The following is a 70,993-nucleotide window of genomic DNA, read 5'->3' on the forward strand; positions in this document are numbered from 1 at the left end:
CAGAAACCCAACAACAATCGGAGGAGTTCACTTTGTCCAATGCGGAAAGGAAAGCCAACCAATTGGTATCCTTGATTGGAGAGGATTATTTGGGAGGAGATCTTCGCGAAATCAAACACTTTGCCCGTTTCTAAACCTGGGTTAAATAACAATGTCTACCAGAGTTTGGACAGTTGTGTCACTGGGACACCAGTTCTCAGCAACACAGGGAACCAGAAACAACACCAGAGGCCGGTTCTTTTGATTGAATCGCGTCTAGTTCAATGCACTAATTCATGTACTAAGTTTCCACCGTTAGTTTAGCGGTGACTTACTCACGCAACTTTTACCTGTTCTGAATCATGGGCTAATTAACATGTTCAGTTGGCAGTGAATAGTCACTGACCTATTGGATCAAGAGCTGCATTGAATTTTCCTGCCAAGTTCGTGGGAAAAAAACAGATACTAAATCAAAATAAGAATCTTAACCTTGATGACAGACTTGGGGAAAAATTGGCCGAAATGGAAATGTTTTCCCGAAAACCGTCGAAATTAGGACCTTTGGTTGACTATAGTGATTTCAAGAAATCTTGTTTGTATGTCGAAAACGGAAACTTTTTAAGGTATTCTACAAAAAAGCTTGGGATATTCATCATGTTTTGTTCCATGCTTTGATAGCACCCAGGTTTGCTGGCAGCCATCTAGTTAAACCGTGCATTTTTATTCACTCCCTCATCTTCAAGATTATTATAGGGGCTTTTCATAGGACTAGTCTATTTGCCTTGGCTTCTCAAGCGGGGCATTTGTTTCATTGAAAAACGGTTGAACAAATCTTCCGTTCGCGTCGCTTCACGCGCTCATTCATAAAAGTTTCTCTGACATTTTCCTTATTTCGCAATATTAACCATTTGCAAAGTGCTGGAGTGTGGCTCAGAGGCCCTCAATTAACTCAACTCGCGGAATATGGGATGGCCCATGTGGAATTACTTTTTCTTAATTACATATGGCATAAAGCATAAACAGTCAAATTTTTAATTTATAATTTTTCACTTTAATTAAACAATGTGATAATATGTCTTTAATGTTTAATTCAATTATGTTTGAAATGCATGAAAATCAAGCACAGGAAATTAAGCCATGGTTCTTGGCATTTTCAGTTTAGCGGCGAATTTAGGAGGTCAATTCTTGCCGTCTTCATGTCTTGTTTAGGATAACGTATATTCTTCCACCGATTATGCGGTGCTTCATTTTTAAATTTGTGACAAAAATGTTAGAAAACTGAAGAGAGACCTAAAGCTATTAATATCGCTATTAGGTTAGGTGGTTAGGTTTAGGTAAGGTTAGTTTAGGGCTTAGGTGAACATTTTAAAAAAGTAGCACCGCAACTAAATCGTGGAGAATAACGTTTACCCTTGTTTAGCCAACGAGTTATGCATGATTTGGTCCGCTTACCAAATTTAGACATAATTCAAAGGAACGCAAAAGTGCGGCGTGACTAATTCGTGGACCAATTCATGTGTCAATTGAGTTAGACGCCATCAAAGAACTGGCCTCAGGAATCAGTTACCGCAAATAGTGACAGTCTCATGGCGGGAAAACCAAAATTGCCGGAAGAAGATGGAGCGGTTGCTGGTCCTTGGGAGCCCATAGGAAATCAAAGATAGAGAACGGGAAAATGACCTGACTGCAGGACAACAAAAGGCGGTACATCATTTTGAAAACCACACGACAATAAAAACAAGCAATTACCAAGTCTCATTCGTTCAAAGAAAAGAAACCAACCGGCACGAGATAACTATATCAGGCTGAAAAATTTTTCGAAACACTTGTAAAGAGACAACCACTCTCCGCGGCCGAAATAAAAAACGAGAACGTGCTTACAAAAAAGTGCTATGAAAGAGTATTTTGATTTTCCGCGGTTAGACGTCTACGACATGACGCACGAAACTTGTTAGTTCATTGTCTTTTGAACGAATAGGATATGCACTTTTAAGTTATATATTGTTATGAAATACTCTTGATTTTCGACATCCCAAACCCCACTTGATTTAATAAAGTATTCTAGTTTCTGAATAATTTTCCCACATACCTATCAAACACATGCCTCAGAAGCATTCTATGTGTTCTTTTTCCCAAATTCTTGCGATAAAGTAACAGAAAAAACACCAAAAGTGGGCAATGCACATGGTTAACTCTTAACATTACAGGTTTGATCGGAGGTGATAAATTTGTGCTGCAAAGTCTGACTTGAAGATGCTAGATCTAACTGACAACGCCTTCGTACCCTTACCGAAATATTGAAGGCACAACAGTAAAACACATGAAGGAGCGAGAAAGAAAAGACGTGGACTTCATTGTTGTTCACTAGCCTGGACTTCTCGACGAGGCTGAAGTGCTTCTCAAACGCACATTAAGCCTCTACGGTCACTAGAATTGACCCTAAAACCTGGGTTGGGACAAGCTCATGGATACTTTTGAAGACGTACAGTATCAGATACCTTTCGTACCTTCTCTGAACCTGTACAGTTCCAACCTTTTTAACCTTCCCATATGAGAGCTCTCTTCATCATCAATGTTCCTAGTGAAACATTTTTGGACCTGCTCGACCTTTTTGCAAACCTGCTGAACTCATTGGAGCCCAAATGGGTGAGGCATATTCAAGATGTGGCTGGACAATTCGACTTGTACAGAGTTAGCATCGTGATGCTATCTCTTAGACCATCGGGGTTTTCAAACATGCGTGTAGCTCCGCAGTCCTGGCTTGTCGGCCTTCTGTCATCCCATGCTACTTCTGTTCTGAAGGGATAAGTGTTTGTGGCACTCCTCACTTGAAGACATGATTAAGCGTGAAGAAGCAGTGCCGGCCAGGCTGGCATAAATCTTGTGTGCCCAATCCTGTGGCCTCTACTGTGGGCCGATCCGTGGGCCCCTTTGTTGTGGTCAAGTTCTGGAAGAGGGCGGATTCCTCAGACGGAGGGGCGGATCCCCCCTCTTGCCGCAGGACGGATCCTCGAAGAGACGACACCCATGACCCAATTGTGGTGTCGACCCGTGACCCCCACTGTGGTGTCGGACCCGTGGACCTTGGGAGATGTTAAGATTCGTTCTACTTTCCTTCCTTCTATTGAGGTTCCGTGCTTCTGTTCTAGATTCGCGTTGTTGTTTTTTCCTGTTCTATAAAATGTGTAAACATTAATTAACGAATATATTACCCATGGTGACTACGCGAAAATCTCTTCTTGATTTACAATCGGGAACAAAATCAACAGTTTTATGGACTCTAAGAACCCCTTCCACTGCGTGCAGTACCAGTTTGATAGAAACCCTAAGATGGCATGCTGCGGACTCAAGGAATGTGCATCACGCTCCTGAAAGATGCAAATTATGCGACTGGAAATCCCACTGCCGAATGGCGTTGATGAAAGAGGGCGTGTGGTCCATCGTCTGTGGAAACGAGTCGGAACCAACGGAAGAGACCGCCGCCATCGCCAAGTTTGGGTATAGAAGAATCGGGCGCTAGGCCATCATCTGTGCTGGCCATGACACAGGCTTACTTGTACCTCCTAGGGAAATCCTGTAGATTCCAAGAGAGTGTGGCTATTGCTTGAAGAAACAATTCCAGAAGAAGACCGTGGGGGAATAAGTTGGACTTACGAAGAAGACTGCTTCTCTTGTCAATTGAAGGAGAATGGTGATGTTCAGGGCATGTTAAATCAATGGACTGAAATCTTGAAGAATTGGCAGCCATGGAAAGTCCTGTGGAAGCAGAGGATTAAAGTCTATAGTTCATCTTTCTGGCTAGGTTTGCCCTCCAGAATTCAACATGTTTGGTTGACTGCGCTTGAAGCTCACTCAAAAGTTCCCCGGAATGGAATGTCGTTGATTTGAACGAATGTTTGTTAGGAGCCGAAAGCGGAAAGATGACCGAGCAGACCATGCAGAAGGGTTATCTGTAGGACCAAGTCGTTCGAAACGTGCCCAAGAGAGGAAGCGTGAAAGTGCTATTCATGTGGCATGAGCGGCCATTACAAAGGCAATGCCGCAAACTCGTTCAAGAATTGAGCGGGTTGATTACCATGATCAAGAGTCAACCAGGTTGGAACTCAATAACAGAATCGAACCATTTTGGGCTGATACAAGTTTGCTTCACTCGGCAATGGATCAAGAGGGAGGTTGATTGTTGACTCCGGGGCCACAAGCCATAGTGTATAGACGACCAAGCTTTTGAGGATCTGACTTGAGATGCAGGAACCCGATCCGTGTCACCTGATGACGGAGACCCTGGAGCCAAGAAAAGGGGAATGTCTGTCATTAAGACCTTCAGGTTGGTCGTGGACATCGAAATTGCACGTTGAATTATTGATTGTAGTTCCGCGTCTCGCGTAATAATTGTTCAGTGTGTCTAAGTAACATGTGCCAGTTGATAAAGTGGTGGAGGACAATTGTGGCAAGTGGCCAAGAAACTTGAACAACTTGTCCATTTGGAATTCAATTGATGAGATTCACTCTGTTCCAAGAAGATTACTCGTTTTGCAGCTATGGCATCGAAGATCTGGAAACACCTTGGACCGGCGGAATTGAACGACCTGATTAAGGGGCACTTGTCCAAGGGTTTGGCCTGAAAGAAGTTCGGACGGTTTCTTCTTGCGAACCCTGTATCAAAGGCAAGATGGCGAGGCAAGATTTACGAAGGAAGCCTCAAGAGGTGGCGGTGCAGGCCAATTTGCTGATCTGGTAACAATGACGTCTGTGGAAGATGGGGTGTTCCCTCTCTTGGAGGAGGAGAATACTTTTGACGTTCGTGATGATCATTGCAACAGGATGTATGGTTTTCGCCTAGAAACGGAAGCGGTGGAGCGTGCTCAAGTGTTCGCAGATTGGAAAGCTCGAGCTAGAAAAGAGTCTGGAGAAAAATCAAGACACTCAGGACAAAATTGTGTGTTTGGGAACTCGTGGAGGTCCAAGGACAGAACGTGAGTGAAAACGCAGATGGGTTGTTCAAGGTGAACGAAATGCAAGGGTGCACCAGAACGGTACAAGGGCACAGGCTGGCGGCAAAGGGCGATTACACAAAAATAGGTTGGATGACGATTGATAACGTTCTGCCCCGTAATTTAATTCGAGACTAATTGGCGGCTTGCTGTTTAGCGCTGGAGGTACCAAAAGCTTGACATGATTGTCGAACAAATGGGGATATTAAGGTCTGGCTTCCTCATTGGTGAGCTGAGCAGAAGAAATATTCTATCGACACAACGTCAGAAACCTGTGTAAGCAGAGATTCTTCAGCGATGACTGTGTGCGAAGCTCGAGGAAAAAGCGCTGAATGGCTCGAAGTAGATGCGCCGCAGATGTTGTAGAACGTCCTGTTGGAGGATTCGTTGAAGAAGCTTGGATTTCTAGTCCAGAATGAGACGAGATCCGAGTTTAGTGTACGATTGTGCGGAGTCATGGCTCAAAATGGAGATTCTTTAAGATTCCTTCTACATTTGTTCTGCTTTATTTGAGGTTTGCCGTGCTTTCTGTTCTGAGATTCCGGTTGTTGTTTTTACTTGTCTTATAAAAATGTGTAACATCGGTTAACGAATATATCCATGGAATAAGCGAAAATATTTCTTGATTAGAATTTGGACAATTGGACAGTGACCCTTGGTAGGATCCATGACCGTTTAGGAGGAACCGTGACCCTTGGAGGGTACTAGCTGTTAGAGCTTGACAGTGGGTGAGACACCTGCTGTCTCTTCCCCCAAGTGCCTTGCGTGGCCTTTATGCATTTTGAAATTGAGGCATTTACCTCTGTGCCTCAATGACCTCATGCTCAAATAAACGGGTGGACAAATGGCTGCAACCCGTTTGGAACATCCCTTTATGGAACTTGAGAAGGCCAATACTCTTTAAGTTTGGAACACCATTCTGGCTGAGGCGTGTTGCCAATTTACCCTGTTTGCGTGGCCTTTTTGCCATCTCTGTCGTTATGTTTCGAGGAGTTATTCTCTACTATGCTTCTTTGTCTCTATTGCCTCTTTGACTACAAGGTGCGTTTCAATCAAATCAACTGGTTCATCCCACAGTCAAATAGTGGCGGTGGGTGGTGAACACCCAAAGCTATGAAGGCTTCCATGAATGAGAGGCTTATGAATGGAGAACAAGCAGTTTTCCCATCCAAAACAGCTCAGACAGTTCCTGGCCCTTCAACAAAGCTTCCATGTTTATTGAAAGCAAGGCTATTTGACGGGATCCTAATCAAAAATACTGGAACCTGAGCAAGGGATACGTCGAGAAAAAATTCGAGGAATCTTCCTTTCCAGTTTCAAGAAAACCCGTTAGAAATGATGCAGAAAAGATGAAAAAGTGATGAAGAAGATAAGACAGAGCAAGAGGGCAAAAAGGAGAGGAGAAACAGCGCGTGCAAATGATAAACCAAGCTGTTAGAGCAGGTAAAACAGCACTCACATGCTAGGGCCGGAAACCAAGGAGGAAAGTACTCGCTAAGGAGGACAAAGAGAAGAAAAGTAGGTTGGGCTAGCAACAAGAGGGAAGAGAATGACAATGACCTACTCTGGCTAAAACTGATAGAATACTACAAAAAAATCACCTAATTACATTCACAAGTATTAGGATATAAAAAGATCAAACAATAAAATAATGAAAAATACTCCTTAAATCAAAAATACATGAAAAACCTAAAACTGGGATAAAAATAATGACATGACGAAAAAAGAGAAATTACGGACATGAACAATAAAAGATATTAGACTAAACTACTAGTGATAGAAGAAGAGAAAGATAAAGAACAAATGTGTATTACTTTAAGCAGCCACGCGACCATTTGCAACACAAACACAACTCAAAACGACCGTTTGAAAAGATCAGGAAGCAACAAAACTTGAATATTAGACTGCTCTCAACAAAAGGACGGGGACTGAACTGAAGGACTTGACTGAAACTCAACTTCAAAATAATTTTGTCCGTCACAGATAAGTGTGCTATAATTTTTGCGTTCGTTTTACAGTAAAAAAAACGGTTTCATTGAACGCAAAGGTGAAGAAACACTTCAGTTGAAAGGCAATTGAGGCTACGATATGAATTATCGGCGTGGATGAAAAAAATTACACTGCTGACAGAGAACCAAACACTTTATTCTTGAGAACTGATTCAAATAGAACAGATATATGATTGGGTGGTCTGGACGTTTCGATCTTGACACCAAGAATTCATTGTTTATAGGTAAGGAAAAGCCCCTACTATAGAGATGCCATTGTATGACTGGATTTGCAATGTTTCAGGTGGAAGTGACACCCCAAATATCCTTCCATGAAAGGATGCCTGACGCAGTTGTTCTGTGTCCATCACCGAAGCTCCAAGTTATGTATGGTGGAAAAATTGACTTCACCCAACCCGGCTTGGGTTTAAAAATGTTTGGAACGTCATGCCCTGAAACATTGCTAGACCATATACACAAATGTTCAAATAGCCTTTCAGGCCAGCGATATACATTTCTGTTGCATTCTTCAATTGAATAAAAACTGGACTTTGGGTTATGTTTCAATTTGACTCCCACAAGATTTCCAGTCCAAATATTGATGTGGCCAGATGTAAGCGACTTTTCATCTGGGTGAATTTCCCTCTGAGGAAATCAAAAGAAAAAAAGAATTCCAACTACAATATGCAGTTTTTAACTCACTTTATTCATCATCATAAAGCCGGACTAGAGGTCTGTGACAGTTCTAGTAAAAACTCGACTCAGGAAGAATTGACACATTGGAGAACTCGCCACATACAAAATTGATGCATAGAAACTTCAAAACATTTGAAAACTAGACATGTATCAAACATGCCTCATATTGGCAAACATGACTTGCACTGGACCACTAGTAAACATCCTCAATGGAGGATAAATGGAAATGGATATTGCGGTTATGCCTGCTTAAGAATCCAAATACTCTTAACGTAAAATTGTGATGGTCGTAGTACAAAACTCATTGTGTTTTCCTACACCGTTGTTTAAGGACCTAAATAGACATGAAACCGTTGTTTCGGGACATTTTGTGATTTCGGGACGTCCCGAAATCACCAAAATGACAAAAACCTAAAAATACTTGCAAATGATAGCTTAGGCTTTTAATGTGTTTAGAGTTAGGTCCTAAACAACGGTGTTTTGAACTTAACATTTTATTATATTGGTTTTAATACAGTTATTTCAGGACACCAGAATCAACCAATGAAAAGGCTATGTTTTTGGTGCGAAATAACGGTCTGAGATCTCTTTTGTTTGGAAGTCCCGAAATAACGGTCTGAGATCTCTTTTGTACGGAAGTCCCGAAATAACGGTCTGAGATCTCTTTCGTTTGGAAGTCCCGAAATAACGGTCTGAGATCTCTTTCGTTTGAAGTCCCGAAATAACGGTCTGAGATTTCTTTTGATTGGAAGTCCCGAAATAACGGTCTAAGATCTCTTTCGTTTGGAAGTCCCGAAATAACGGTCTGAGATCTCTTTTGTTTGGAAGTCCGAAATAACGGTCTCAGATCTCTTGTTGGAAGTCCCGAAATAACGGTTTAGATGTCCTTGTAATTAAGTCCAGAAATAACGGTCTCAGATTTCTTTTGCACGAAAGTCCCGAAATAACGGTCTCATATCTCTTTTGAACGGAAGTCCCGAAATAACGGTCTGAGATCTCTTTTGTACGGAAGTCCCGAAATAACGGTCTGAGATCTCTTTCGTTTGGAAGTCCGAAATAACGGTCTGAGATCTTCTTTCGTTTGGAAAGTCCCGAAAAAACGGTCTGAGATCTCTTTTTGTTTGGAAGTCCGAAATAACGGTCTCAGATCTCTTGTTGGAAGTCCCGAAATAACGGTTTAGATCTCCTTTGTAATTAAGTCCAGAAAAACGGTCTCAGATTCTTTTGCCGAAAGTCCGCAAATAACGGTCTCATATCTCTTTTGAACGGAAGTCCCGAAATAACGGTCTGAGATCTCTTTTGTACGGAAGTCCCGAAATAACGGTCTAAGATCTCTTTCGATTGGAAGTCCCGAAAAAACGGTCTGAGATCTCTTTTGTTTGGAAGTCCCGAAATAACGGTCTGAGATCTCTTTTGTTTGAAGTCCCGAAATAACGGTCTGAGATCTCTTTCGTTTGGAAGTTCCGAATAACGGTCTGAGATCTCTTTCGTTTGGAAGTCCGAAATAACGGTCGAGATCTCTTTTGTTTGGAAGTCCCGAAATAACGGTCTCAGATCTCTTGTTTGGAAGTCCCGAAATAACGGTTTAGATGTCCTTTGTAATTAAGTCCAGAAATAACGGTCTCAGATTTCTTTTGCACGAAAAGTCCCGAAATAACGGTCTCATATCTCTTTTGAACGGAAGTCCCGAAATAACGGTCTGAGATCTCTTTTGTACGGAAGTCCCGAAATAACGGTCTGAGATCTCTTTGTTTGGAAGTTCCGAAATAACGGTCTGAGATCCTTTCGTTTGGAAGTCCCGAAAAAACGGTCTGAGATCTCTTTTGTTTGGAAGTCCCGAAATAACGGTCTCAGATCTCTTGTTGAAAGTCCCGAAATAACGGTTTAGATCTCCTTTGTAATTAAGTCCAGAAAAAACGGTCTCAGATTTCTTTTGCACGAAAGTCCCGAAATAACGGTCTCATATCTCTTTTGAACGGAAGTCCCGAAATAACGGTCTGAGATCTCTTTTGTACGGAAGTCCCGAATAACGGTCTAAGATCTCTTTCGATTGGAAGTCCCGAAAAAACGGTCTGAGATCTCTTTTGTTTGGAAGTCCCGAAATAACGGTCTGAGATCTTCTTTTGATTCGAAGTCCCGAAATAACGGTCTCAGATCTCTTTGTTTGGAAGTCCCGAAATAACGGTTTAGATCTCCTTTGTAATTAAGTCCAGAAAAACGGTCTCAGATTTCTTTTGCACGAAAGTCCCGAAATAACGGTCTCATATTTCTTTTGAACGGAAGTCCCGAAATAACGGTCTGAGATCTCTTTTGTACGGAAGTCCCGAAAACGGTCTGAGATCTTCTTCGTTTGAAGTCCCGAAATAACGGTCTGAGATCTCTTTTGTTTGGAAGTCCCGAAATAACGGTCTAAGATTTCTTTTGCAAGGAAGTCCCGAAATAATGGTCTCAGATCTCTTTTTTACTGAAGTCCCGAAATAACGGTTTCAGATCTCTTTTGTAATCAAGTCCCGAAGTAGCGGTCTCAGATCTCTTTTGCACGGAAGTTCTAAAATAATGGTCTCAGATCTCTTTTGCACGGTAGTCCCGAAATAACGGTCTCAGATCTCTTTTGTTTGGAAGTCCCGAAATAACGGTTTAGATCTCCTTTGTATAGAAGTCCCAAAATCAACAGTTTAATACTTCTCTACTATAGAGACTTCCATGGAAAATTACGGAGGTCGAATACAAATTTCCTTGCGCATTAGGCACACGACTATTGCCGTGGTATGGTAGGACCAATCTCATTTGCAAATGAACGCAAAGCTTAGACTCGATTTGACCTGAAATTGAATTAATCAACTTCAGCGTTCCTTTTCTTGTTCATGTGTTTCGTACTCTAGCACAATATAACTCTAAATGTATTATCATCGTTAGATTAAACTTTCGAAGGCCTATCCCTTCATAATATAATTGGTCCTAACCCACACCTTCCATTGAGAAGACACCGTAGTAGGAAACAAACGTCATCATATAAATCTGTAAGTCTACCAATAGTCCAATGAAAGATATGTCGCGAATACAGTTGACTCGCCAAACTCAAAATTAAACCGAGACATTTATGATATTTTTTCTACTCGAATGATTTTTTTAGATTGGCATAATCTAACAACAAGTTTCATGGCATGACAAACACAACTATGGATCGATTTATAACTTATAAGTCCGACAAAGTTTTCCCTTTATGTTTATGGATTTCCCCCTCTTCAGTGGCAATCAAGAGCTTAGAAATCTTGCATAGTTCTATCATATCGGATTGCTTTCGGTAGAATTGACGATGTACTCCAATGTCGTGGCCTAAATGAGTGGCTAGCCATCCCATTTCTTCCTCTGGCAAGCTCATAATTTGGCACGCAGTAGCTAAGTATTTGCGGAGCTTAGTGCTGGTGATTAAATCTGGCTTTTGAAGTTCGACGTTTTTAGCGCACTTTTTCAATACTGAGCAGGGTTCGAGATGGGATAATTTTTGGGGCGTGGCAAACAGAAAAGAATTCGTTTCTGGAACTCCGGCGACTACTCGAGAAGTGATGAGTTTGTCCACGGCCTCGACGCAATCGTCTGGCATTAGTAGAGGCACATGTCTTCCTCTCTTTCCCACCACTTTTACGAGAAGATGGCGTTCTGCCAGTTTCAATTCAATCGGGGTCAATGATTTGGATATCTCTTCGTCCAACTGGGTGGTACCATGTCGGACCTCGTTGTAGTCATCCACTTTCAAAGAGGCGGCTTCACCTCCCCTCCTCTTATTGAAAAGAATCAATCGGGCGAGCACCATCTCACTCAAACCTCGCCATGATTTACCATCCAGTTCACTTAAGACAACTTCACTTATGGTTTCTTTTAGATGCCTTGATAGTTTCACTATGTCGTCAGTCACGGGAATTTCGTCTTTTTTGTTCAGCTTGTCATTCTTCAATTTTGTAAGGCTCTGGCGGGCTACGCGATCACCCCATTCCGAACAATAGAGAATATCGAAGGCTTCTGTCCTCTCTCTTAATGAATGGTCCATTTTGCGAATGGATTGGCCCCGAAGAATGGCACAACATTTTTTCAAGGCATGCCCTATCTTTAAGGGCAAGCTCACGGCCGACCGATCAAATGCAAATTGTTTTGTAACCTTTACGATTAGGTCAAAATGTCCAGGATCGATGATGTTTTTTAATGGGACCCAGTCTGCCATGGTTTCGTTGAAGCGCTCCATAAACCGTGCGACATGCCTGAGCTTTTGCTTGATATGGGCTGTAGGGTTTTGGTCCTCTTGATGTTTTAATTTCAAATATTGCCCGTACAAGATGAGTATGTCATCTTTGATTATAATATCGTAAATGGGATCATTACGCATTGTTTCGAGCAATGATTGAATGCTAGTGAGGGCTTCGTTCTCCTCCACCGCACAGATCAGCAATGCCCTGCTCTCCATAATTGGATTCGTCGGTTTGCCAACCTTGTTCCCACATTGCCTCATGTGACGCCACAATTCTGATTGATAGTAGAAACCCAGGCAGGTTCTACATGGAAAATACTTCCCTTGGCTAGCCCGTTTTGGTCGTTTAACAACAACTAAAACCCCTGAATCAGCTTGAAGGACTTTGATGTTTTGATTGAAGTTTCCAGCATGGCGAAGCATTTTGCCTTGCTCAGTCCGATCCTGTCCTTTGGCTTTCGAAAAAGCTTGAACCGATGCTTCATTACCATGAACAGTCTCAATGTGCCTCATTACCTTTGAAAATCCCTTGAGACAAAATGGACAATACTGAGTCTTGACATAGTTCGTGCCACCTTCTTTCTTCTCACAAGGCTTGATTACAATGTTGCCTGGAGAGCTGGATGGGAGTGATCCCATCAACCAAGATAGATATGTGTCTGAGAAACCAGGTTGCCTTGTTCTGGGCGGTGGGTTGATGTACGTTACACTTTCGGTATCTGAAACCAAATATTGAAGACATTTCTTCCAATCAAGAATGCTCGACTCTGAAGAAAGCGGAGTGCAATATGTGTACCTTCCTGAATTGAAGAGTCGTCGGACTCTTCCATATCAGATGACGTCCCAGAAATATGTTCCTCGGATGCTGTAGCAACTTCTTGCAGTCGAATTTTGACTAAACGATCATCTTTGCAAGGGGCTCGTCCTCGTTTTCCAGATAAAGTCGATGGAGGTGGTTCATCTTGGCTTTCTAAAATGCAGATTGAAATAGAAATATGCTTTTTGTAATGTTTGCAACTTATGTTGGTAATAACGAAAACCATCGGCTGAAAAACGTACCGTCATAGTTTGACGAGTTATCAGATTCGTCCAATTCAGAAAAAAACATGGGAGTTGAGCGAGCCCTTTTTTGGCGAGGAATTTTAACTAAAATTATTCGAGCAATTAGAAGTCTTATGAACTACGAAAATGATTGATATGAACACACCTTTCCACGGGCGGTACCCTCGTTTACCTGACGAAGTCGATGGAACTGGTTCATCCTCGTTTCCTGCAACGTAGATCGAAACGGACTTTTGTTTATGAAAAACTCGTACATCAATTGAAGCACGTACCTTCCTGATCTTTGTTTGCTTCGGGAGAAGTAACATGAATATTTTCCTCTGTTGACGAAGACGACTCTTCGCTACGTTGAATGAGAGCTAGATGGTTAGAAAGAGGTCGAATTTGAAACTATTGGCAATTATGAGCCTAGGAAACAGTTACCTTTCCAAGGGCGGTACGCTCGTTTTCCTGACGAAGTCGATGGAACTGGCACCAATTCTGCTTATTGGGTTAAATCAAATCGAACAGGAAGTTGATGGTGTTCAGTATACTATAAAAGCTGTTTAATATTTACCACTTATTATCTTGGAACAATTGTCCGCCTCATGCTCATGTAGGATGTGAGGTTGATTTTCAATTCTTTGACCCATGGCCGATTGTTTATCTTGGGAAATTAAGGACAAATTTGTTTTGGCTGAATGCATCCAATTTTTGTTCGCTACATACCTTTGGTGAGAAATGACTCTCTATCCAGATTTCTCTTTGCTTTATGGTCCAGAGCTGGATTGTCAAATGGGCAAGGATGGCCCACTTTTGTTGCGAAAAAAAGAAGAGCACCATATTGATAAGTAACTCCAATATAAGAAACAAAATGTTGCAAGCAAAATACCTTGGCTTGTACACTTGTCAATTAGTTTGTCGAGAATTGGGCTAATAATAATGGACGATTCTTCTACTTCAGATTGATTCGCCAAGCTTTTCCGCTTTCTTGGAGTTGGAGGACCTCCTAACGAAAAATTGAAATAAATTCATATGACAAAAAGTAACGAACAATTTTGTAGAATGACGCGAGCGTGAATATGGAACAGACTATGTTCCTTTTGCTTCATTCGGAAAAGCATTGCATGGGATTTCCCTCAGTCTATTCAACATTCGAAATCAAATACCATTCTAAGGATTCTTGATGTGGCATTAAATCTCAATCAAACTTCTTACTTTCATGCAAATAAAAGATTTCTTTAACCGTTCTTAGCCAGCTATTATCATTCTAAATTTATATTCTTACCCAAGAGATCAGGAACTGGCTCGTTAAGGAACTTATCACAAGCAACCGCAGAATCAAATCCTTCCACAATTTCTCCGGTGAACCATACGCCGTCAAAAGCGACCTGGATTTCTTTGGAACCTAACCGTCTTATCTTCTCCGTATTTTTTCTACTATCAATCCTGGCAAACGTGTCATCCGTAGGAAAATATGCAGCCCAATATCTCTTCATTACCCTAGATTGGGATGAATTTGTAACTTAATTTTGATATCTACTTCATCATACTTTACTTACCCGACTGTATCCATGGCAAAAATTGACTTAAACAAAGAATTCAGCGAAGTCCACTCACCATTCACTTACAATAATGAACTTTGATCCAAATGAATATCTTCAAATTTCAAACAAATAACACTTTTTCATGAAGGAACGCACTAACCTGGAAACTTGAAGAGCAATTCCAGGAAATATTGCCAATACTGAAGGCTAAGTACACGTAAATCAAATTAACACTGAGGATTAACATTGAAGACATTTGAAGACATAACGTTCGTACCTACTCTGGACACTTTATAATCCCGAGGTCTGAAATCTTACCCAAGATCTCAAATTAGACATGCCTTCAATGGATAATCCCTCTGCGGACGTTAAGGCTCATATTGGGGAAGCACATTCGAGCTTTGACAAGACTATGGTTTTGAAAAGTGTTTTCATGGTAAACGCGTCCCTGGATTTGAATTTTCGGTAGAGTCAGCTTCAAGCTAGGAAAGCCGGAATCACTTTCGATTGGATGGGCTCCTCAAATTTGCCATTAATTATCCTCAGATACTTGTTAGAGCTTGTTGATTGAACTGGGTTTTGGTCATCATTATTATCATTATCAATCGGATCCACCCAATATATTAATATTCATATACTATACCTAAAGTAAAGGGTGTAAATCAAACCAAAAAATGATGTAAGAAATGGGGAAGAGGGAGAAAATCCGAATACTTATTGTAAATGTGTCAAGCGAACAAAAGAGAACTCCGAGGAAACATGGCAATAAGGTTTTAAATCTCGACAATGCATTTGAAACAAAAGTAACTTACCTGTACCAATAAACATAGCTTTTGCAAGCAAATGAGAAAATTACGTTGATTAAAATTTCATTTCCAATCATGATTAGTATTTTACGATACAAAATACGACGAAATATCTTAAATTTACTTGCTTGGCCAAAACTCGAATATGTCAAGATTTTTTCGTTATTTCGGGACGTGGGTGTGTTTTTCAAATTTGATCTCAGACCGTTATTTCGGGACTTGGGAGTGGCTCCCACCGTGACTTGATACTGTTATTTCAAGACGTGGGTGTGTTTCTCAAATGAGATCTCAGACCGTTATTTTGGGACTTGGGAGTGGCTCCCACCGTGACTTGATACCGTTATTNATGGAAGACAGAGGCGTTTACACTTATACGTGAAACTCTTGAGGTGATCTAATTGTACCCAGTCAACTTTTCTTCAAATCCCTGATTGTGAGTATCATTGACTCACCTGTTTAATCTATAGTGAGGGAATATCCAGATTGCTATAGCATTATGAACATCTCGAATATCAAGGTAGGAATTTGGTAACAAATTATTTGACATTGTCTTCTATGTTCGTCAAATAGCGCCTCGTAGGGTCCATGGTTGTACAGAACTGCAATCACACTAAAAGCCAAGGATATGGTTCCCACTCGTATTCTAAGCAACAAAGTGCTATTTGACGCATACATCTGGCAAAAAATTACATTAGGTAAAGTTTAATGATCAAAAGTTGCAGGTTGAGTTAGTTCAATTGGATTGTTCCGTTCTTGCATGACCGGTTATTTACTCCATTTCTTTGCCACCTCATCATTCCTTAACTGTCCACTGACCCATCCACACGCTTACCATTTTACCCCAATGATACTTACATTTCACACACTTGGCTTCCAATCTTTTCGTAAAGTAGACGTAATGAATAAATAAGTGAAAAGAGTTCTTGTATCTGATTATGAAACAATTTCAATAGTTTTCAAGCCCAAAATGTACCCTTGATTCTTTAACATATTGCTTTTGGCTTTTGGATTAACGTAACAGGGGCCATAGGTGTCGACACTCATTAAAACTTCAAATATCAGGATAATTCGTAAGCGTCTCAGAATCATAGCACCCTAGAAGCAAACCGGACAGTCTTTAAAACGATAGTTATAATGAGATAATCTAGCAATCAAGTGGGCAGAAAAGTTATCAAAATAAAGATCGAAATAAATACAAGAGAATCATCACTAGGCTCCGATAAAATATGTTGGATTTTTGGCCCAAATATTTCATTTATATGTTGCTTAAAACAGCCCAAATATGTTGATTTCATTTTAACCAAAAATGTTTCGGTTTGTTGTTTCTGTCCCGTTTATTTTTCCTATCATAACAACTAGGGCCGGCCAAAACTTGCAGAAAGATATGGTCTTGATTGACAGAAAATTTGCACAATGAAACAAATTCACACAAAAGTTTGGGAATAAACTTTTCAAAACATAGGCACCAACACGTCCGATGGGGGAGGGCTATTTTTGCCATCCATATCGAGCAACACATAGATGAAAAGGAATATTACAATATAATATCTTCAGTCACCGGCAATTGAACCAGCTATCACTAAGAAGCAGATTCTTGCCATGTCCATGCTGGCTCCTGATTAGCAGACCTTGGAAAAAAAGACCAGACGCCATTTTGGCCGATTTTTTTTGTTGGTTGGGAAAAAATGAGAAAAAGTAGGAAAATATGCGAAAAAGTTGAAAGGATACAAAAAAAGCAAGTGCGAAAAAGTCGAACAAACGAACGAAAAAAGGCACAGAATTGCAAAAACGTTGTTACCAGGGCCAAAAGGTTATTGCTAGTTCTGTTTATTGCCTTTTTCTGTTGCCAATTTCTAAAACAATTGCATATACTGGGTGATCTATTGAGTTTTTTTACATTATTGACAAAAAATTAAATCTTCTTTATTGTAGTCCTTGACATTAGGTACACTTTTAAAGTGATTCCAATTTTATGGTACAGTAAACAATTGCTTTATTCGAAAGTCTATTGTTATTGCACTTAGCACTTTTGCTCAATTAAGGATAACATTTGTGTCCTATTTGATCCCCAACTGAATAAAATCCTTGTTCTCAGAAGCCATCTTCCACTTTGTTACGCATCATCATAGGAAGAAAAGGGCCCCCAAATCCCAAAAATGTGAGAAATATTTTTATATAAAACATTTTTGGTCCGACTCTAATCATCACTTTTTGTCGAAGCAAAAGATTCATTTCAAAATGCATTATCCGATTTTTCGTGTTAAAATTGGATTTGTACAAATTGTTTACAAACTTCAAATTGTTTAGAAACTTCAAATTGTTTACAAACTTCATTATCACATTTTGTTTCAAGACAGGTTTGTGGAAGATTTAAATTAAAAACGACTTTAGCAATCCCTTCTAGCCACGTTGGAGCCATTTGTGCATGAGAGTCAGGGTGGAAATTCCATTTTTGGGCTATTTTGTCCACCCCTCTCCGAAAGTGTCCAACGGCATAAGAAACTTAGGGTGCGTCTGCAGGACAAAAAATTCGGTAAATAATTAGCCATTTCATTAACATTGTTGGCCATATCGTCCATCACTTATCGGTTAGAACATGTTCAAAGATTGTTTGCCAAAAAGAAAATGCTTCATGAACAACATCATCCTCACCAGCCATTTGAACCAAGGTGTCCATTTTCAGCAATGGCCGACCTTAACTCACTCAATCCATGATAGTTCGGACACTTAGGCAAGCGCTGGTACCAGCAAACAAACTTGCTTGCCAATGCCAGTGATGCAAAATTGGCGTTTCAAACTGATTTTAACTCAGAATAGTGCAACATTATGATCGTTATCCTCAATGTCATTACTCAAACATCTTTCATAATTCTCAAAAGTTACTCAATATTTACTATGAATTTGAATTGGTAAGAATTCAAAATGGTCAGAGTGAATTGAGTTTAGGATTCATAACTAGAGATTGGATTTGAAAGTGATTTGCACTTTGAACAGATATCAAAGAGGGTTACAAGCGAGTAATTGGTGTAAGTAAGCCTGGATGGTCTGAACTAATGCAAGAAGAAAACCGGTTATAAAAAACCCTAACGAATTGCTGCTCTACGTGCAAATCAATTTCAAGTCTGCCCTCTATTCATAATTAATTGATTGATTTGATTGCTATTACATTGCTTTGATGAGGTATTTAAAAGATATTGTGTTCAGAACTTGATTTTCTCTCAATCACTATTAGATACCTTGTATTTATTGGTGAACACTTGGTACATTTTTACATGAGAACTGGTAACAGGTCTCTCACCAAAGGGCGACGTCGGCCCCGAGGAATCTGCTCACGGCCGAGCCCAAATGGAAGGTGTGAGCCAATAAGATTTCTACTTTTCAAACCTCACTTTCATTCTCGCATTTACTGGGCGGAGTTTGTGGGCCTCGCGACTCGTCTGTCTCTGTCTTGGCAAGCGTTTTCCACACCCTCGCTCCATTTCTGAACGGGGTTTCGCCTCGATGACGCCTGTTAGGGAAACTAACCAAAGGTCTGTCCGAAGAAGCAATAATACATATTATAAAGATGGTCAGTCATTATTGTGCTTGCCACTGAAATATATCGGAGCAACATGGGTAAGTTTATTCAGATTCAGATCAAATAACTCGGGTAAGTTTCTGACTCGAACTTTGATTAAATTTCCAAGAAACACACATTGCTCTATTCACGATTAGGGATTAGTTTGAAAACGTCATTCTCGTTCATATTATTAATGTCTCTATCCATTTGAAGATAACTCATTGCTCGATGTAATTTGTTCTGCCCTTGAAGTGATGAGTCGTGCCCTAGCGGGTAAGGTTAGCAAAACCCTCTTGGATGACAAAAAAATCAATAATCCTGCTTAAACTTTCTTTTACTTTTCACAGTTTTATGATAATGAAAAAATATGAATTAACCTATTAATCATTTCCACAAGCGATGACACACACAACATAGACTTAGGACTTGCATTTCAATTCACTTAAAACATATTTTCAAAGACTGAATGTATGTTATGACGACACTTAGTTTTGTCTTCAACTGAAATTTCATCAACATCTATTTTTTGAGACATAAACATAACACTTCTAAAGATGTGTTTGTCATCAAATTTTGCAACGAAATCCTTCAGTCATACTCTAATGTCCAGAGATATGACACTTGTTAAATTTGTAAATTTTCATGGATTCAACGACAATTTTTATTCTGAACAACTAGATATTTCATTTCAGCAGCTTAAACTAACACTGTTTACCATTTTTAGCTTTTAACAAATCATGAAAAAAAGCGAAAGATTGTTATTTATAATCGTCATAGAAATATATCAATTCATCGGAAAAAGGCAGTTATAAGTCTTGGCAATAATTTGAAACGAAGGAGACATGCATTTGAAAGTTTTTGTTTAATTATGTTGCGACTTTTTTCATTTTCAAAACATTTGAGTCAAGAAACATTGCACACACAAAAAATTTAAAAGTGACTATAAATAGATTTAAGGAATACCTAGACTATTGTGCAAACTCATCATTTTTCTTTTAAAGGCAACGCTGCAAAAATTGCTTGAACTTGTTAAAAATGTCAAAAACCTAGAGCCACAAATGCATCTCGCCCGCCCGGTAATAAATTATCCTGCGAACCATGCTTACAAGTGGCACTACCGTCACTTCATATATGATGCTAAAATTACCAACGTCAATTTATTAACATTTTTAATCCTCCATTGTTGTTTTTCTTCCAGGTCCTTCATGTTCGTCCGTGTATTTTGCGCTATTGGTGTTAGCTTGTGGAACTTTCTCGGAACCCATCACAAAAGAAAATTCCAGGCAAAAACGTAAGATCGTTTATTGGGTTACTTGAAAATTTATGTCCACCTCAATGGAAAAAAATCAAACTGAAGGTGGATGTATCTTTTTGTGAAATGCCCGTTTGAGTTAAATGCATTAGAAAAATACAGTAGCAATTTGTGTACCTGACAATATCATCTCCAAAATTATTACCCGGTTTACTTTGGTAGAAAAACGTTAAAAAAGAAATATTGCAAGCCAAATACCATACCTTGAGGTCAACAAAGTCATGCTTCTAAACGCTTTTACCACATGCAAGTATATAAAGGGTAACTATAAGAGAATGAATAATGATTTGACGAAATTGAAAAGGCACTTTTACCACCATTTGCTGATACCGGTGAAAGCTACTTTTTGGTTTATATTCGTGCCGTTTGTTAGAGACATACGTATTACTTTTTTGTTTTTTTTTTGTAAATATTTTTAAGCATAACTACGATTCCACTCCACTAAATCTTGTATGCCTTTTTTAATTCTATATTTTACCCCACTCAACATATTTTGCTCTCGTTTGGTCAAATGTCTCTTCTCTAGTCTAATGTACGTATTTTTATGAAGAGCCTTGTTTTGAATCGGATTGAAAGGCATGTATGGGGAAAGTAAGTTGTAAACCATTGTATCTCTTGATTTTTGAACCCCAATTCAACATAACCATAGAAGACTTATGTATTTATTATATCTTTTTTTCATATTTTTAGGTTTATTCAGCTTGTTTAACATTGTTTCATTCAGAGTGAGTGTCGTGAAAACGTTCGTCTTTGGCTGTGAATCGTTTGTTCTTAAGGCTTTTTTTTTAGAACAACGCATGCACATCGACGGGCTCCAGTAATCAGGCTGGAACGTGTTTAACCTCATCCGAATGTGGCTCCAAAGGGGGATCTGCCTTGGGAAATTGTGCCTCTGGTAATGTTTCTTCTCTATTGGGTTGTTGTATTTTGGGCCCTTGATCACAGGCTTTTGTCACTTTAATTTCAGGTTTTGGTGTTTGTTGCATTTTTACTGTGAGCGGATCATGTGGATCGACTCAGACGATTGCTCAAGTAAGACATCCTCGCCTCTTCTTTCAACCTTATCCAACATTCTACTAACTTGATCGTCGTTGATTTTTAGAATTGCTCCTATATTCAGGTGAGAGACGGCCGTATATGAGTGTCATTCCTTGAGTTGATTTTATTGATGATAATTCTTTACTTTTAGAATAGCGGATATCCAACGGCCGACACCACCATTAGTGAAACTTGCACCTACAACTTCAACCGGATTTGTGACAGTAAGATTGTCATTTCATTTTGCTTTGTTTTTTACTCAATGGGAATTAATTCTGCTCAAATTTCAAAATTTTGTAAATTCCAAATTTTAATTACATGGTAAGAAAGAGGAAGACGACGTTTAAAGAGGTGCCACACTTAATAAACTTTTATATTAGGTTCATCTAATATCCGGACACCCCGGATTTTACGTTTATTTTCAATTCAATGTGAAAGGCTAATGCCTTCTTGTGACGGTAGAAGTGATCGAACTATATAAACAAAAAGTATGAAAGGTTAAGGTATGAAAGATCGTGAAAAAAGGCACCCTTACAGTCTTTTCTAGTTTTGTTCAATTTTTATCTTCTAGACGAGTTAGCAATAGTAATCAAAATATGTCATATGAGAACCTAACCCGACACCAAACTAAGGTTTGCATCATATTGCGTTAAAACTACAAAAAACTGCAAAAATAATTCATCTCCTGATAATGGTTTTCCATTTGGCGTACAAAAAATTGTATTCCTTTCATTCTCGTCAATGAGTTTGAGGTGGAAACAATGCATTATGAACATTCCTCATTGTGACAACATCCAATTTGCAAAGCGTCTCCAACCGTGTTCCCATCTTGTAGGGGCATTTCTTTAGGAAAAAATGAGTTAACAGGAAATGGATTAGAAATCAGACACTATTACAATGTTGCTGATCCTGCTGAAATACCCAATAGTCCTTCTTTACATTTTCCTCTCCCTCCTCTCGTTGCGGACAAACGACGGTGAAAAACAAGAATTCGCTCTAGTATGCTTTAACAAATGTGGCATCGTAGAGCGTGTTCTCGCGTTTTTCCGTTTGTTTGTCCGCACCTAGACGAAGCAGAGGGTGCTTCCTCTGCTAAATGAGAAGGTTTACAGGAGAGTACTGCAACATTTTGTATTGCAATTGGTAAAATATCAATTTTTGCATTAGCAGATGGTGTCAATTTCCTTCAAATTGACGCCAAAATGGTGCTTATTAAGACTTTTTGTGCTGGTACAAGAGTTAGATCATGCACGATGTAGTCAAGACTATCTCTGAGCCACGTCATAACAATATTAAAGCCATAGAACTTAAAAAACAGTCAATCTCAAACTTGGAGGGTCAATTAATAGTCAATGCCAGAGTAAAGACCCTCTTAAGCCCAATCTAGTTGTTATTTTTTTTTAGTGTTTTTGCTTGCCAAACTTTATCAGTCAATATGTGGGCTAATTAATGCCAATTCTAATCGACATTTAAGAGTCTAACTAGATTCATGCAAACTGACTTTGGTTCATTATGTATTAGTGGACCCACACTCGAATCATTATGTTGAGTATTTAAGATATCATGTATGGGAAGCAGCTCAATCATATTTGCAATATTTAGTCTATTGATGATCTGAACTTCCATTATCAATATATAATGTTATGGGACATCTTACTTCACCTAAATTCACACATTTCAGAATCAATTAATTTCACCTCTTTCTCACTCTCGATTACTTTAGGCCTTAGCTGGCTCAAAGCATGAGAGACTAAGTTTGGCAAGCAAGCACACCAAAGAAAAGAGAAATATATCAGCTTCATGAGGATTAAAAGAGCCTTGAATTATACATCAAATGAAATTAAGTGTTTCGTGTTCGCAAAACCTCTTAAACTGTGTTGTAAAAGCAAAGTCTCTAGAAAGGGTAAATTACTACTATTGGAGGTGGCCATAAAATTGGCCCTCCACCTATGAAATTGCATGTTGATGTTTTAAGATTGTTTTGACGTGACTCAGACATAGTCTTGTGTACTCTTGTTACAGCACGAGAAGACTTATTAAGCTTCATTTTAGGGTCAATTAGGAGAAAAATGAAGGCGTCCAGTATCGAAAAAAAGCATATCTTACAGTATCGCAATTTAAAATGTGGTTTCACGAAACCATTGATGGACCAGGGACCAACTTCTGTTCTTACGGAGATTTCATAATGAGTTTCTGTCTGATTGCTGATAAACAATTGGAATTTTATCCACAAAAAGACAAACATTGAGGCACCAATATTTCAAACTCAACGACGGAGGTATACATATTTGGTGTCTACAATTGAATTTTAAATTAACCATTGAACACAACTATTCAAACATAATAGTCAACTTGAATTCAAACTAAGGCGTAACATTTGGCCATAAAAATAAAACTCGGGATGTCATGTAAAATGTAGAAAAGCTGACAAAATATTGTTCGAATCTAACAAGATCTTCTCTTTGCTTCAGATCTTTGTCAGATTAGGTAAGTACCGAAATTTTCGTCTGCATTGTCACTCAATTGTAATGCCGCCTAAACTCCCATCCAAAAACCAAGCACTGCAGACAGAACGGCTAGTTTTCGAGTGAGCGCAAAATACTTCACATAATTCAACAAAATTACTCAGATGTCGTACATTTTCAACGCAACACGTAGAGATTCACTCTTCACCGCAAGAACCTATTTTTAGTATGAACGAGCCGAACTGTCGTCCTTACCTACGTGTTGAGATAATGGTCGTACTTTTTGGTTATTTAGTGCCTATCTGTTCCATTAGGCCCATTTCAGGCCACACTCCTAGTGTCTCCTCAGCCCATGACAAACAACCTTGCATTAGATTTGTAACCCTTTGCTTGACGACTTCACTAACTAATGTCTGTTGGACCCCATTTGAACATTTGAACTCGTCTTATTTCGCCATTTGGAAAATTTGGGATTGAATGAATAAGAGGGAAGTCAACCTTCTTTGAAATGGGATAATCTATACTCAAGTTTGTGGGCAAAAGTTATAAGACTGCAGATTGAGGACTGGATGGCACGAAATTTTGCATCGTAAAATACTCTTATATTCATATATTCATAGATAATCAAATTTTCCAGGTTAGACTTCAATTCCTTGACATCGTTAGCGGCTACGACAGGTAATCCAAATGTTCGACGAAATCACAATTTAAGAGCCAGCATTTGAATTGCAGTTTTATTTATTGCTTAGGCTCGTGTGGTACAGTGAACGACGCGATTACCGTTTCCAGTCCGTTTTCGTCATCAAGCAATGCATTTCCGCCTGCGGTTTGTGGAACTTTGACTGGACAACATAGTACGTATTGCTGAACTACAATGGCTGGCTCTGATTCAGAAAAGCTCATTCGGTTGAGTGAGACGAAAAGTTGAAATCGACTTGTCCAATTTTCTCGGCTCGAAATGGAATGATAAATACTGTCCAAAGATTAAAGTAGCTTTGAGGAAGAATATTGCAAATTCTTTATGCTCTACATTTGCCAATGTTTACCCGCGTTAGAGCACCAATTATAGATGAAATCTATTATAGATTTGATCAAAACTGATCACGGAGAAGCTAGAATTTATTTGTTACTCTTTGGTTTTATAGTGTATTTTGAGACAGGCACCTCTGGAAGTGCCGGAGTCCTTAGCTTTGCCAAGGGAACCGGAACCGGGAATCGAAGCTACCAAATCAAAGTCACTTATTTCACTTGCGATAACTTGGCCAAGTAAGATAATGTCAAACTTCTAAACTCGTACACAGTATAACCAAGAAGGATACAAATGTCAAATCATCTCCCCTCGCGCATTTCCAGAGCTCCAGCGGGATGTACTCAATACTTCACGGGAGTTCGGGGTTCCTTCCAATCCTACAATCATGCCGGAGGTCAGCTTCTCCAAAGCATGGACTATAGCAACTGTTTTCGACAAGAGGAAGGTAAGACGACTGGCAATGAGCCATAAACTCTTTCATTTCTGTGATCCTCTCGTCCCCGAAAACAAGTTGAAATTTTTGTGGCACAATATCCGCTTTCCGATTCTGCGACATTCTTCATGGTGGGCCCAAACACTAACACCTTTTAGATAAATAAATTTTGGCTCGTTTATATATGAGTGCTATGGCAACTGTAACTCTTTTTTTAAATGAATTACAGTCTTGTGAACAATTTGAAGAAGAACCTTTGAATAATTCACAGAAATATCGGACATGGACTAAAAAGCAACAGCTTGGGGATCTCCTCGGTGCCGTCCAACGTCAAGTTGACAATATGAACTTCTTGAAGGAGTCAATGGCTAAGGGTATGGTCTAGAGTGTCAAAAAACGCCTAGATGAGACTGGCGATGGCCAAGCAACATTATGGTGTGGGCCGACTTTGCATCATTAGGTTAAAGGTCTTGAAGAGGGCAGTCAAAGGTCAGATCCGGGGGAAATCCATTGGCATCAGTTCGGAAGTTGGCCAAGGAGCACAACGTCTGCAATATAAAAAAGCCTTCTTACGCACTCTGCACTCCAGCAGTCGCTTTGTGAGTCAGCCTCTAACAAATAAAGAGTTGATTGGCCTGATTCCTCTTTTATTGATTTATAATGAGTTTGTGCTGTTTTTGGCTAATTCTATCAAAATCTTAATTACAACTTGTGACCCCGGGTCACATAATGTCCGGAAAAGAAATTGCGTTTAAAGCAAGGCAAGAGCAGTTTACTTAGCAATCTACCATGCCTCTTCCCGTTTTCTTTGGGCAATGTGACGTTGCAAATAATAAGGGCCCTTATGAGGAATGAAGTTGAGGATCTCAGGGTAAAATTGAGAGGTGCCCTTGATCGCCAGCTAATCATCAGTCAGTCCTCCAGATTGAAACGACTTGACATATGTGACAAATTCAACCTCTTCAAACACAAGTCATAAGCAGACATGATGATTTTAATAACAACACTAATTCTTTGTTGCGACTCTTGGTCATGTCATGGCGTAAAAATAAATAAAGATAAGTATGGTTTATAAGCCTTATACAAACATTGCATTGTTAATACATAAAAGGAAATTGTCAAAACGGTAAAAGCAATAAAATAGTTGACTAGAAAGTGATATCACAATAAGTATGACCAGTATTTTTCATTGCACATGAAAAAGGTGAAGAGTAGAATTGCAGACAGTACATAAACAGGTGGGTAGGGGCAAATGATGAAAACCTTGGTTATTGCAGTAGAGTGGGTGGGCCAGATTGATCAGATTGATTGACAGATCTTTTGTCAGCTCCCGTTGTTGATGGCATTTGGCCGGGAGCCAGACAAAGGTGCGTGACCGCAAATACTCCAAAGGGATGTTGGGCCCAAGAACAATAGGTTGTTAACAAGTCGTTGACCGGGAAGGACAATTTGTGTCCGGACATCATCTCCGGAAAGGTCAGGTTCCCAACACTGTTGGACACTAACCATGCCAACCCAAAATTGAGGGGCTCAGTTTCGCATATGAAATGTGTCCATGCATTGTTGGCGCATTGTTGGCATATTGGGGCACGCCAGGTACCGTTTGAGGAACTTGGTGAAGGTGGCATTGGCAGATTTGAGGGCGGAGTGGGCGGAGTGTGGGAGCCACAGGTGAAGGCCGTAGAGGAAAATTGGAATGATGTAGGTCTGGAAGAGTTGAAGAACTATTAGAAGGGAAGATTCTTGATGGGTAGTCTATTGCACATATATCTAATCCTGGCCCTGGCCTTGGTTATTGCGGAGTTCAGGCAAAGAGGCTTGGGTGGAGAAGGTGAAACCGACATAGTTGAAATGCTTGACGATTTCAATCGGACTATTGTTGATATGGAAGGAGGAGGGAGGCAGACGACCTTTGTGGAAAACCATGGCCTTCATCTTGATGGTATTGACTTCAAGGCCGTTCTTTTGGTAGTAACCGTGGAGCACATTGATGGCATTTAGCAATTCCACGACTGATTCAGCCAAGAGAACCAAGTCGTCTGCATATTGAATATATTGAATAGGAAAATGGTTGATGGTGGGGCCTTGGTGGGTGAGTGCTTTGGGCAGGTCGGATACATACAGATTGAAAGGAATTGGCGATAGGGGATCCCCCTGCGGAAGACCAATGGAAGTGAAGTAGCAAGGGGATAAGTCCTCACCAGATCAAATGGAGCATCTGAGTCCTGCAAAGATGGTGGACACCAGGACACAGAATGAACGCAGAACTCCCCACAATTGGAGTTTGAGGAATAACTGATTTTGGGCCGTTTATCAAATGCTATGGAGAAATCCACAAAACATCCTACACTCTCCTCTTATTGATGATGTTCGAGTGTGTGGCGCCCCTGGAAGGCACCTCTGATTATTAAAATCATTTTAGACTGGTCTCACGCTCATTCGATTACTTAAGAACCGGTTTGAACGAAGCGGCTGTTTATTTTCCCTTTTTCCGGTATGAGGATTCTTCATTTGAACAAGACCCTCAGGACACCCGTGAATCAACATGCCGGAAAATGAAGTGTTAAACAACGGCTTGGTCGTCGTCGGCCTCAAGCTCCCGGCCTTTTGGCCAACACGCGCCTACGTCTGGTTCATTCAAGCCGATGTTCAATTCGTCATCTGTGGCATCACTCAAGACGGGGCAAAATGAACCCACTTCGTCTCTGCGGTGAACATCCTCAAAACCCCGCCAACCAACGACAAGTACGAGATAAACAAAGCACGCCTCACCACCACATTCGGCCTCTCCCTCCAAGAACGAGCACAGGCGTTACTCAACATCAGCGAACTTGGAGACCAGAAACCCTGGGAGCTCTGGCCGAGATGCTGGCGCTCTTGGGTGATCAGCTCAAGAATTTCCTCTGCTTGAGCATCTTTCTCTCAAAGATGCCTGTGTCCATGAGCTCATGAACACCGTCCTCTTGGGGTCTACCTGGACGACATCCTGGTGGCAAGCAAGACAAAAGACGGAGTTCTTAGTGCATGTGAGAGAGGTCTTGCAACGCCTTCAAAATGGCGGCCTTGTCATCAATCTGGCCAAATGCCAATTCGGTCGCTCCAAGCTCGATTTCTTTGGGCTTTGCATTTCCAAAGACGGCATCAAGCCCCTCCCATCCAAGGTCAAGGCCATCTCAAAGTTCAACCGGCCACAAACAATCAAGGGACTGCAGGAGTTTGTTGGAATAATAGATTTCTACCACTGATTTGTCCCCTGGGCTGCCCAAATCTTGACTCCCCTCCACAAAGCCCTACGCAGGAAGCCAAAGAGGCTCGTATGGACTGGCAAACGCGAATTTTCGAGCATTTGACGCCTCGGCTCTTGATGGTAGGGGCTGCACCTCGGGGTCCAGAGGACTCTTTAAATGCTTGCGAAATGCCTTGGGCCACTGCAGCTGGAGTGGTCAAAATCCTGGTGTTGCTGGATAGCTGCAGGGCCTCATTGACGAAACTAGGCGGAGATGGAATGTTTTCTGATATGAAAATGTGCTCAAGTACAGAGGCGACCCGGGAGTAGGTGTGTGTTGGTACTGCCGGGTCGGACTGCAGAGTGATTCTCCATTGGCTCAGGATCTGGGCGAACTCAGGGAATTCACACAAGTCAGGACGAATATTGAAGTCACCACCAATGATGACTTTGACAATGATGTCTTCATCTTCTGAGGCGACCCGGGAGTAGGTTTGTGTTGGTACTGCCGGGTCGGACTGCAGAGTGATTCTTCATTGGCTCAGGATCTGGGCGAACTCAGGGAATTCACACAAGTCAGGACGAATGTTGAAGTCACCACCAATGATGACTTTCACAATGATGTCTTCATCTTCTGAAGGATGGGTGTGAGATCCGAGATGAGGTCATCAGTTGAGAAAGCAGGCCGACACCGGTTGATTCCCTACTCTCGCCTTAATCCGCGACCAATGCTGATTCCTTGCGACACCGAGTTGTTCAATTCGACCTAGAAAAGAGAGATCACTATGGCCATTGAGAGGGGGAAAGGGATGGGATGACTGGGAAGAGGAAGAGGGTTCGAGGGCTAGAAGCTCACGTCTTGAAAAAGACGTGGCCCGGGGAATCTGGGAAGAGGAGGGATTAGGATGGGAATTGCACTGAACGGGGTATATCATAGATTCAGGCGAGGCCACTGTTTGTGGGCGTGACCCCACTCACTGGTATCATAGTTGGAACTATTCTTTCTACTTTAAACCTTCAAAAAAACATTCTTGTCGGAGGTGTGAAAAAGGCACATCCGCCATTTGAGGCGTCAGCTGACTAAATGCCTCTCTTCTCCTTTCTTCTCCAAAGAAAAGTGTTAACCGTCAATGTTGCAAAATAAATTACGAATACTTGTTATCTGAGCCCATACCTGATGTGGTTCATTTCAGGATCAAACATCCGGCCAACATCATGGCCTTTGACCTGATTGCGTCAGATGGCAAGACTAAACCCCAGATCTTTGTTCAAGGAGTAAAGGTCAACGCGAACATCTGTATCTCCATTTTAGAAGATGTCAAGCCATAGGTGACTAGGACCAATTGAATAGGGTTTGTCAAGTGAACGCGTTCATGAACAGCTGAAGTTATTCCATGGAGTAAAATTGAAGACAACATGCCCAGCCAAAGCGCATTGTGCATGTATTAAATTTATTCTATTTTACTTGCTTGTCTAAGCAAATAGCATTATGGTATTGAGCCAATTGACTCTTGAGAAACGGAAAGTAGCGCCCTCTAACAACTGAACTTCATTCAAGCGGAACCTCAGGATCTGGTCTCCTTCATAGCGCAAGATCAGCATCCCCCCGTAACTAGAAGAGCTTGCAAAACATATTAACAATCTATACCTTCAAGGAGAGCTCATTTGTGGACACAGCAGACCACTTCGCTACCACTGTTTTGATCTCAGGTTGACTTAATTCAAGCTTTTTTGCAGTGTTTTAATCCAGTCGAAGTTGCCGTTATGAACGTCTATCTGGGTACGGGTATTTCAGCGAGTAAAGGCATCAAAAAGTTGCCGAAAAAAACAAGATGACAAATTGGCGACTCTCATCCATGAATGATTTAGGTGTAGTCCTCCAAGATAATCGAAAGATTGATGAACATATCCAATTGAAAGTTGGTAAAGCTTTTCAAACATGTGGTTGGATATATCCCACGTTTAAGTCCAGAGATAGCATCACGATGCTAACTTTGTACATGTTGATTGTTCAGCCGCATCTTGAATATGCCTCTCCCATTTGGGCTCCAATTAGTTCAGCAGGTTTGCAAAAGCTTGAGCAGGTCCAAACATGTTTTTCTAAGAACATTGAGGATATGAGAGAGCTCTCGCACTGGGAGAGGTTAGAAAGGTTAGGATTGTACAGTATTCAGAGAAGGTACGAAAGGTATCTGATATTGTACGTTTTCAAAAGCATTCATGAACTTTGTCCCAACCCAGGATTTAGGGCCAATTGTAGTGACCGTAGAGGCTTAATGTGCGTTTTGAGAGCACCTTCAAGCCCTCGAGAATCCAGGCTAGTTAAAACAATGAAGTCCAACTCTCTTCTTTCCCGGGCTCCTTCATTGTTCAATTTGCTGCCCTCAAATGTTCGTAGGGTTTATGTAGGCGTTGATCCAGTAGCAAGATTTAAGTCAGACCTGGACAAGTTTTTGACTAAAATTCCTGATCAACCTTATATTCAAGGATTAGCCAGATCAGCCAATTCCAATTCGTTGGTCGATCAAACAATATATATAAATCAAAGTCAAATAAAATGAATATTCTTCTCGTCTTGAACTGCTGGGATTCCAATTCCGGTAACGTTAAGGAAGTCCGCAAGAAAAAAATTAATAATGTAACTCACCCATTTTAAGCATAATTTCACATAAAAGTGGGTGAATTCTGAGCATTAACCAGTCTCGATTTTTGACAAGGTTTAGACATATTTCAGACATGAATTGCCAAGATCTAAGGTGCTTTTGTCCTCCTCTCCATTTTGCAGAAAAGCATAAGAATGCAATTTATCACCAATTTTCACTTTTCGCATAAAATAGTATGTTCAATTACATAATTTAAGAGCGGATGTCAAAGGCGTAATATTTTCTACGCATAAAGCGCAAGGCGCCATTCACATGATATTCGGCAAACTGAGGAAAAAAGCGCAAAATTTATTGAAAGACACTGGCACAGGCACAGGCACAGGTGGAGGCACAGGTGGAAGCACTGATTTGGGCTTTCTCCGCGGAGATCAAAGTCCCCAAAAATGGCAACCATTGAAAATAAATAGCCTCAAAAAAGTATTTGTGACCTCCGATCCATAATTTGGCCTTCAAGTGGCTATCTTCAATACTCAAAGGACACAAAACCATTTTAAGAACTTTGAAAAAATCACAAACTTTACACGCTTTACTTATGAACATTTCTATCCAAATAAAAGATTGAAAGGATAATCCCACCTTAGAGCAAAAAAGAAGTAACATAGAAGAGTAAAAATTGGGCTTGTTGTGCTTATTAACTGCAGCTGAATCGGTAACCAGTGGACAGTGGAACTCTAGTTGATGGAAAGCAACGCCTCTACAATCAGAAACTATACCCTAGCAGCCGGTCAGCTGACATTCGTTCGTTGTGAAAACTAGTCCGCCTGACTAGTACTCATCGCACTCTCTAGGAGTTGCTTTCTCTATTCTTAGAACCCAAGTGAATTTTACGCGTCAGGGCAACCAAAAACAAGTAGCTTTACAGTGTTGTAAAGTATTTGTGAATATAGAAGTATTTGGCGCATTTTTTTGCAATGACGAAGAATTTTATGTTATCAAGAGCATCAAAAAACCTAACAAACAATTGTTACCATGACATGTTGCGTTTTTTCAGATTGAAATTAAAACAATGTATTGCATACTAGAATAGAGTGTTACCTGTGGAGAAGAGTATGTTTGTTTGTTTGTTCGGAGTCAGAAGACAACTCTCTCGCTCGGCTTGCTTCTGATGATGGGTGTCCCAATTAAGGGATATTCCCGCTCCGTTGTCGCCACCAAACGTGCAACATTAATTATTACCTTACCCTCGGGAATGATCGCAGGTTCGCCCATTTAAGCTGTTAAGGCAGCAACTTACGCTGTAATTTAAACACCGCAAAGAAGCTTTGCCTCGGCTCACCTTGGGTTCGAACCAGGATTCGCAAATTGGAAAGCGGTTGCTCTACCAATACGGTACCCCAGCAAGCCTCGAAGAAGGGTATGATAGTGAATGTCCTTTTTCATCTTTTAGGATACTGTCAACTGCAGGTGCGTGAATCTTTGGCCACTACCCCGGACCCTTTTCTGTTATCTGCCCCCACAACAGAAGCACTGGTGATTGAGAACGATAAGAGCCAACCTCGTGAAAGGAAAGCAAAATTTTGACCAGAAATTGTCCTTTTTACAGACTGCTTGCGCCGATTTGAGCTTTATCACTCTTTCCACTCCAAATCTTGGCTCGTTTTGCGGAGGAATTTTGAATACGGTGAACGGCAACACCATACCTGGTGTGGTTACATGTAAGGCTATCGAGAACTAATTTTAAGCGAACCATCCTTAAAAATGTGCATGTACATATCATTTCATCTTTCAGCTTCCCCTGGATCGAACTTTCAAGTGGGAGTGAACACTTTAGCGGGGGATCTCTCAGATTTAACCGGCTTCAACTTGAATTACAATCAAGTTCCATGTGCTTAAATTCTAAGCAACTTTTGATCTGTGTTAACATGGCGCGGTAGCCAATGTTAAAATTTAAACTTTTTTCGTGCATCACAGTTATATTATTGAAATAAAACATGGCTAATATTGTTACCCGTGCATGCTGTTCGAAGCAGGAATATTGGGTATGTTTTCTTTCTCAGTTCAGACTCAAGCACGAATGTTACGTTTTTGCCAATGATTCCCCTGCAGAGTAATTATTTGATGAAGTCGAACTTTATTTTATTTTTTAATCTAAAACTCAAATTTGACCTCAGAGGCAGATCAGTTCTACTGGGGCTAAAGAATCTGAGAAACTAATAAGTTGCAACTGCATTATTCCCAGGAAAATCCTCTAATTTCCCCAAAACATCTTTGGTTTTGATGTAAAAACAAAAAATTATTGCCCCAAAATGGCCGAAATAGGTTCAGATTATGTGTAAGGGCGGCTTTACACTACGATAGAAAACCGGGATTGATCCACCCGGTTCGAGGATGGAAGAGGGGCGAGTTGTTTTGTGTTTGAGTCTTTTTGTTCGACTTGAGTACAGTGAAAGACTGTAGTCCTCTGGTGGACTCAAGTCTTTAGCCGAAGTAGCCCCAACACTACTCCCACTTCCATCCTCAAACCGGATTCAATCCTGGTTTTCCATCCTAGTGTAAAGCCGCCCTAACTCTATTAGAAATTGGAGAAGACAGCTACACAAGTCTTGGCTCTTCAAGCTTTCTTGAACTGAAAACTTTGCACGACTTACCGAGTGTTGTGAAAAGAAGAGCACAACATGCCAAAGGAATCAAAAGGATCCATAAGTTTTTCCCCCGACCATATATTTTATGTACGTATTTGTAACCAAAATCACAAAACAGATCATTGAAGGATCGAAGGAAGCAGTACCATTCGAGAAAAAAGGGTGTGCAGCTTGGCAAGATCTTAAACTTTAATAGGAAGTGCCAACCAAATACAGAGGCAGGCTAACAATTGCTGAAGTGATCAAAGTTCTCTTCCGTCAATTTAAGAAAAGGTAAATATGTATGCCATCTATCCTCATTTACTTCTCCATAGGGCATATTTTTTCCGTTCATGTTTCAATCACATACAATTCGAGTTCAAAATAGAAAAAAAATATTCGACATTGGTTAGATTGTTCTCGGTATATATTTACAGAAACGTGGTTACTTTTAGTCGAAATAAATGGTTTGCATCATTGAACACGCTAATGAAAGATGAAAGGAAAGCAAAAAAGACATGAAATTTAACAATCTTGGAGAGCAAAGTTTAATAGAAATCCTATAATCCCTCCTGGAAATCCCTCGGCTTCATTCGTTTCAGGACTGGCAGCTCCTGTCATTTCATCCGCATCAGTCTTAAAAATCACCCGAAATGGTCGTTGTTGAGCTGAAATGAGATTTAGATAACTGGAGAAATGACAAATTTACATAGAATCATACGCATGGCTACAATAGTTAGGCAATCAAATTTCACTCAAAGCTTTAGGAACTAAGAGCAGAAAGGCTCATCTTCTCTGTTGAGTTAGGAAACACCTCAACTGAAGTCTTATTTTGGAGCTAACCAAAAATGGCAACGGTATACTGTATATCAAGCAAAATGGCGAGAAGGTCAAAATTTTCTCTAACAAGATTTTTTTTACTTTAGACATCGTTAGGAATCGTCAAAATGATCGGTTTTTACTTTAGACATCGTTAGGAATCGTCAAAATGATCGGTTCCTGGCTAGGACACGAGAGGAAATCAAGGGGGTCAACCGTACCAATCATCCAGCCCATGTAATGGTTCTTGGCGTTGTGGCAAGCGACACACGATGGTCCCCACAATACTGATAGAGTTTTTGTGCAAATGCCAAGACTTCTTATAACGATTTTCCTTGTTATTGAAACAAAAGAAACAACTTTTGTAAAAAAAAATATTGGATTTTAGCTCAGATTAGTATGTTAATCCACCTACAGAGAGATAATATTTTTCAAAATGTAATCAATAGATGTTGCGAATACGACGTACAATTAGTTACGTTTCCAACTACAATGGTATCCAAATCAATTGAGCTGACGATAAGATATCAAGCTTTCAAAGATTGCCTTTGCACCAAATTTGAGTACAAATCGCTCTGGTTATATTTTACAGTAATTGCCAAAAATATAATATGCTTTTTCTACGCCTAAAACAAAAAGAAAATATTTCTCTTCTCTAAAGCTGGTAGAAAAAACCCGAAAAAAATTTACAATAGAGCTTAAAACTGACTCAATATTAATATTTCATAATTTTGATGCCATACTTGTCAATTGCAACTTTAATCAAGCATAATTTTGAATTTTGACAAAATTGTATTAACCTTGAATAAAAACATGGCTAGTACGTAGAAAATAATTATTGCAAAAAAGTGACAAATTGTCACATGTATCTTTCAAGTACTCTAGGAACATGATAGGATAGAGTAGCTTTTGGCACTTAAGTAAAATGAAAGGTTATTTTGTAACTATCAACTTGTAATAACTAAGCATCTGCTAAATAGAAGTTTATGAAATTTTAGGTCAATAAGTGATTTAACACACTTATCTCAGCTACTTTTAAACATGCGTATTTCACTAAAGTTGTTCCTTTTGTCCCTTTGACAACGAAAAGTTATCTTAATGTCTTGGCATTTGAGCAAACACTTAACCAGAAAATATAACCACCGTGGACAGGAAAAAGATTCCCCTCCAATTCTTTAAGATTAGTGAGAAAATCCGAACTTAAGACTACTACAAGGTACTGACGTGTGGCGAGCACCTGATTGCTCCACTTGAGCACTCCCTCATTCGGTCTTAGAAACTGGCATCGTACACAACCTCACTGGTGACCCCTGTGTTTGAACACTACCAAAATGGCGACCGACAAGTTGGATTCGACAAATATTACATCGTCTGTTTCGGTCAAACTACCCCCATTCTGGAGCCATGAACCAGAGCAATGGTTCCTTCTTTCTGAGGCACAATTTCTCCTTCGGAACATCAATATATATTGTACCAAGATCGACCATATGGTGGCGGCCTTAGGCCTTGATGTCATTTCCAGAATCCCAAGCTCGGTTCTTCTGCCTCAACCATCAGACCCAGTTCCATATGTTACCCATAAGTCTGATCAGTTCAATATATTTAACCAGCGCAGAGGATCTCGACATTCTAGGACCTAATCCCGGATAGCCTTCCCATCACAGAATTGCACGCTCAATCAAAGTCTCTTTTGGAAGGTATAAGTGACATCCGTGAATATCTCATCAATATAAAGCTCCTGCAGTCCTTCCCTGACCATGCCCGATCCACCTTTGCCACCAACCTCGACGAGCCTTTGGATAACTTTTTCGAGTTGGCGTTGAATTTGTCCTCCTCGTCGTCGCGTTCAGCACCAATTGTTTCAACCGCCTCCAAGCTAACAACGCCCTATCAATGCCGCTTGCATTTCCGTTTCGGTAAGAAACCACACCGCTGTCTTGACCCTGGCAAGTGTCAGGGATCAACAGTTAAAATTTCGGAAAGACGAGCAAAAAAATAAATTTCGGCTGTCGTCCATTAATGTCGGCAGCCTCATCCTTCGTTGACTCGTTCATCTTCCTTCAAATACTTCCCAATGTTCCCTTTTTTCCTCGCTGATTCCATACCCCGTCGTCGATTTCTGGTCGATTCTGGTGCAGCAAAGTCGCTTCTTCCTTGTCCCCTCGTTGCTTCTCGTGACGGAGGTAACCCCATTTGGCCGGCAATCTTGTCAATGCTAATGGGTCTCCCATAACCACGTATGGCATCACTAGACGACGAATTAAGATCGACTTGGGAGCAATTTACGAGTGGGCTTTTATTATTGCCGATTTTTTACATGCCAATTTTAGGTGCGGATTTCTTGAGATCAAATGACCTTCTAGGGGACGTGCAGAATAAACGATTAATAGAAGCGGGCTATTTCACTTCAACTCCTTTCTCTTTGCCTGCAATTCATAATGACTAGGGGGGGTAAAAACATTGCACTAAAAACGACCAAATATTTAAATTGTAGCTAATTGAAAAAGCTGGAAATATTTATTATTGAAATGCATAACCACACAAGTAGGACTTCGCATTTCTGGTTTTGGAAATGCAAATTTGCCTTTGAGTTTGGTCTGATAGTACTTTTTGCTTCATTTGCGTTCTCAAGTTCTCGAGATGGAGAGCAAAATATCACTCCAGTGTGACTAGATTGTTAGCTTCCTCAGGATGAGATTGATTTGACTTAAGAAGAAGCTAGTGAATCAAGCTTGCTAAAAGGATTCGCACCAATCAATCAATGTTCAACTTTTCCTCTTGTTTGAGGTTCACTTCGAGTTGTTTCCAGGAATTCTCCTACGTTCTTAAACAAATAATAAATATATATATTTCTCTTTGTTCAATAATGGTCCTAATTCCTGAGGCACATTCTGAAATTTCTGAAAAATCTGTGAAACTCTAAAGGCTAAATTCTATGTTGTTGCCTAACCTACAACGGGTTTCATTATAAAGCACCCAGTTAATAATAGGGCAGCTATCAACCTACCATAGTAGAAAATTCCACTGAATCACAGTTACTCTTGTAATAACTACCAATTGAAGTGACCAAGTGAGTGAATCAATTTCATCTCGTCGACCGACCACAATCCATATCTAACATGATTAACCTGTTATCCAGCTTGATTGAAACCAACGTTTTCGTCCTCAACGTCCTCTCACAATGTACCCCATTTCATTCCAACACCAGGTCAACCTTGCTTTTCTCGCCCAAGATGAAATATGATATTTCCAAAGCTGAACTCGAAGAGCTCCTTGAGCTCAACATTATTCAGCCTTCTTCCTCGCCTTATTCTTCACCCCTTCACATGGTTCCTAAGAGCAATGGTTCGTGGAGACCGTGTGGCGATTACCGGCAACTAAATGCTCAGACAACTCCGGATCGATACCCCTTACCTCACATACATGAACTCTTTGAACATTTGGCTGGTTCAACGGCTCTTTCCAAGATCGACCTGATTAAAGTATTCCACCAAATCCTAGTGGCAAATGAAGATCGAGAGAAAACTGTTATTGTCGGGTTGCAAAATTCGGCACAAACATTCCAGCCCTTTATTGAGGAAGTTACCCGTGGCCTAAAAGGCGTGTTTGCCTATATAGACGACATCCTTGTTGCGTCATCTTAACCTACTGAACATGAGACACATCTACGTGAACTTTTTCGTCGTCTCAATGGATATAATCTCGTCATAAGCAAGGAGAAGCATGTGTTTGTTTAATTCCTTGGTCATAACATTTCAAAGGCCGGGTTTGAATTGCTCCCTGACCGTGTCCAAGCTATTCTGAAATATCCTGCTCCCTCAGATGCGCAAGAACTTTAGAAGCTCCTTGAACTAATGAATCATTATGATAGATTTATTCCAAGGGGCTCTTTGCTTGCTTCTCCCTTCAAAGACTTGGTTACACCCAAAGCTATTTTTTTGTGGAATAGTGTTCACCAAGAAGCCTTCGAAAATCTCCGATGTCCATTACTTGTGATGCTTCTGATCATGGACTGGGAGCAATAAACAACGGACAAATGGGAGCCTTTAGCGTTCCTTTCCAGAGTGTTACCAAAAACGGAATCAAATTACAGTACCTTTGATCGAGACTTTTTGGCCATTAAGGATGCTTATTCTCCACTTCCGTCATTTTGTCGAAGGTTAATATTTCACGGTATTCACCGATCATCAACCAATAACTTCAGCCATTCACTCTAGAGGTCTTGTCTGGACCTCTCGCCAATCTCGTCATTTCTCCCTCGTCTCCGAATATACGATCGACATTCGACACGTCAATGGAAAGGACCATTATGTTGCAGATGCCCTTTCTCGTATTCACTCAACTGGAGGAGCGATTTTTGATTCGAACATCTTACAATTTTGCCGTAGCTTAAGACAACTTATTTCGGGAGGCAACAATGTATGGACTCAGGATCGACCACCAAGCCACACTGCCAGGAAAAATGAAGAGTTATGTCTCTCCAACATGGCCAACTTTTGGCCTGCCCACATGTGGCCCTCCTGAAGGCCAGACATCAACCCATTGGGTTATGCCATTTTGGGCGTTTTAGAGGCGCCTCTCATCCAAATTTGGATGCTCTGAGGGCCTCCATCAAGCAACAGGGGGACAATCTGTCACCTACCTTCATTTCCAATAGCTGCAAGGCTTTTAGGCGGCGTGTTGAGGTCGTGATTGCAGCAGAAGGGACCACATTGAAAAACAAAAGCCGTTGGCCAATCTTCTTTACATGTTCTTTAGGGTATTTTTCGACTGGGCTCGTATTTTTTCTCTACGAAGTTTTAAATGGTCATGTGTAAAGATTGAAAAAAATCACTTCCCAACTCTGAGTACTCCAAAGTTGAACAAGGAATGAAAACTAAGCATTAAAATGCAACAAATTTTGATCAAATATGTCAAGGTTTTCTATCAAAAGCTATATGATAGCTGTTATATCAAAATGCTTGAGAAAAAAACGTACGAAATAAAAGGAGTTCGCACAATTGTAGGGAGGGGAAGAAACTTTAAGTGCTTACAACAAAGAGCGTTTCTGTCCCCCTAACAGGCCACTCCTTTCTTCCAAATTTTAACATCCTATCAACAGATCTTCAATCGAGAATCCCAGATATGACATTTTGTGTTTTAAACCGCACGTTTAAATTTGCAGTCACAAGAGTTTAATAAAAATTCTTAGTCAGGTCAGACCTTGAACTTACTGCAAATTGATTCGTCGTTGTTTGCTGCTCCTATGACCCCAGCAATGGCAGCAAAGCCGAAAAATCGACCACAAATCCGCTCGTGAGCAATAGCACCCACAGTGCCCACCTCAAAATTGTTAGGAGAAGCAGCATCTCGTTCGGCACCGGGAATCTGGAGCAGAGTCAAGACCATATCTGAACCAATTTAGAGTAGCCTTGTGAATTGTGCCGACTTACTTGAAGGTAGTCGTTGCTACAACCCAGGTCTTGGCTTCCGGTCAGCGCTGCAGCAGGGGGAATGGAGAGTCCAAACGAACCTTGGTCCATGGTGGCTGCGCCGCCGGGAATAGCTGTTCCAAAACAAATCCCACACTTGCCCAGTTCTTGGCGAAAGCAAATTGTGTAGCATTGGTTGGACAAGTGCGTCGCTGGAAAATAAGGATGAGGAATCAAGACGTTGGAAGACCTTGAGAGGGCAAAAGTTAGTAAGGTAGATGATTTAATTGAGGGAAAATGAAGGTGTGAGAATGAATGCCCCCGAGTGAGTAAGATAAACATTCAGTTTTTATTGCAAGCCTGAAACTAATATCTCGTGGGTCGAAGACACGAAAAAGACAAGTATGTATTTGATTTTGTTCTTACTAGTGTCACCAATGGCAGATGCGGTAGTGGGGAAGTTGTAACTGGAAAGTAAACAAGCAACATTAGACATAATGAGTATTCGACCAATCAGTGGAGCCAGGTCAAATGGGAGTAAAAATAGCTTAATGGGAATACAAGCTATTTGGGCCGAGCTCAGAAACATTGTCCTCAATTCTTGGGGAAAATTGCAAGGCGCTCAGACTGTCATAGACTACAGAGACGCTCCGGATGGAAATTGAGTCCTTGGCATAGACTAGATTTTGTATAAGAAAACAAATGTTTACTTAGTCTCAGGTCAATCAAGCTACTCAATTGCTCTTCCAACCGAGCAAAATCGAATACTGAAATTACAAATACATGTTATAAGCCTCGTATGTGAAGATCTCATTAGAAAAGTACTAACTTATTGCGACCAACAGAAAAGCTAATGCCCTGAATATAGTGTACATATATGGTTGTACACCTGCATAGATAAATAACAATGGCTGTTGTGAGGGCTGGCAACGGTGGCTGGATGAGCGGGTCACTCGTTTAGGAGTGTGGTGCAATGAGAGAGAAAGGCACAGAGATAGAGACAGAGGGCAATAGAAAAAGTGAGAGCATAACTTGTTAGATGTACATATTTTTATAAAATGCATGTATACAACATCCCACATTTAAAAAATAGTGTTCGCTTGTTTCGAAATATACATTTCTTTTGTGCTTACCTGGCAACTGATCCGAAATTTCCAGTAAAATATTGAAGACAACCGTCTGGGCCTAATAAAAAGCAAATAAATTGAAGTAAATATTAACAAAATTCAGGGTGCGAACGAAATGATTAAAAGGCATGTTGCAACTGCTGACTGAGCGAACTCACAATGAGTCGACCAATAGACAAATGTGTCTAATTGAGTAGAATTTCATTCGGTCATTTTGAATCACTACTTACCCTAAAATACATTTATAATTTACAATTTCAGTTGGTTTCCCACCACTATAAAATACTCGAGCAAGTGGCCGTTGCAAATTAAACTGTCATGGTAACTCACCTCCATTTTCATCCCCACATTTATATTGTGTCACTAAAAGTATGAAAAAGTAACGTTAAAAGCAGGAGCTCTAATGTATCACTATTTTACCTTTAATGTCGAATTGTCGGGTGGAACCAGTTCCATCGAAATTGAAAATTGCTCTGTTACATTCATTAGATGCATCCACAATCACTGAAAAAAATACGACACCTCGCTATTAAGTCTAATTGAGATATATAAAGAGCCTTCCCTTAAACTTCTCCATTTATCTTTTTAAAAATCCTTTAGAGTCATCTCACGATCTTAAAGATTAACAAGCTTCAATATTTATCATCCCCGTCGTATTTCAGTAGCGTTGGCATCTTTTCCCATATCCACATACTATCGCCTTATTTGGGGCTCACACACAGAAATGTTTTTTTTTCGTTTTAAATCAATCCTTAATTAATTTTACCAGCAGCCAGGATAACAATGTGATATTCAAACTCTAAACTTTCAAAGAAAAAGAAAGTCAAATTTGATCCATTAAATAGCCATGATAAGATGCTTCCTCCATCCGCAATAACTATCTATCTTTCTACCATAATCTTACAATTATTAGCTTTCACGGTGCTGAATATAGCGAAGCAAACTTGTTTGCCTTGATTTTAAGTGTTTTTAGAAACTCTACGTCTTAATCTAAAGGAAACGAAAAAGCATAACCAGGCATGCCTCAATTCACAATTTCTCAACTTATTACTCACTGTGTTGCCCCGAGTTGAAGCCGCAAATAACTGGTGAAGCCGTGTTTCCTGGGGAGCTAACACTGAAAGTGTCGGTGAGACAATCTCCAACAACTGGACCTACGAGTACAACATGATTTTGAATAAGAAGAACAATATTGATTAATGAAGGTCAATTACCATTAGTTTCATCGGCACCAACAACCGTAGTTCCAACTGTTGGCCCGGCAATCGAGAAAGTCTACGACATGAAGAGAAAAATCATGGATCAATTTTACTGCACAGCTTAATGCAGTTATGATTCAAAACTCACCGCAAAATCCAGCCGGATGCGGCAAATGTTCGAACTTGCTTTACAGATATTGAAAAAACAGGGATCGGGTGTTGGGCTCGATGTTGAGGATTGCACGAGGTAGGTGCAATTTTCAGAAACAATGGCTCCACATCCCACACTGACTATAAATGGGTTCAAAAGCCAGCATTAAAACGTTTGAATTGAAGGTGCTGATCTACATATTCGACTCTCACAAATACAGCAAACGCCAAATCCTTGCGCACAGCTCCCTCCGGAGATTCCATCTGTAAACAGGAAACAACTATTGTCATAGATACTAATAGCGGTTTTCGTATGCTTAACTTACCTTTAGATGCACATTCGTCGGCTTGGTTTTGAGAATAAGGTTTATGAATGGAGAGCTAATCAGTCTATGTTCCGCTGAGAGAAACCAGCAGATCAAGGAGTCAAAATGGCAAAGAAACAAACGGACAATTCAAGTGCTGCTCCTCAAAGAAAGTACGATCGACACGATCCTTATCCGTTTTGCAAATTTTGTGACCCCAAAAATGTGGCCTTTCAATGCCAAAAAAAATTGATGCGGGTTGATGAGCAACCTGACATAAGTGGAGATCTAATAGAATTGTGAACAATGGCAATGTGTCATCTAGTGATAAAAGGTCTAGTACAGAACCTAACATCTTGTATATTTTCGGGCTACAGCTGTCCAAATAAATTGACCTGAGATATAGCCTTTTCGACTCCCAAATAAAAGTTTCCAAGTTTGCATCACAAGTAGACCTCTGATAAAAATGTATTGGAATTCGCCAAACAAGGTGATGAAAAGGTAATGGCAAAATGGCAAAAATGCTTTTGAAAGGTTGTTCCAAAATTGCAAAATGCGGAAATATATTTGACACATTAGGACCTACATATTAGCAGCTTTTAAATGCATGGTAGTACTAAATTCTTGGTGACGTTTTCCTTCAAAAATCGTCTAAAACAAGGACTTACGTACAACACCTCTATAGCAATTACAATCAGAATCCTGTTTTATCTTGAACATGATTCTTGTCATCAAAATATTCATAAAAATGGTGTTTGTTCAAAGACGTTAACAATGCCCACCTGAATGGTACTATGAATTATAAACTCTGAAGTTGGCTAAATAGTTGTCTTTTAGACTAAACTGCAAAATGACTTTGGAAAGGAGCCGCAACTAAACATCTCGTACATAGCAGTCCGGCAATTGCAATCTCAATTTGGTATCTCAAATGTCACCTTCATTAAATAATTGGGTAAAACTTTTCTCGTTTCACAGCTCAGCTCACATTGCAAAGTATGAATGAGCTAAGCTTCACTGGGTGAAAATAAAATTCATTCAGTTTGAGTAACAGCATAAATGTGATAAATGTTACAAAGTTGTTACATTGATAGATAGACCATAAGAAAATGAACGGAGCTCTAAGGTTTTTAAACTCTCGAATTCTTTTTCAAATGAGACTGTCCCTCAAGTCGTCACAATTACGTATCTAAATTTTAGAATATATATCAGATTCGCCAACTCTAATTCACGAGTGGATCATTTACTAAATGAATTTAAAGCTAATTAAAAATCATAAGCATTTCATCGTAAGGAATTCCGAAGAACAAATTGAAAGGATTTCATATAGAGTTATGATCTCTCAAAGCTCATTCCATAAATGCATACAAAATGAATGACTCCAGGCCCTTTTTGTGAGGCCTACTTTTAAAGGGGTCTACCTCTGACATGGTGGATGAACGTTTGGATTGTACCACCATTGGTGTGAGTAGATTTTTAAACTGGGTGACGTCATTTCACTATGCCTGAGACAAGAGCTTTAAAGATTAGGCCACCAGTAATTTTTATCCTGAAGAAGACTTGCTCGTCCATTTTTGTCTTGTTTTGCACTTAGCTTTGCATGATCATAACTTCGGATCCAATCGTTCAATCGTGCGGGAAGTTAATTTTCAAAGTCAAAGCAAACCGTGGCTAGTCTCATTCAAAGAAGAAAGCAATGGATTGACACAAGTCAAAATTATTAATTCTCCCGGTCATGTTTTAGTGGCCCACGGTTTCAGATACCACAAGAGAAGAAAAGTTATTCTTGCTACATTTAAAAGCTAGCCCTAATTTTAAGATAACTGAAAAAGAAAACAAGCACTAGCCTGCTCTATTAAATGATCAAAAAGCAAGATGATAAGAAAACGACCTTTCCAATAGATGGTTGAATGTTGCGGAAAATCAATTTCCACTTCGTTATCATCCGGCGCTGCAACTTTTAATCAATTTAACATCGTAGTCCAAAGATCTTGCCAAGAGAATTTTGGGGTTCCATGTCATATAGCTGTATTAGCTCTCATTCATAATGTTCTCACAAGTGAAGCAAGTTCCGTTTCTTGATGAAGATCCAACGCATGCAATATTCTATGAAAGAAAAGACAATTTAAAACAAGCTCTTTAAAACAATGAGTAGTTTTTTCAGGACGAATGTTCTTACCGGAAATGATACGATCTGAAATGCTGAGAAAACTAAAACAAAAAGCGTACCGTACAGCAAGTAAGCAAAAACAACTCATCAACTATATTCAACATAAAAGTAGAAGTAGTCCAGGAGGCATAATGGAAATTAAGAATGTCTTAATCATATGTATTAAAAAAATTCGCTTACCTTTGCCACCTCTTGTGGAGTTCACCACTTCCGATGAACAAGTTCCAAGATCAGACGTCAAAAAGGCAAAGACAAAGACAATTGTCAGAAAGGAGCTCATGTTGAAGGTATCTGATCGAGTCCACGAATGATAAGAAACTGACTTCAGTGGCAAACCACCCCTATCCACGTGGTGTTTGAGGGCATGTGGATTAACATGTGCGTGCGCTTGGATCTCACTTGACGGTGGCCGAAAGTTATTACACAGTAACTACAGAGTTAAGCTTCAGTTATGAAGTAGAAAATATGTTTTCTTATCATGTTTTGCCTCGGTTTTGCCTCAAGTTTGTAATAAATACCCTTGCATGTCAAAGTAAGATTCCAAATGGATTGAAATAAATTTCAAAATCAATCGTTCTCTAGTTTCGCCAAAGTATACCCTAATTGTGCCTTCATATGGAAGAACATTCAACGGTGCGTTCAAGCAATGCCATCGGAAACCAAAAATACATATGGCATTGAAAGATGAAACAGTTTGCATTTTGGGCCATAAAAGGATATAAAGGAAAATCCAGTTGAATTTGCAAAGATTTGTCAACAAATTTAAAATATCAGAACTGTTAATAGGAAAGGAAATATTCGAGTTCCATAATCTCGATAATTCACTAACTAAGACGTAACCTGCAACACAGTTTAGCGCACCATGTGAAGCGTCGTTGAATTTAGCCATGATCTCAAAAAGGAATCGGACCAATTCCCAGCTAAACTAAATTGAAAATCACAGCTCGAAAAATTCGTGCAACGGACGAAATCAATAGGTCCAGGGAACCAACCGGGTTTTTTTGCGAACTTCCTTACCGCTACTGGGAGTGGAATCTCACCAGTTCAAGACGAGAAATATATTTATTTACTTAACATTTATCTATTTATATTATCTGATCGACCAAGGAATTAAAGTTGGCTGATCTAGCTAACCCTTGACATTGGGTTGATCAGGAATCTTAGTCAAAAACTTGTCAAAATCTGTCTTAAATCCTGCTACTGGATCAACACCTACGAATATTTGAGGGCAGAAAATTGAACAATGAAGGAGCCCGAGAAAGAAGAGAGTGGGACTTCATTGTTCGAACTAGCATAGATTCTGGAGGGCTTGAAGGTGCTCTCAAAACGCACATTGAGCCTCTACGGTCACTACAATTGATCCTAAAAACCCTGGTTGGGACAAAGCTCATGAATGCTTTTGAAAGCGTGCAGTATCAGATACCTTTCGTACCTTCTCTGAACACTGTACAGTCCCAACTTTTTCAACATCTCCCAATACCAGAGCTCTGGGGATAACATTCCCTGTAGGGGTTAGAAAAGACCATGAAAATCAAAAGAAAAAAAATGCGCAATAATTGACATTAAATATAGCTATCAATGTTAGTAATCCATACCTATCTATTTATCTATCTATCTATCAATATCAAAATGGTTCTTCGCCTGTGGATTTGGATCTATTGTGTATAATTCTCGTTGATAAAGGTCGAAGAAGAGAAGAGAATCGAACCGAAGACCTTTCTCATGCTTAGACACCTCACTCACCACTATCGCACCCTCCTCACTTTTCAGTATGTCATTGACGGCGAGCTTTGAACCCATATCAACTCGAGAGAGGGATTTTGCGTCCATTGTTTTCTCTACCCTTCATAGTCACAGCTTCTCTAATTCCTTATATTTTCCAGTATTTCATGTTGGTATATTTTTCGAGTGTATTTCGAAACTGGTACCACTGGAGACGCTGGCACGCTGTCCATTGCCACAGGAACTTGAGCCGGGAGTCGATCTTTTGACATCAAAGCCACATATTACACCTGTGACAATTTGGCCAAGTATGATTTTTTACATTTCATTTAAATACGAACGAAACTCTAAAATTAGTCTCGTTGAGTTTGCTTGATGAATACTTTTAAAACATCTCTACTAATTGTTTTGGTCCTTTCTTATAGAATTTTGCACGTGCTGTTGTGGGATTTGCTGAGCATATAAATCAAGGCAACTGTGTCAAGAGACGGATGAACAAGTGATCAAAGTTGCCAAACAGTGAGGAAAGCCTTTCAGTTGGGTAGAGCCCACTTTCATTTGGTAATTAAGTGAAAGGGATTGGTGCAAATCAAGAACGATGAAGTTATTTCCATGGGTTCAAACCTTGCAGCTTGTACCGTAAGAAATTTAACTAATCAAACAAATTAGATCTCGTCACTTGCACAATGCATATCATTTTGCAAACGTGTTATAACCCAGACGCATAGGTTCGGTCAGAGCTCGGCGACCATTGGATTAACATAGAATATGGTCAGAAGGATTTGATTCATGGTATTGTGAGATGATCTGCGGCTGAAAGGAGTATTAGCAGGTTGCTGTGGTTTAGGTAGCACTGCTGCGGTTATCAAGAAGACAAAACCACTCAATTGGTGGTAGAATCATTGGAAAGAGACCTGAGTTGTCACACAATGCTCAATTGGTCTCGAATGGCTTATCTCTCACCGCAAAATCAGATTACATTCAAAATTTAAATTTTGTTGTTCTACTGTAAGTGTGAGATCGAGCCAAAATTAGTTGATTCGAGACAGGTGGAAGATAGTAAAAACAGAGGTTCAACCAAACAATACGGTGTCTTGTTTTTGCTTATCAAATAACGTCAGCCACAATCATGATATTTGATGAGGCATCCCCAATACCTGAAAACCTCAAATTTCGATACAAAATCTAATAGCCTTTCATTTCTTGCGACACTGGGTGAATAGAGGGATGAATCCACAGTATTCACCACTTTTATGACTCACAATATCCAAATGTTATTATGCCCACTTTTCAGAAGAAGTCGGTCTCGATCAAATCTAGTTGTAATTAGCATGGAAAGAGGGTAAGAAAATATTGATTGATTGCATGGCAAGATCGGTGAAAGCCAGTAATTTGTATTTCAAGTCAGACATGCTTGAATAGGCAACCTATTGTCATGAATCCCAAGTGTTCAGCATATCAACCAAATTTGATTGCCACGCCATCAAAATTGATCATTGGCTTTGGAAGAGACATCAATGTGCGTGAGATTGATTCTCATTTGTCCTGTGTGAAAATGCTGATGTCAATAAAATGACGTTCTTACTGGTTTTCCCGAGCGTAAGTGTATGATGCTCGTACTATGTTTATATTTCGCTTTGCTGGCACAAGTCCATTATGAAAACACAAGAGTCCTCTTGTTTGTAACTGATTCGAAAATTGAAACAATCACCTATCACCCATGGCTCTCTTTTCCACCGGCAACGTCTTTTCAAAACATCAATGCCACCCCTGATATGGAAAGTTTATTTTGTGATTCGTGTAGCAGAATTCTTAAACGATCTTAGCTCTATGCCTTTTTCAGACCGACTTATCGCTTATGCATGTTATAGTGAAGGTCCCCACGATCAATCAAACATGTTTGACATGTGATGTTTTTTTGCCACAACAACCACCATATTTCAGTCGGTTTCGAGGGATTGGCATGAAACTTGAAGTGTTTATTGGGGGAAGGGCAAGATATACGATACGTTTGTAAAAGTTCAAGTTTGCAGCAAGAAATTTAGGTGGGAGAAGACAATAATCGTTAACGATAAAAAACAAAGTCACGTAATGAGGAATTTGTTATTGCTTCCAACATGTTTGAAATGAAGGTTTAAAACTCAGAACGACATGCCAAATGCACACATGTAGTGCTACAAGGAAGAGTAGACTTTGGACAATTTATTGATGTTCCCACGTCGAGCTTTACCGAGAGCTTCATACGACTCGTGTTTATGTGATCTTGTCATAAATTAAAACCAAAATAAATAAGAGTTTTCATGAAATTCCATTACGAAACAAAGAATTAAGGATGGATCCAAAAGATTGCTCACAACTGAACTGAAATGCCGTTTTTTAATACTTTTGTTATTGGCTACAATTTCTCCCACCAAAGTCAACCAATTTTGAATGGGGGCATAAGTCACACTCCCCAGTAAAAATTGGCCGATCACTCTCACTTTGCCATCCGCTAGTGACATAGTTGATGTTAATTCGGGTGTTCCACAGGGCTCCATTTTAGGTCCTCTCCTTTTCATCATCTTTATTGTTCTGCTTCAAAACCTCAATCACGCCTTTTAAGATGACTAGGGCCCCAAAATAATTTTAAACCTCCTAAAGCCAATGAATGGAAAATTTGTACCCTCATGTCTAATTTCATGTTATTAAAATGATCCCTATGTCAGCGCTGGTAACTCAACAAGTCAAAATCATTTCTAAAATGTTTCTTCTAACAATTGATAAGGCGTTTCATTCATGATGGGAAGCAAATATTAAGGTTGAAGGGTCGTAAAGAGACATATTAGGTCCATCATTTTAATTGCTAAACTTAAAGATCTTCGTAGTGCAGTATCTCATTTATGCTGATGATTAAAAAAGTCGATTAAAATTGGCAAAATAGAGGCCAATAAAATTTGGGAAATTTAGAGTAATAGCTGGAAAAATAGTCGATAAAATATTTCGGAAAACAATTACTTGAAGAAATATTTACAGAGTTTGAGGTACAAGCAGCTGAATTACCAATTTCAAACCTCTGGACATTAAACAAGCTACAACGGGCCTAAAAGGTAGCTAAGTTGGAAATTGGTTTTCTAAAACTTCCCGAAATCGAAGGGTCTTCCCCTCAATTTGGTCAAACCACATTTTTCTTGAATTTACTTTACTTCTCATGGCCAATTCAGGGATGGCTTGAAAGTAATTTCCAGCCGCGAGTGACTGGAAAGTAGAATTTCACCAACCATATATCTACCAGACAACCGTCAGAATCCGGTTGTCTGGTAGAGGTCCTGGACCAAATCTTCTCTAACGTTGTTGCGAGTAACATGGCACTGAACGGAATTAAATTTCCGCTCAATGACATTTGGGTCAACTCCTTTACATACTCCACTCGTAGATAATGGAGTTAAAGGTATTGAGCAGGTCTCATCTATGAAAGATTTAGGTGTAGTCCTCCAAGGTAATGGAAAGTTCGATGAGCACATCCAATTGAAGGTGGGTAAAGCTTTTCAAATGTGTGGCTGGATATGTCGCACATTTAAGTGCAGTGAAAGTATCACGACGTTAACTCTGTACAAGTCGATTGTTCAGCCCCATCTTGAATATGCCTCGCCCATTTGGGCTCCAATTAGTTCAGCCGGTTTGCAAAAACTCGAGCAGGTCCAAAAATGTTCTACTGGGAACAATGAGGATATTAGAGAGCTCTGGTATTGGGAGATGATGAAAAGGTTGGGACTGTACAGTGTTCAGAGAAGGTACGAAAGGTATCTGATACTGCACGTTTTCAAAAGCATTCATGAGCTTTGTCCCAACCCAGGATTTAGCGTCAATTCTAGTGACCGAAGAGGCTTAACGTGCGTATTGAGAGCACCTTTAAGCCCTCGAGAATCTACGCTAGTTAAAACAATTAAGCCCCCATCTCTTCCTTCTCGGGCTCCTTCATTGTTCAATTTCTGCGTTGAAATATTCGTAAGGCGTACGTAGGCGTTGATACAGTAGCAGGATTCAAGTGAGACTTGGACAAGTTTTTGACCAGAATTCCCTATCAACTTTATATTCAAGGGTGTGACAGATCAGCCAGCTTTAATTCCTTGGCCGATCAAAAAATATAAATTAAATGTTAAGTCAAATGAGTAAATTTCTCGTCTTGAACTGCTGGGTTTGCACTCCCAGTAGCGTTAAAGAAGTCCGAAAAGGAAGAAGCAAAAAAAGAACGCGAATCCGAAACTTGTTGGTCAATCCGATTCGAATTCGAATCCGAATCCCAATCTGAATCTGATCGGATCCGAAAAGTCGGATTCTGTGTTCAGCTCAAGTCTAGACCACATGGACTTTCTTTAAAAGTTTTATCTATAAACTTGATGCAATGAAAGTAATGGCCTTTCAATTAATAAACTGTTCGTTCCACGAGCTGTGCAGAAACACCAGTGCGGTTGTTTGGACACTCTTAGAATCAGGAAAAAATCTGATGTCGTGCTTACAATTAAAAAAACAATTCAATGAAACTACTAGTGATGCTACTTAATCGTGGAGAAATGAAGGGCAATGTGATTTTCGGTCCGTTTTCAATGCATTTTTGACTCATGCTACCTTGAACTATGCAATTTATACCTATTAAATGTTTCCAGCGCCGAGAAAATACAATTGATATTTTGGTCCAATTATTGGTTTTTTTGTGACTAATCACAATAACTCTGAGACTCCAAAACGCCATAAGATAAAAATAGTTCAGAATAATTATCTATGCTCCATTTTTGTCAATTTGCACCTATTAAGGCTGAGATTTCAGGAGCACGGTTCAACACCAACAATGAATTTTGAGGCGCTTGAAATTCTCATACCTAAGTAATTAAAGCTGGAGGTATACAATAAATGAGTCAGGTTGATAAGCCCAAAAAATACCCGCTCTTAACTTTTTCAACTCCTTAAAAGGTGTTATAAGGTAGTAAAATAGTTGGGAAACAATGCATACCAGCTTCAACAATTCTAAATAGGGTTCTTATTTGACGACTTAACTAATAATGGTAGAAAACGGTGGAAAAAAGTTTGTCAGGCTTTCTAATCATATTCGAACAGTTGAAAAATCTTAAATTCACATGCAATGCTTTGAGATTTGTCGGAAACTAATCTAAACTGAAAGGATGGTGGTAAATTCATTGAAAGATATTCAGTTTCCTTGACGAACGCATGCCTGACAGCAAGAAAACAATCTCACTATGACTGTCATTGATAATGGAATGTGATCGGTGTTTGACGAGCTGAAAGGCCAACTACTGTTGCATTACGAAGATCCTCAACCTTAGAACCGGTGACGCTCACTCGTCGATTTCAAATTCATGTTACAGTAATGCAACACCGGTTGTCAATCAGTTGGGAATTGGTTCTCTAATAGCATACATCTCTTATTCTTATCTCAACCATCATGGGTAAGACAGACAAACATCCAAGATAATTAAGCTTTCTTTGTATCTAGAATTCGAGAGCTCTTCTAACTGTAGATGAACATGCATGAAAATGCATGTTAATCTCAAGATTGGTGTTATTTCCAAGAAGTTAAGATTTCTGACGGGATCAAATAAATAACTTCAGGGGGTTGCGATAAAGGTTACCAATTTATATTTTCAATGGTAAATGATATCAGTGGTGGCATGTCGGAAAACCATTAGTTAGCTTTAAAATGTAACCCAGATTTTTTTACGTCAAGACAGGGTTTTCTTTTTGCTTTAACGGGCCTAGGGAATACCAAACATTATAATGATTTTATGCATTGCACAGCTAACACTGGGTCAAAAAATAAATTTTCGGGAAACGGCTTTTTCCATTGCCGATTTTGTAAAATAGGACGAAAAACAACTGGCTTTGCCTAGCAAACAATGTTTGGAACAACATACCATTGTACATTGTTTCAGTTTATAATTTGAGCAATCATAATCTTATGTTTAGATGATATTGGCAATATGAATCTTTAAAGTGACAAAACCTTATTTACAACTTTTCCCGAAAAAATGAATCCTGTGATTCCTTTTGCAATGAGGCGAGATAGTAAGTTATTGGAACTGTGTGTTTCTATTATTCGTCATTTTATCGTCATATTGTACTATTTTTATGATATTTACTTTGATTCTGAATGTATTTTTAGACTTTGCAATTCAAACGCTCAACAATATTTATCAAATAAATTGAATTTGTGAAAGGCAAGATAGATGTGCATCTCTTTTATTTACAATATCAAAAAAACTCTCTCAAGCCACTTTTTTACTTGATTTCTTGGCTCCCTGACTATCTGAGAACTTTCATTCTTCTTTCATCCAGGCTAACCCTAAACTTAAAAAAGCCAAAACATACCCTTTAGTGTATATCAATAACATTATCTCTCATAACTTGCAGAATTTTTGACCCGTATTTGGCTCATCAGTACCTTGCTATTTGTTGGAGGTGTGGCGTCACAAATCGAAGACAACAACACGAGACAAACTCGCCAGAAAAGTACGGTATCAATCGAAAAGATTCAATTTTGTGACTCTATCACAAGTTCATAAACTACTTTTTTATGGCCAATATGCACAGCTACAGTCTATTTCTTATTCAACTATCTTAGGGCTCTTCAGCATCTTCAACATAGTCACGTTTAAGGTAATAACTCAGACTGACTTTTAAAGACTGATTCCTTAGTGTGTTCTTTGGACACTTCCATGTCTTTTAGAATGATCCTTGCACCACAACTGGAACAGAAAACCTTGGTGGGACATGTTTGACTTCATCTGACTGCACTGCCCAAAGTGGATCAGCCTCCGGGAGTTGTGCCGCGGGTAATTGTCAGTTCAACGAAAAAGTTTGTTATTGCTGAGTCAATTTTGGTTTCATTTTAGGATTTGGTGTGTGTTGTCTTTTCACTTTGAGTGGTGCGTGTGGATCTTCACAGACTGTCGATCAGGTAAATAGTGTTGAAGGGTTCAATCAACATTCGTCAAAGCTCATGAACTTCTACCCTCATTTCAGAACTGTACATACATTCGGGTAAGAATTTACGTTTAGTTGAAGCTCATTTGTGAGTGAAGCCAATGTTTTTGCAAATCAAGATACCAACCATTACTTTTTAGAACGATGGATATCCTTCGGCTGACATGACCGTCAGTCAGACTTGTACTTACAATTTCAATCGGATTTGTGACAGTAAGATAACTTACTAAGTGAAACATTGCTTTATTTTCAAATGAAAAATTCCGAATATCTGTCTTTTCTTTAGATTTGTGTCAGATCAGGTGAGTATAATTTGCAGTATGGTTAAAGGAGTGAAATGAAGTGCTCAATCTTTTGGCCCTGGAGTGAGTCAGAAATTGGCAATGATGAGCACGACTTTTCGTCTTCAACACACGTGACCGTGTAGAAATTGTACTGTTATAACATTTTCTGATTTCGATTCATTTTTCAGGTTGGATTTCCGAACATTGTCTACTTCAAGTAGTGCGACTGGTCAGTAACGCTTTGAAAACTTGATTAATAGTGAACAGATGGGTTAAGGATTGGACTTTGCAAATTCTTTATCCAACCAATCTTAAGCACAAGTGCTTACCTTTAAGTGTTTCAGTTTCTATGGCCCAAAGATGATGTATTCAAGTCGTTAGCTAATGCAATGCCTGACTTAAAATTGATGCGTTCTCACAACTTGGCTCATTGATCTTCGTTTACAAATAAGGGACTGGACGTTGTAAACTTATTTACTTTGAGCACTCTTGATTTGGGAAAGTATCTACGAGTATTAACATAAGAAGTATTAACATAATAAGTATTAACATAAGAAGTATTAACATAAGAAACTGATTGCGTAGAAAATCAAATGCTAAGTTGAGTGGCGTGGACCACTTATGACCAAAAAATCAAAATTCTTACGCCCATGCTTAGCCTCTCTGTCCACTTTACCAATGGTCTTGAGTGTATTTTGCTGCGATGATTGGAAAATAGAGCTTTTTTAATGTTACAAGAACTATTTATGTTATTATTTCAGGATCTTGTGGGACAGCAGGAGATGCCGTAACAGTTTCGAGTCCGTTCTCATCCGCGGTCAGTGCATTTCCCCCTACGGTGTGCGGAATATTGTCGGGACAACATAGTAAGCTGATTTAAGAGAACCGATCCCGCTTTAGGGTCAGGGACAATCTCACCAAACCTTCAGAAATACCCCAGGACTAGGATAGTTTTATGCAAAATGACAAATTTAGCGCATTCACTTTGTTGGGATTTAAAAGAAGGGAACGACCCGATCACTGACCACTATCGTACCCTCCTCACTTTTCAGTATGTCATTGACGGCGAGCTTTGAACCCATATCAACTCGAGTGAGGGATTTTGCGTCCATTGTTTTCTCTACCCTTTAAAGTCCCAGCTTCTCTAATTCCTTATATTTTCCAGTATTTCATGTTGGTATAATTTTTCTAGTGTATTTCGAAACTGGTACCACTGGAGACGCTGGCACGCTGTCCATTGCCACAGGAACTGGAGCCGGGAGTCGATCTTTTGACATCAAAGCCACATATTACACCTGTGACAATTTGGCCAAGTATGACTTTTTACACTTCATTTAAATACGAACGCAACTCTAAAGTTAGTCTTGTTGAGTTTGCTTAATGAATACTTTGAAAAAGTTTACTAAGTGCTTTAGACCATTTTTTGGAGTATTTTGAACTTGATTTTATGGCTTCAAAACCTATTAATGATTGAATTAGGGGCAGTGCAATGTGACAGGTGAGTTCTAACTCAATATTCTGCTGAGAATGTAAATCCAGGCAATTTGTCAATAAAGGGATATACAGATGATTAAAGGTGCCAAACAGTCAGGTTTATGATATTCGTTACCCCGCTTCAAAAGCTTGATATTACTGCCAGTCTCTCTTCTTATCCTGACGATACAAAGTTAGCTTCTGGTAGGAATGGCAAAGATTCCACTAGCCTTGCAAAGGACCTAGAAATGATCTCTTCTTGGGTTACTAAGAGTAATAGGGCCCTGAACGGAATGAAATTCCGCTCAATAACCTTCGGGTCAACTTCTTTAAATACTCCACTCGTAGATAATGGAGTTAAAGATATTGAGCAGGTCTCTTCTATGAAAAATTTAGGTGTGGTCCTCCAAAATAATGGAAAGTTCACTGAGCATATCCAGTTGAAGGTGGGTAAAGCTTTTCAAATGTGTGGTTGGATATATGGCACGTTTAAGTCCAGATAGCATCACGATGCTAACTCTTTACAAGTCGATTGTCCAGCAACATCTTGAATATGCTTCACCCATTTGGGCTCCACTGAGTTCAGCAGGTTTGCAAAAGGTCGAGCAAGTCCAAAGATGCTTCACTAGGAACATCACAGGATTGAGAGAGCTCTCATATTGGGAGAGGCTAAACAAGTTGGGGCTGTACATTGTTCAGAGAAGGTACGAAAGGTACCAGATACTGTACGTCTTCAAAAGTATCCATGAGCTTTGTCCCAAGCCCAGGATTTAGGGTCAATTTTAGTGACCGCAGAGGCTTAATGTGCGCTTTGAGAGCACCTTCAAGCCCTCGAGAATCCTGGCTAGTTCAAACAATGAAGTCCACATCTCTTCCTTCTCGAGCTCTTTCATGGTTTAATTTGCTTCCCTCTAATATTCGTAGTGAATAAGTAGGCCTCATTGATCCGGTTGCATCTTTCAAGTCAGACTACATTCAAGAACTGGCTCGGTCTGCCAACTCAAATTCGTTGGTGGACCAAATATCATATAAAGATTGCAAGTTAATAAATAGACGAATTATAAACTTTCAGATTGATAGTACTGCACGGTGTTCAAAAAGCCCTATCAAGTTTCCAAAGAAATTCCCCAACACAAATTGGCATTTTTCTACTCCAAAAAGTCATAGGGAACAACTTCAAGGATTTAGACTTTATTGTTTGATGGAATTCTAGTCCACATAAAAAACTTACATACCTAAAAACATTGTAAAACCTAAAATTTTCAAAAACCTACCCAATGTAAATTAGGAGCACACTCATTTGGATGATAACTGGGCAAGACTAACGAAGTTACAAGTAACGGTAATTCGTTCCTTTTTCGAAAAAAAAACTGTAATCCCATCACATTTTGAAATAGTGCAATTATACATGTAACGACCCAAAAAGCCAAAAATTACAAGTTACTTTTTTCACGCTCCTCAGTTATCTTCCCACATCGGAGTTTGAACTCTCCACACCCTGGGAGAGTTTTTTTTGCCTTGGTCACGTTGCCTCCCAGACCGCTCGGCCACACCAGCTCTAAGTGACATTTGAATTTTCGTTTTTCAATTGTTAACTGAGGAAACATGAAGGTTTTAGGCAATCCATAGAGTACTTGATAGTTAAGAACTCTATGGGTAATCTTAGCATAATTTTAAGGTTTTTTTTTTACTTTTTAGTATATCATAAAGAAAGAAGCACAAAACTGAAATTTGTGCTCGCTTTTAACAAAAATGAACGTGTTTGTGGTTTCAAATCTTGTTCTATTTGCACTCCTTTATCGTTTACATCTCCTCACTTAAATTTCGTTGAACTAAAAGACCTGACTCAGAGCGAATCATCTTCCTTTGGTTTGAGTATGTTGCTCCAAATTTCTCAACTCTTCTCATATCCATCCATGGCTTTAAGCACAGGGTTCTAAAAGGGAAGTTTTCTAGGCTCGAGAATTTCTAACATTGTTTGTCCCTGGTGTCTTTTTTGTGTCACAGTTGCAAATGTTCAAAAAATATTCGTTGAGTCCAAGAAAAGATCTTTGTTCTAAAAGAGAAATATTTATAAAATATGTACTCCCAAAGAAGGTGGTAGATGTAATACTAATCCTCGGCAAATACTTTAATAGTCGCAACATATTTGGAAAATACTTCAAATATTTAATCAATATAAATAAAAGTCAAGTAAAATAAATAATCTTCTCGTCTTGAACTGCTGGGATTCCAATCCCGGTAGCGGTAAGGAAGTCCGCACAAAAAAAAATACTGTCTAAGATTATCTTTTTTGAAACGTTATAGAAAACAGTTTCAAATGATAGCGAAAAAATAAAACCGAAGTAAAACAAATCAGTTTTCTTACGTTTGATTTTTCAAAACAGCAACGTAGCCTAATTTATGATACCTTTACTTTGTCTTGCTTCGAAATCCCTACCTTGAGCATATTTATTTTGCCTTTTTGAATATGCCTGTGGCCTCCGAAGTCTTAGATTTTAAAAAGGCATGAGTCATGCTTTCCCGATAAGATTATGGAGCCCAGGACATTAGCATCATTTAATTGAAGAAAATTACAACGATGATTCAATCAATTTGCGGCTCAATGACTGTTATCATTTTCAATCACATTTTTCAGAGCTCCAGCAGGATGCACTCAATATTTCACGGGAGAAAGTGGATCTTTTAAGTCGTATAACCATGCCGGAGGCCAGCTTTTGGAAAACCAGAATTACAATCATTGCTTCAGGCAAGAACTTGGTAAGGGATCATGTTCGTATATATCCATGAATATAAAAAATATGATGACACCGAAATTTGCCGGCTTAGTGTATCAAACGAGCGTCCGCTTTCCATTGTCTTACCCTTCATTCGATTCCTGGCTAGCCGAGTCCAAGCAATTACAATAGGGGTTGTTGTTTCAACAGATTAAGTGGGCGAATTTGCGATCATTGCCATGGGTGTTTTTTTTTGTTGGTTTTGGCACACAGGGCGAGCCAATTCATTCCAAAATGAGAAATCTACAGGGTTTTCATCTGGGCTTGATGGAGGTCCCATGATGATACTGCTAAAGAAAAATGACTTGATTTAGTTCCATTTAATCCGGTTTGAACATGAATCACATTCCGATCAAAATTTAGTTCAAAATCCGGATTAAATCATGTTAAAATAGGCCCCTTCAGAAGTGAAATTAGTCTTCTTTTATTCGAGTATGCCGCACACTGGCGCCTGGGGTCAAAACCGGGGCCAATATATCTGTCTTCAATTTTTCTTCTCTATAGGACATTATATTTTTCGAACAACAGCAAGTAACCTTTTCTTGAAAATGAAATAATCATTTTTCATTATCTGACAACAAACACTTTTTTTTAAACCTTGTGAGCGTAGTTGAAACCAACTTAACGAACATTCACATGGAAACCGATTCCGGAGATGTGATATTTGTCAAGTTTAAACGCAGCAATTGGAAAGGATGTTTCACTGTATTTATCAATAATATTATCATAAATAATTATTGCTCATCTTATTGTTGGCAACATTGGGCTCAATGCTGACTCAGTAGATACAAGTCAAAATCAAGTACTCTACATTTTAGTGTTTCAATGGCAGATGTCTAATACTATGACTAATGGAAAGATGTTTTTAATTGATATTCCTCTGACCACGCTGAATAGAAATCAATATCAATTTAGCTAATTTTGCTATACTTCATACCTTCAAGTGAATCCATGGACTTTCTCATGGCGCGGGTATAATTTTTTTCCACCGAAATAATGAATGTGTCTCATGTCCCCAACCCCCAGGGCTTGAACCGTTATTGTCAATTTTTGTAAAAAAAAATATTCGTTACCATTAGCAATACTTTTTAGAAAAAGCAATACGTCAGCCTTAGCGTTATCCTTGCTTTTGCAGAAAAAAGAGCGCATAAAACTGAATAAAAAACGCTTATGCCATTTTCTAACGTTTCGTAAATATGACGAGAAACAAATGACTCCCGTAATTATTCATTTGACCTTTACCAATTGGAAGGATGTATTTGCCCTTGAGATATAATTTTGAAATAAATGGATAGGCAACATTTACACAATTTTCTTTCCCTTGTTTAGAAGAGAAAGAAGTAACGGTAACAGGAGAGTTGAAACCCGTTCCGTTACAGTTACCATTACTTTTTCAGACAATAACGCGTTACCAAAGGCGTTGCTCTCTAACCTGTTTTGAATTACAATGAGAAAACAACTAAGAAATCAATCATGCGTCACTCGTTTCTTGAAAGAAACTCTTCAACGAACTGCCCGCAAGGCCATTTACGATGGCCTTTTTTGGACTTCCTTCCTGGTAATGGGAATAGAATTCCAATAAGTACAAGGCAAAACGCCTACTTGATTTATTTGATTTTATATTCCTATATTATCTGATTCACCAACGAATTGGCCGATCTAACTAGCCCTTGAATGTAGGGTTGATCAGGAATTTTGATCAAAAACTTGTCCAAGTCTGACTTAAAGGTTGCTACTGGATGAACAGCAATGCAATATTCCCTACGAATATCTGAGAGCAGCAAATTGAATAATGAAGGAGCCCGAGAAAGAAGAGAGTTGGACTTCAATGTTCTAAATAACCTAGATTCTCAAAACGAACGTTAATCTTCTGCGGTCACTACCATTAACAAAGCTCATGAATGCTTTTGAAAACGTAGAGTATCGGGTATTTGCATACTTTACATTCCCAACCTTTATAGCCCCTGCCCAATACAAGCAAGACCTGATCACTTCCTCTAGATCATTCTGGATCAACCTGCATCGATCAGCTGACTCAAATTCGATTTCTGATCGGGTTCACTTTCGTGTGATAGTATATCTACACTTTTGGCCTTGACCCCACACAGTGGCAAAAATACGCTTGAAAGTTTTGACTGAAATTCCCAAACACATCTTGGCATTTTTCTACGTCAAAAAGTCATGAGGAACAACTTTGAACAAACCGATGAAATTTGGACCACTAAATCCCATGTTATCAAGTAACGATGCGATAGATGATATCATGAATTTTATTCCAGGGCTAACTGAGTGTGCTCCAAATTTTCATTGAGTAGGTTTTTGAAAATATTATTTTTTATAATGCTTTTAGGTATGTAAGTTGCTTACGTGGGCTAGAAATTCCATAAAGCAATAAACTCAAAGTTGTTCCTCATGACTTTTTGAGGTAGAAAAATGCCAAAATGTGTTTGAAAATTTCCCTGGAAACTTGATAGGGCTTTTTGAACATAGTGCCCATTCAAGACATCTGTCGGTGTACAGTGAATAAATTCTTATAATCATGATTCCTATAATTTCGCTTTTTTTTTGGATGAGTCAATTTTCAAGAAACTCAGGGCAAGGGAGTAACGACACGTCTCTGTTCTTAGGATTTTGCCGATTGAGTTTAACAGAGTCTGCCACAATGTCTCCAGATCCATTCTTTTTATCGGCACCAGACGATATGGTCGAGGTAACTATATTTTATAATGAAAAGTGCAAGATTCAAGTTTCATTATACTGCTCACCTTCTCCACTAGGTTGATTGCACTGCGCTAAGCTTTTTGACTGTTGTGAGCCCAACGAGTAGCATGATTTGTGGTGGGGTATTTGGGCCCTCCGGAGGAGTTCCAGCAATGGTGACAAGTGAGTATTGCTCTGATACTGTGCCTTCATCACGGATCTAACGCCACTTGGTCATACTTTTTAGCCTCTCCTGGAGCATTTGAAGTGGGTGTGCGGACAATCAGCCCTCTGGCAGCAGGAATCGTGGGCTTCAATTTGGATTTTGAACAAGTGGCATGTGCTTAGATCTGGTGTAAAACCAAACATGATAATTTAATGTCATTTTTCGTCGAAATAAATAAGGTTTGCATTGAAGTGGTGCCATGAATGGGTCGAATATGTTCAAGGTTAAAGCTAAGAGTAAAGTTTTGTTCAAGGATAAGTTTTGAAGCACCAGTCATGTACAACTGTCCAATGGAGAAGTAAATGTGTTAGTCTGTCATATCCGAGGGCTTGATCTGTCCATTGCAACAATGTATAGGCCCCCTTCTTGTTCAGTAAGCTCTTTTATGTCAGCTCTCCAATTCAATGGAAATGAGTTGAATCCGGCAGTTTACTCGTAAGTTTTCTTTGTAGGGGGACTAGTTTGTTTGCTCCAGTTTAGCAATCTCTGAATGTGTTCCAAAAGATGGTACATGGACAAAATTTCCAAAATACAGAAAGACTTTGTTTAAAAAGAATTTCAAATTACCAAAAAAAATTGAAGAGTGGTTCGAATCCAGTAATTTTGGTTAGTCTCCCCAAAAAAGTTGGACGTAATTCAGTGTAAAATTAAGGCCTCCATCGAATATGACAAGTTACAAACTGAGAGTAAGGTGGTTCAGGAGGTGAGGTCGAATCCGAAGGCATTTTGCTTTTATGCAAACTCTAAGAGAAAGATTAAACACCCTGTAGGGTTTTTTGAGGTCAATAGGGAAGCCATAGACAATGTAGAGTCTATGGCCAACATACTTGGAGATCAGTTCTCTAGTGTGTTTTCAACTCAAAAGATTTTAGGAGCAACAGCTCTTTGCTTTAACGACGAGCCTAGTCAAATAGACCGTTTAGATGATCTTGTAGTCAAAGTCTCTATTTCAAGAGGAGATGCTGCTTCAACCTCTACATTGGTCAAATCAGTCGACTTCTCAACTACTGGGTGAGCCTGTTCTTTAAGCAGCACCATGGTTTCATCAACCCAAGCAACTAAAGCCTCTATAATAAACGGCTTATTGACTATGGAAGAATCTTTCCCAGCTAAAACCAAGTCCAAACATTGTCTAGCATCTTTGCTGACTTTTCCAAAAATAGCTTCCATCCTGAATGCAGAGGAACTATCAAAGAGCAACAAAATCAAGAGACCAAGAACGAGAAGAAAACTAAAAGGCTATGTAATCTTGTCCTGAGATGCAGGACAACGAAGCGAAATAGGAATGAACTACTTCACATCAAACTAAACATACAAACCTAAGATGGAGATAGTAAACAAGAAGTAAGGATCAGAGAAAGGCAAGGAATCAAGAACATATGTTAACTAGGAAAACAAGAAAAAACACAGAAATAAACTCAACAAACTGATCTACTACAAAATGAAATCAATTCACTAATGAACAATAAGTTCAATCAAACTATCTAAACTAAAAAACTACGACCTCTACACATAACAATTCGGAACTAGAAATATTACAATACAAATCAGAGAGAAACTGCTAAAGCTGAACATTAACATAAATGATATCAGATTTTAAAGTAATTACGTCTTACCAAAGAGCCGTGAAATCCATTTCAGACCGTTTTTCCCGTGGATCAAGATTCCCTTGATCGATATCTTTATTCATTTTTTTCGACACTTTTGTCCACCGCTGTTTAAAAGTGCCCAAAGTTAAGGGTTTCCAAAGCGGACACTTGAAACTGATGTTCTGTTTTAGAAATAGCTCATTGATGATATTAAAACCAAAATAAGTCTTTAAAACCTTTGCCATATTCCTCTAACATAAACCAAAAGAAAGATTTTTTAAAGGCATATTTTACACTTTTTTATTTCACCTTACACAACAAGTACGTACCAAAGCCTCCCTCTAATAGTGTATGGTTAAGCCAAAGCGTTCAACAACTGGGATAGCTTTGTATTATAATCTATTTACTTAGGCTTGGTTATTTATTATTGTCATGTATTTTTGAAGGAAATTTTTTGTTTAAAATCATGAGACTTTTGGGATTTCGTCTTGAAAAGAGTTGATACTAAATATTGAACATCTTGTCTAATTGCTAAAGTTTAAGAATGATATATTTTTCACATTTAAGATTTATTTTTCATAAGCAATTTACTAAAAGTATTGGTAGGTAAAGTTTTTTGGCCTTTAAAGATGTGTTCGATGTCACATTATAAGGAATAACACGATATTTGAACACAAAAGAGTAAAGCATAAATGATAGATGTATGATTTGTGAAAAAGTATCTTTGAATAGTTCATAAACAGCTACTAAGTAATTGCAAATTTCATGACTTAGTTTCAGTAAAAGTTGCTCAGCTACCAAAGGCCCTGGTTTTAGCTTGGCTTCCACTTCTTAACATTCAAAATACATTAATGCTCTCACTCACTTAGACAAACGATATTCGATTAACTTTACGGTACTGCATTTTATCAAGATATTTAATCAAAATCCTCAAATTACCGTGTGTATTTTGGAAATCAAAAGCATTTGTCAAATAATTTGTCAGTTTTCTATTGACGTTTGTTGCTCCTTAATACGTATGTATACTTATAGGTATTGCATTTTGTCTATTAATGATTCAATTTCTTGGTTAACATATATATTAAGTAAAAACAATTAAAAGCTATCGCTTGTCTATCCAGTTTGGAGCAATTGTACTTACTCTTGAACACTTTGATCCCACTTTTGTTCACTTTTGTCCTCTTTGAGCATATCTTAAGCTGGTTTTATCTATATATTTTACAATTTTCTGCATAATTTCATCCTTTTTGTACATATTCTAGTAAATAAAACTGAGTTGCAAATTCCACATTTTACCCGTCCCTACTCCCAACTGATATCTACTAAAGCTCATAATTAGAGAAAAGTGCATGACTTCAAGCTACTTTGTTGGTAATACCTCGTAGTTTCAAGTTGCACATAGATTTTATGAACTTTACTTTTAATAAATGGCCATGTATATACAAACGACTTGCTCCTCTCCATAAGGAAAAACACGTAAATGTTTGAAACTGTTTTAGAGATTGTATGTAAAGACATACATTGTATGTAAAAATACATATGATAATATTTTCTACCAAATGATAATAAGTTACTAGATTTATTAAATTTAAATTATTACAAAATACCGGTATATGGCAAAAATCCGAAGTTTTATTTTAATAAAAAAGCTTTATTTGACTTCGAATATTGAGGTAAAGAATGGAAAATGATTTCCATTCTTTACCTCAATATTAGAAGCATTGTCAACAAGCTGTGGGAGACTCAGGTCTTACTCCAGCAAGAATCGCCAAGTTTATTGATGATAAGTGAAACTTGGCTTCATAAGGATATACCAAATGAAGAACTCGAAACTCCGAATTACAAGGTGGCTGCAAGAAAGGATCGAATTGACAATAGAAGTGGTCGGGGCAGGGGTGTAATTATTCTATGTAAACGAGATATGAAGTCTTCTAATATTCGTAGGGAATACGTAGGCCTCATTGATCTGGTAGCATCTTTCAAGTCAGACTTGGACAAATTTTTAGATACCATACCAGATCAACCCTACATTCAAGGACTAGCTCGGTCTGCCAACTCAAATTCGTTAGTAGACCAAATATCATATAAAAATTGAAAGGTAATAAATAGACGAATTTTAGCTTTTCATTTTAATAGTACTGGGGATTACATTCCTTGTAGCGGTTAGAGAAGCCCGTGAAAAACCAAACCAAAAAGAAGTGCTCAGAGATACCTTCTACTCATTCGGGCACTTGTGGGATACAGGTTGGAAACTGCAAAGTGTTTTGCACATATCTGTCCCCGAACGCAAGTAATGACGAGAGGAACCGGTATATGAACCGGTTTGGGGGAATTTCTGAGGATAACGTAATAATTTTCGGTGATTTCAACCATCCGTCAGTGGACTGGAATTCTTTAAGAGGTCACTCTGAAAAGGATGAATCCCTCTGCGATGCGATTGGAAATGGCTTCCTTTCGCAATTTGTGAGAGAAGCTACTCATAAAGGAGGAAATATCTTGGACCTGGTGCTTTGCTCCTGTCCCGAAAGTGTAAGATCTGTTGAGGGCAGGCCAGACTTGTCAGTGAGCAATCTCCGGTGAATTTACTTCTACGACAGAGTTTGCCAAAACAGAACAAATGGTACCAAATATTTCAAAGGCAAATTTTGACGCGTTTGCAATTTTTCTCAACTCGTCCCTCTGGGAAGAATATTTCCAAAGCTGTACAATGTAAGATGGATGGAGTTGTTTTAAAACTCAAAATGGGGATGGAAAGCTTCATTCCATGGCGTATCCGGAGTGAACAGGATCGCCCAGTCTGGCTTAACCCGACATTAATGCAAAATATAAAGAAGAAGCCCAACCTGTGGAAATGGTACAAATGGACCAAAGACCCCAATGACTTCGCCCGTTTCAAAGAGTTTAGAGCACTATTTCGTGTCAGCATTTCGGGGAGACAATTCCTTCGAAAGTGCTGAGGAAGATGTGTCGCCTCCTGGTTCTTTGCAAGGAATTATTTTCCACAAGTACGAAGTTTTCAAGAAGCTTGAGGGTTTGAAACCATCTTCTTCTCCGGCCTCTCCGCGAGAGTGCTGAAAAAACTAGCAGGATGTGTTGCTTCGCTGCTAGCCTGTCGAGGACCATGTTGAGGTCCAGTTCCTCGGGACTGGACTGATGCAGATGTCTTCCCTCTTCACAAGGGAGGAGATGTGAAGAAAAAACCAACTACCGTCCGATTTCGCTCACGTCATTGTGTTGTAAGGTGATGGAGAGCATTATCAAAGATATTCTCACCAGGTTTTTGATGGTCGAAAATTATTCATCTCACAGCAACATGGGTTCCGGGCTGGTCGTTCTTGCACAACAAACCACGTTGTTTTCCATGATTTCATAACTGAAGCCCTGGACAAAGGTTCCCCAATTGACGTAATATTTTTGGACTTTGCCAAAGCATTCAACTCTGTTGATCACAGGTTACTTGTCATGAAACTTCAAGGAATCGGTTTTTCGGATACAGTGTGCTTCTGGATTCGTAGTTGGTTGCGAAATAGGCGGCAGCGAGTAATTTTAAACGGGCTCAATTCAGCGTGGCAACCGGTCACCTCTGGTGTTCCGCAAGGAAGCGTCCTTGGACCATTACTTTTTCTCGTTTTCATAAATGACCTCCGTCCAATTCATGGTTCCGTTCTGATGACATTTGCAGATGACACCAAACTATGCAAAAAGATTAATTCTGATATGGACCTATTTACGCTCCAAAATGACCTGAATGTTATCTCAGAGTTGGCCAAGGTCAACAAGATGCTCTTTAGCATACACAAATGTCAAGTATGGCGTGCACATACTCAGGGCATGAGAGGTCCGGGACCACCTCATTATACAATGAGCCATAAGCTCTTGGAAGTGACAACTTGTCCAATTCAGCCTTGAGCTGGGAGAACATTGGAAGGGGAACGGTTCTGGGATGGACAACTACAAAAGGTATTGCTCCAGGCTTAACGTGTATTTTGTAAATCTCTCCAACCATCAGCTTGACGATTCTATCAAACACGTCGTGATAGCCTTCCAAAATTGGTCCAAAAGTACCAACGGTCTTGGGTGACACTTGCTCAGATTTCAACATCTGCATGACCACTTTAGTTGGGGCTAATTGATCGCAAATCTCTAAGACGTTCCGCTCCTTTTCAGAGTTTCCTTGTTCTGTCGTAGTCATAGTTGCCTTTGAACTCTCCAAATCTATGCTATCATTCTCACGATTGAAGGGCCCGAATTTGAACCGGTAAACACCCAATTGCATGGATTGTCCCTCCATTAAAGACCTTAGCCTTCAAATTAGCGCCTATTAAGTTGCAATGACTCTCTCCAAGAGCCGCCAGTAGATCCAAACCAGCTCATGAAAACTCTGCTCCTGTATCGGGGAGTGCGCAAACTTGTGCACGCCCATTAGGACTGGTGATGGATACAGATATTGTTTGGCATGGCTTAGAATGTGTGGTTTCGCTTTTGGAAGTGCGGCTAGCTTGCGTTGAAGAAATCCTAGCCATGTTGGAGCTAAATGGTTTCAATCCGCGACACACTGATCCAAAATGCCCTCTGCCTCCACACATTGCGCATTCTTGTCCATCTGCCGGACATTTGCATCCTTCAGGGTGCTTCTGATATCCACATTTTTGGCAATTGGGGCCTGAGGTTGACTTCTTTCGAAATGCGGTTTTCTTTGGGGTAGTTTTGTTGTGAGTGTGGTTGACGTGGGAGGACTCTTGAATTAGGACAATGGATTTAGTGGATATTTCATGACTTGGTGCGAGAGAAATAGCCTTTTTAAGAGCGAGCTTATTTTCTCGGAGCATTTCCTTTACAGTCTCTTGATGGGCAATGCCTTCAGCAATTTGGTCGCAGAGACCTGTCTCGGCACAGATGTCGCAAAATCGCAACTTTTCATGATCTCTCTCAATTCCATGACCAAAAACGCCAAGGTCTTCCCTAGGTCGTTGAGTTCTTCTGCCTGATTTTCTTCTCTCAGTAACTCGACAGATTGAACCCCGAATAAATCCTTGAAGTTTCTGACGTTCGATGTACTGATTCATGGCTCTCTAGTCCCTCAATAACGTGCTCAATATGTTCAATCAGTTGGGTAACCGTGCTAAAATGTGCTCGGAACTCATGCTGTCTAGGAGGAAGACCTTCATGGATATCAAGAAATTCAACAAGTTTGAATTTCATGATCTTCTCAAACACCTTCGCAATATTCCAAGGGAGAGAAATCTGCCTGTAATTACTGGGGAGCGACTTATCTCCCTCTTTAAAAATTGGAACAACGTGAGCCAACTTTAGTAAAGATGGAAACTTGCCCTGATCCAAGATGCAACGCATCAAGTACGAGAAAACAGGAGCAAGAACCAGTGAGCATCTCATCAGATTCCAATTCAACGGAATTAGAATGAGGAGATATAAATGATAAAGCAGTGCAAATATGAAAAGATTTGAAACCTTAAACACATTCATTGTTGTTAAAAGCAAGCACAACTATCAGCCCTGAGCTTTTTTCTTTTAGATTTATGAAAATAACGAAATTGGCAATTTCTGTGAAGATTGCATTGAAGCTTCAAGCTTCCTCAGTGGCCAAGAGAGAAACGGAGCGCGAAGAAAGGAACGAGTAATTTTAGAGCGTACTAGATCGTAACAATTACGCCATTTTCAAATGCAATAGGATTATTGTTTCCTTTTTCGAAAAAAGGAACGAATTACTGTAATTTCGTTACTTGCAATTTCGTGATTGCTGCCCTGTTTCAACTTTACCGACAGTCTTCCGGTCATGTGATATGGGCTGGCTTACTCTTTACAAGCAAGCAAGTCAATAGTTCGTTTCGGAACTGCGGCATTCCTGGCAATGAAATTCAATGAAGATTTCACGGTTCAAGTCGATGAGTTCATATGGGTTAATCTTTATCCTGTTTTAGTACAGTCCTCAGTTAAAGCCTAGATCCGACAGAATGTCTTTTGCAGGTGGTACTATTCACAATTTTTACGAAAACCTTGTTTTCAGAAATATTTTGTGATGTATTTTCTTTTATGATTCATAAGTAGAAATAACATTTTGGCTTTTTGAAATTCTCAGTAGACTTTATGTTGATTACATGGTCAATTGAATGAAGATACGACGAACCATTCCATTTTGGGGTTATATTAGGTCAACACTGAATCATTTCAACTCACATAAACCTGTGGGTGTTTAATCAATCATGATTTGGCTTTGATTAGATACCTAGTTTCAAACAATAGATATTTGCTTATAAGTTATCAGTTTATCATCTATTTGCATTTTTTGATTCTGGGAGCAAAAACCTGCAGGTGTCCAAGAGAAAAACGGCGAAGAGTTGCAAGTGATCACCCAACTCTCAGATGCTTTTTTGAGTTTTCTTTATTGAGAGACTAGATTTGCCCATCGAAAATCAAAAGCGACATGGTTTTGGGCAAACATGAAACATATTTTTTAACAATAAGAACCTAGAAAACAAGGGCGAGACATCATAGATCGACTCAAGCAAAAACATGGATGGAGGAGTCTTCAAAGCCGCCCAGGGCGAGTGCCATTATTACTTCCAAGCTTGCTTGAGTGCCTTTCTCTGAGAAAGGCGCTTGGTAATGAATGACGCCATAATCAGCGCCAAGAGTACACTAGCAATAACGTAGTAATCAAAATCGTCCTTGAGCAAATCAAAGCCCTTGGAAGGAGCTACTCGCGTACAGTACAAATCAAGACCGTACACAAACACGACGGACGTGGACTCAAGCCCCGTGGGCGCAGTAATGATTCCCCGCGGGACCCCAACAGTCTGGTTGTAGTTAATAATCATCTCTTGAGGAAGCTGCAGCTCTGGAATGTAGGGCGGGATCCCGGGTTCTCTCATCTCGGGGGGAGTATTCATGTTGGGCCGCCGCGGGTCCAAGAACTGTCGCGGGATATCATACACCAGACCGGTTTTAGTGGCCATTAGAATGTGCTTGGTCGTGATGCCCTTTTCGGTGCGAGTGTCCCGTAAGGCACTAATATGCGAAGGGCCCAGAATGAAGGCCTGCCGTTCCACCAACGGGGAGATCACATCCGAGACGGACGAGAACACGGTGGCATTTGTTTGCTCGTTGCCTTCAAATAACTCTAAACTCGTGAGCTCAGCTCGACGCGATTTCTCATTGTAGTAGGTGTACACGGCCCAGTTCTCGGAGTGGACTACATGGTACGGTCCTGTGACGCGTTTATGGTTGGCAGAAAAGATCAGACGACCTGTAACCATATCAACCAGATACACATTGATGAAGAGTTTGCCGGCCGCATCTGTGCCCTCGCTGATGATAAGGGCCAGATTTGGATTGACGTACTTGAAGAGCACGGATCGATCGGCCATGACCCGTCCTTGGGAGTGGACGTCTTCTTCGGTGGATTTGCCGACAAATTTGCGCACTTCAGTTCCCGGATTGGCCAGGGACCAAATGGGACGAAGCACGAGGAAGCCGTTGGGATTGACGAGAAGCTTCTGTCCTTGAATATCGTTGGTTTGGGGATCTTTGGTGGCGATAAAAGTCTTCTCCGCGTATTTGATCACACTGGCCTTGGCACTGGACGGAACTACATCCACTTGGTTCTTGGATATCACCAACACGGGTCGAATGAACTTGTCATCATGCTGATGCAGAAGTACGGCTTGGTCCACGGGGTGCTTCAGGTCCTCCCAAGATAGAATCGCTCCACTCAGAGGATCGAGAGTGAGCAATTGGAATTTCTGCGAGTATCTGTTCCTGAAAATGAGAGAGGCCATGGGCTCGGTTCCGAAATGCATGGCGGTGCGCTGAATGAAAAGGTATGATTTTTCCCCGACCACATTCGGGTAGACCACATTCCACAACACCTCGCCATTCTTGTTGTCCAGCCCAAATATCTTGCCCTCGTCACACACGGCCAAAATGACTTTTCGGATCCCAAAATCATCCAGTTGCTTATCTTGATTGCCCGAGAAGACATTTCTCCAGTCGTTCAGCTCCAAAAAATGGCTTATAGTGGATTGAATCAGTGCCAAATGGTGTCGGATTCGCTTGGCAAACTGTTGCACGAGATCGGTAGCCTCATTTTGGAAGGGCCCTTCGTCTTCCATGGACCCACTATCCAAACCCGTGGCAACCAATTCCACTTTGTCGATGGAGGCTAAGGCCTCTTCTCGGGTCCACATCTGATTTCCCAAGGGCGTGAGCGAGGTCAGCGATCCATCCGAGGTCAAGAGAACCAATTGGAATATGGCCGACCCACGCTCGTCCTCTTCGCACGCTCCCCAAGCCTGAACGAGACGACCCACATCCTGCGAGAATTGGAAGCTCATCTCGTGGACATTTTGCGTGAAATCCCGCAACTTTGTGACCTTCACGCTGGGTTTGAACGTGGAACACTCGGCATTAGCGCAAGCTTGCTCTAACCGCAAGATATCTGAGGTGTGCTCGCAACCCGTGATTAAGCTCAAAC

At 39.7% G+C, this 70,993-nt stretch overlaps 5 protein-coding genes and 1 long non-coding RNA gene across 8 annotated transcripts in view; 3 read left to right on the top strand and 3 right to left on the bottom strand.

Annotated features, from left to right (window-relative positions):
- Positions 1 to 12,218: 12,218 nt before the first annotated feature.
- LOC131885588 (uncharacterized) lies at positions 12,219 to 14,723 on the bottom strand. Of its 3 annotated transcripts, none has more exons than XM_059233671.1 (12): positions 14,559 to 14,723; positions 14,227 to 14,441; positions 13,831 to 13,947; positions 13,668 to 13,751; positions 13,516 to 13,605; positions 13,383 to 13,439; positions 13,232 to 13,318; positions 13,105 to 13,167; positions 12,957 to 13,043; positions 12,694 to 12,867; positions 12,548 to 12,616; positions 12,219 to 12,357 (listed from the first exon to the last, which is right to left on the bottom strand). In XM_059233671.1, the coding sequence occupies exons 2-12, from the start codon at positions 14,435 to 14,437 to the stop codon at positions 12,254 to 12,256; spliced, it is 1,143 nt and encodes a 380-aa protein (XP_059089654.1). In that variant the 5' UTR covers positions 14,438 to 14,441; positions 14,559 to 14,723; the 3' UTR covers positions 12,219 to 12,253. The 3 variants fall into 3 exon arrangements, with proteins under 3 accessions (XP_059089654.1, XP_059089652.1, XP_059089655.1); XM_059233669.1 differs by having other exon boundaries at positions 14,501 to 14,723; XM_059233672.1 differs by lacking the exon at positions 12,957 to 13,043 and having other exon boundaries at positions 14,501 to 14,723.
- A 3,983-nt stretch (positions 14,724 to 18,706) lies between these two features.
- On the top strand, positions 18,707 to 32,990 carry LOC131885149 (uncharacterized). Its single transcript, XM_059233089.1, has 15 exons — positions 18,707 to 18,906; positions 20,049 to 20,141; positions 20,853 to 20,887; positions 20,952 to 21,057; positions 21,130 to 21,194; positions 21,265 to 21,282; positions 21,352 to 21,424; positions 23,672 to 23,687; positions 24,303 to 24,343; positions 24,415 to 24,519; positions 24,811 to 24,931; positions 25,019 to 25,140; positions 32,405 to 32,487; positions 32,561 to 32,672; positions 32,747 to 32,990. Exons 1-15 carry the CDS (start codon positions 18,903 to 18,905, stop codon positions 32,848 to 32,850), a joined length of 1,098 nt encoding a protein of 365 aa, XP_059089072.1. The 5' UTR covers positions 18,707 to 18,902; the 3' UTR covers positions 32,851 to 32,990.
- A 997-nt stretch (positions 32,991 to 33,987) lies between these two features.
- Positions 33,988 to 45,036, bottom strand: LOC131884914 (uncharacterized). The gene is made up of 12 exons (XM_059232810.1): positions 44,937 to 45,036; positions 42,498 to 42,548; positions 42,283 to 42,425; positions 42,150 to 42,210; positions 41,991 to 42,089; positions 41,356 to 41,439; positions 41,266 to 41,298; positions 40,942 to 40,993; positions 40,235 to 40,275; positions 39,830 to 40,020; positions 39,611 to 39,764; positions 33,988 to 34,246 (listed from the first exon to the last, which is right to left on the bottom strand). Exons 1-12 carry the CDS (start codon positions 45,034 to 45,036, stop codon positions 34,104 to 34,106), a joined length of 1,152 nt encoding a protein of 383 aa, XP_059088793.1. The 3' UTR covers positions 33,988 to 34,103.
- Positions 45,037 to 53,190: 8,154 nt separating this feature from the next.
- LOC131885353 (uncharacterized) lies at positions 53,191 to 53,510 on the top strand. The gene is made up of 3 exons (XR_009373827.1): positions 53,191 to 53,302; positions 53,363 to 53,427; positions 53,493 to 53,510. It is a non-coding gene; the product is annotated as an uncharacterized LOC131885353 (long non-coding RNA).
- A 107-nt stretch (positions 53,511 to 53,617) lies between these two features.
- On the top strand, positions 53,618 to 55,108 carry LOC131884915 (uncharacterized). Its single transcript, XM_059232811.1, has 5 exons — positions 53,618 to 53,666; positions 53,740 to 53,755; positions 53,926 to 53,966; positions 54,499 to 54,603; positions 54,930 to 55,108. The coding sequence occupies exons 1-5, from the start codon at positions 53,618 to 53,620 to the stop codon at positions 55,073 to 55,075; spliced, it is 357 nt and encodes a 118-aa protein (XP_059088794.1). The 3' UTR covers positions 55,076 to 55,108.
- Positions 55,109 to 68,884: 13,776 nt separating this feature from the next.
- Positions 68,885 to 70,993, bottom strand: part of LOC131884917 (ER membrane protein complex subunit 1-like) — a 9,513-nt gene continuing 7,404 nt past the window's right edge. Inside the window, exon 4 of the mRNA XM_059232812.1 lies at positions 68,885 to 70,993. Coding sequence (XP_059088795.1) covers positions 69,078 to 70,993 — 1,916 coding nt within the window. The 3' untranslated portion in view covers positions 68,885 to 69,077.

Source organism: Tigriopus californicus, chromosome 8, assembly GCF_007210705.1.
Source record: "Tigriopus californicus strain San Diego chromosome 8, Tcal_SD_v2.1, whole genome shotgun sequence".
Taxonomy (NCBI): Eukaryota; Metazoa; Arthropoda; class Copepoda; order Harpacticoida; family Harpacticidae; genus Tigriopus; species Tigriopus californicus.

Excerpts from the sequence above, each read along its gene's own strand:
- LOC131884915 (XM_059232811.1), top strand. The coding sequence starts at position 53,618 with ATGACCGTCAGTCAGACTTGTACTTACAATTTCAATCGGATTTGTGAC. Across the intron at positions 53,967-54,498 it reads TACTTCAAGTAGTGCGACTG|GATCTTGTGGGACAGCAGGA; the intron begins GTCAGTAACGCT and ends TTATTATTTCAG. Across the intron at positions 54,604-54,929 it reads AATATTGTCGGGACAACATA|TGTATTTCGAAACTGGTACC; the intron begins GTAAGCTGATTT and ends TAATTTTTCTAG.
- LOC131884914 (XM_059232810.1), bottom strand. The coding sequence starts at position 45,036 with ATGAGCTCCTTTCTGACAATTGTCTTTGTCTTTGCCTTTTTGACGTCT. Across the intron at positions 41,440-41,990 it reads CTTCAACTCGGGGCAACACA|TGATTGTGGATGCATCTAAT; the intron begins GTGAGTAATAAG and ends TATTTTTTTCAG. Across the intron at positions 40,021-40,234 it reads ATCTGCCATTGGTGACACTA|CGACGCACTTGTCCAACCAA; the intron begins GTAAGAACAAAA and ends CTTATTTTCCAG.
- LOC131885588 (XM_059233669.1), bottom strand. Across the intron at positions 13,752-13,830 it reads TGACAAGTGTACAAGCCAAG|TGGGCCATCCTTGCCCATTT; the intron begins GTATTTTGCTTG and ends TCGCAACAAAAG. Across the intron at positions 13,440-13,515 it reads TTGTTCCAAGATAATAAGTG|AATTGGTGCCAGTTCCATCG; the intron begins GTAAATATTAAA and ends CCCAATAAGCAG.
- LOC131885149 (XM_059233089.1), top strand. Across the intron at positions 20,142-20,852 it reads AGAAAATTCCAGGCAAAAAC|GTTTATTCAGCTTGTTTAAC; the intron begins GTAAGATCGTTT and ends TCATATTTTTAG. Across the intron at positions 20,888-20,951 it reads TTAACATTGTTTCATTCAGA|AACAACGCATGCACATCGAC; the intron begins GTGAGTGTCGTG and ends CTTTTTTTTTAG.